Source organism: Nipponia nippon, unplaced genomic scaffold (genome assembly GCF_047370975.1).
Source record: "Nipponia nippon isolate SJK-2023a ecotype South Korea unplaced genomic scaffold, ASM4737097v1 scaffold_1, whole genome shotgun sequence".
NCBI classification, from domain to species: domain Eukaryota; kingdom Metazoa; phylum Chordata; class Aves; order Pelecaniformes; family Threskiornithidae; genus Nipponia; species Nipponia nippon.
The window spans coordinates 118,453,285-118,524,368 of record NW_028262290.1 but is presented as its reverse complement, the minus strand read 5'-3'; the positions used below and the strand labels follow the sequence as shown (position 1 = coordinate 118,524,368).

Genomic DNA, 71,084 nt, shown 5'->3' with positions numbered 1-71,084 from the left:
TGAGAAACATGGCAATTCAGATATTAAAATCTTCTTTCTTCATGAGAAAAAACCCCATTCGTTAAAACAGTCATAAAGCCCTTTAAATCAGGCTCAGGTACCTTTTTGGAAGATGATTGCCAGTTCAGGATCTGTTCAATGTGGAGAAGTACAAATGCACTGGTTTTAATCATGATAAATAACTTCTCTTTTATCAAATCATCTCTGCTGGAAATAGTTTCGCTCTGTGCGGTAACGATAATTTGCGCACTTATCATTCGGTACATTCCCAAGACAAGCAGCTAGCCGTGGGATGTAATTTAACAACTTATCAACCACAGGTTCATCCAGCCCTTTCCACCCAAAAGGGCATTTCACATTATTTAAGAGACTTCACCATATATTGCCATCAATTTAAGATTTCACCAGCCCCTAGTCATTAAAATTTTCCACTCAGCACTTCACTTTATAACCTGGGGACGTGGCTGCTGAACGGCGCCGGCAGACCCACTGAATTATCTGCTCTGTGCAGGTGATGGGATAATTACCAAAAGGATGCAAATTGCTAACTGACTATCAAAGGCAGCTATCATGATTAGCTGTACATGTCACACACAGAGGTTGGAAAGGCATGGTGGGGAAAAAAAAAGTGGTCTCTGTCGCATGCTTATCCCCCTCCTTGTGTGTTTTCAGCTGGAGGTCTCTCCAGGGTTATGTCTGTTGAGCACTCAGAGGCGATGGGGTCTGGCGTTTGACTCAGTGCGGTGCACGCCGTCTCCGTTGAGTCAGCAGTGGAGAGGCAGGGAAGGTCGGCAAGGTCCCACGGTTCACTCCCCTGCAAACCTGTGTGGCAGGTCCAGGCCTGGAAGAGCCCTGGCTTCAAGGTCAGAGCATGTTTTCATGACCACTGCAAAGGCGTGTTCTGTGTTATCAAAGCCGGACACGTGGGAGTTGTGTTCAGGAGCAGCCAGTTGTTTTGGTACTAGTGCATGAGACCATTAGTGCACCGGCTTTCCTTCATCTTGTGCATCTCCCCAAATCCCTCCGGGGCCTGCAGCAGACCAGGAACTGGCTCAGCAGCTCCTTTGCTGCTTTCTCTGGTTGTCCCCTGCCAGAGGCACCTGGAGACCTTGTCTGCTGCTTGGCAAGGAGAGGGGAAAAGACCGCGTGGAATGGCAGACTCTTCCCAGCTAAAGAAATCCATCCTGCCAAGTAACATGGGATGGTGTCTTGTGGCAAAGGCAGGTGGCTGTCGGTGAGGGAGGATGACAGATGAAGTCTTGGGGATGACAGCAGGAGTGAGATCTGGTGGATCTGTTGATGGATGTTAAGATCTGCTTGTGCTGTGCAGGAGCCACAGACAGAGGCAGTTCAGAAAAAGCCTGCAGGGGATTTACCGCCACAGGGGGAGAAGCAGGAGAGGAGAGGTGGCAGTTCTGCCACACTGCAGCTGCTGCAAGGGGATGCCTGGGCAACAGAACTGGCTCTTACCTTTACCCCATAGTTGAAGGTGTGAAACAGGATGACTGCAGAAATCCTTTTAAAAAGTGAAGTTTTTACTAAGATTTTTTTTTTCTTTGAGGTATTCTTCATTATTTGCAGCCTCTGCAAATTAGGTCTCTGGGGGTGCGGTGCTACTGGCTAGACACACCGCTGCACGGCTCGGTACGGCTGGCAGGCAGCTAGCGTGTGGCTGGGAACTCCCTTGGTAGAGAGTGTTGTTTGGTCCCTCCCTTGCCCTTATGATTGCAGCCTGGTTGTGTGCTCGCTCTCCCGCTCTCACACCTTCTCTCTGGCTGAAGGGTGGGGAATTAGACGGTGCTGTAGAGAGGGTTTGCTAAAGGACTGCTGGGCACAGGAGAGCGCTTCTCTGTTTAGGGTACAGTGCTTTGAGCGAGTTGACCTGGGCTTTGGGATCCTCTCTCTGCTGAAAATACCTGCTTGTGGGAGTGTAATTTCTTTTTGGATAGCAGGCTTAGGCAAAAAGAGGTTAGGGGGATTACTGGATGGGACTTATCCACCTGAAGAAGGCTTTTCCCATCCCAGATTTCTGCAGCAGTGACCCTAGGCTTCCATTACAGTCAGCATACACATAACTAACATAGTCTTGGGTCTTCCCCTTCTTGTCCTAGACTAGGTCATGGCACCCTAAAACTGTGTTGTTTTTCCCCTTTTTCTATAGAGATGGGGTGACCAGCTTAGTGGCAGACTTCTGAGTTGCAATATAAATAGTGAGACAAGTCCTACTTGCTCCTATTGAGATGGATTTTATGAGACTGGGGACTATCTCTAGCCTTTGCAGCAGCTTTCTTATGACAGCCCTACCAGCCCTTACTGGCCCTGTTGTTGTTATCCTAAAAAAAAGCACCAGTGCAGTGCTTTCTGACCTCCTGACAGACACAATCGGGCCCCGTGCTCTCCAGCTGGCTACTGGAGCTGTAGCCAATTCCCCAAAAGCCTGCTACAGCCTCACTGCAGCATCCTCAGGTTCCTAACTGTGCCTCCTACCCCTCCCAGGAGTCATGCTGCTCATGGCTGCTTCCTTCCTCTTCCTCCCCGCTCACATCCCTGCTTGGATGGGGAGGCTGGAGGAGTAGTGACAGCATTCATAGTTATCAGCACGGTGGACGACCTAACATGAAGCTTTTCTTCTCTGCTGGCTGCCTCAAAGCTCACAGGAATCTGAGGTGTCTGCCTGTTTGACAAACTTGTCTGAGTTGGACCAGCCAGCCCGAAAGATGTCTGGGGAATAGGTCTGCAAGTCTCATTTCCTTGGGAAACCATCATTTATTTAAAGCTTTGCTTTATTTAAATAGAAGAAATCTTTCCCCTCCTTTGGCTACTTCTTGCTTTTAAAAGGTCCTTTGGACTGGAAGAAAAAGCATATAATCCCTTCCATAAATGGTTCAACATCCATTTTAAAACCCTAAAAAATTTGAAGAGGTCATCTGCCTCTACTCCACCTGCTGCTGCCACTTGAGGGTTTGAACATAAAACCTACAGCACAGGAACCAGAAGTCAGAGACCTGGACCAGCCTTTTGCAAGGCTGCACTGAAATAAAAGGAGAGAGGAGGGATAGGAAAAAATTGGGAAAGTAAAATAGGATGGAGAGAAAAATATGCACATGAAAATGAATTCTGGATGTATTTTTTCCAATCATTTTTAATGTTGAGGTGACTTTTGAGCAGATCGTTGTGCATGGTATTTCAGCCAGACCTGTTACAGCAAAATCTCACAGTGAAGCACAATTTAATTAAAAAAACCTTGCAGGATTCCCAAGCACTCATTAAGCCTCCCACCACCGCTGCCGTGCGGGAAGGCGTGCGGAACCGGGGGCTGAACTGCCTGGTGTCACACAGCACCCGCGTCCCTGGAGTTCCTGGCGCCTGTTTTAGTCATCGCATCATTTTTTTCCTCTGTGCACCTCACCTCTCTTAAGGCTTTGCTGCCTCAAACGTAGGCAGTGCCTGGTGTTTTCACAGTTGGGTACAAGCTGTAGCAATCAAGGAGGGGTGAGTAAGAGGGCTGGCTGTGCTCCAGCTGTTTGCCACTGGCAGCGCACTGACATGCTGATTCGGGAACTGTCTGACCATTCCGTGCTGTTACCCTCTGTGGTGACATTTAGTGCTGGATGCTGGAAGATGTGCGGGCCAAAGCACAATCTCACAGAGTTCAGTGAGTAGCTTTTATTTTTTTGCTAACTAACAAAGTGACCCTGCCATCGATTTGGTAAAATGCCACTCTGCTGCTCGAGAAAGGAGGAAAATCCCTGCTACCAGCTGTAATGAATGTATTCCTGGGTTTACACCTGTGCAAACACAAGGGGAATGAGACCAGGCTTGGGAGAAGAGTTACGGCTGAGAGAAGACTTTAAAAAGATGTTGTTGAGAATAGTGCTCTGCCTCTGCAGCCAGGATCATTATCTCTCATTGCCATAACTTTGGGGTAGGCTGCTTGTGTCTGTGTAGCTGTTCATCTTCCAGATGGCTTACAGGTGCTGTATGGGATCAGCTTTAAAGTCTGCTTGCATAAGGTATTAGGGAGGAAGCATTTACTTGAAAAAAAATCATACAACTTCTCAAAATACAGGACAAATCTCCTACACCACATTATTAAAACACAGAGGTTGGTCAGCGGATTTTTTGAGCAAGAATCCAGATTTTTAAACGCTCTTTGCTTGAGAAGGGGGCCAAGCTTTGAGGAGATGTCCCTTCTCACTTGGGTAGGTAACCACAAGGCAGGGTCTTCACCAACACCAGGCACTTTGCATCAAGCAGGGAGCTGCTCATGGCGAGAGTTTCTGTTTTACAGAAGATAATGGGTATTTTTGAAGTCTGATCTCAATTGTTTCTCTTCTGAAAATGCATCTGGGTTGTTCTTTAGCAAGGTACAGAGACCTGGGGATGTCACTGGAGAGCCTCCCCTGAGCACAGCTGCCCCTCTCCGGGCTGCAAGCTCAGAGACTCTCCCTGTGCTTTTTCTCCACCCATTTGAGTGATGATATTGTTGCACAAGGTCTCACTCCTGGGCTGTATTTTGGATTTGTGGAGGGGATTCCTGCTGACTACTCTGCAGTGTTTGTGTTCAGTGTTAAAGACTTCACTAGGGTGTGTGTATTTTTTTCCAGAAGTCCTTCAGGAAACCTGACGAGTGTATTTTCTTGTAGCTGTCATCCTCCTGGGAGGTGTGTTAGGGTGCACGTACCTGCTCGGCTCCTGAGCGAGCACGGCGCAGGACGCTCCCTCCCGCCTGCTCTGTGTTTAGTGTCCACTGAACACCTTTGTACATTCGGTCGATGCGAGACCCCCCTGTGCAGCTGGCAGCACCCATCCGCACAGCCTGGGGTAACTCAGCAGAGCAAATTAACGCTTCCCCCTCCTGCGTGAGACCCAGGGCTGTACCAGCATGCCACCTTTTGTGGGTGGCAGCTGCCTAAGGAAAGTCTACAATGACAGGGCACATAGAGACATCTTCGTTCAATAAAACCTAGCAGTTGCTGGCAATCAGTGAATTAGGGAACTTCACAAGCCAGAGGCTGCAGCCAGATCCTCATGTTTAATAGCTGCCAGTGGGCCCAGTCTCCATGAATTTGTCTAATCCCTTTTTTAACCCATTTGTAATTCCAGCCTTTGCAACATCCTGTGGTGATGATTGGGTCTTTATTTGTTTTAAACCTGATGTCTGGACATATCGTTGGATGGCCGTTTCCCTTCCTGCCAAAGCCACTTGGCTTCACCTCGTTTCTTCAAAGAGGGCTCTGATGCAGCACCATAAATCATTATGGCCAGAAAATATCCTTTTGAATCCCACAGTATCATTTCAAAGCTCTGGACTGTGTGTGGTCTTTTAACTACAAAATGTGTGCTTAAAAAATTGAAGGGTATTCCCCCCCCAAGTGGTCTGGAAAGGAGCAGATTGTCCTTGGACTGTTTGCAGAAACCGGATTTCAGCAGCTGTCGTTCGTTTGGCTTCTCCCCACCTCCAGGACTGCTGATATCCTGGAAGGCAGGAGGGGGATGGCGTTCAGAAAGGGGGAGCAGGGTTTTGAAATTGCTAGTAGTGCCGTTTCCACATCCAAAAGATCTCTGTTCTCCCATATCTTAAATTTATTGTGTTCATTTGTCATTTCCTTTGACCAGAGGCCAACAAACAGCAAGCAATATATATATATTTTTTGCAGAACAGAACTAAAGAGTGGTTTCCAGTACAGGGCCGACACAATCTTAGAGCATTGTTAAAGTATCTAGATTCACCCTGCATGATAGAAGGGGAGGAATCAATGCTGCAATCAGCAATTCAGAAACAATCTGTTTCCAAAGCCAAAAAAAAAAAAAAAAAAAAGCAGAACTTCCACCCTTTAAAAAAGAAAGTGAAAAGGAATCTGAGCAAGTTTAAATTTGGTGAGCATTTTTTGAGATCTGAAATAAAGTTTTACAGGGAGCTCAGGATGGAGAAAACCATGGTTCACTGGCCAGAGATTTCAGTAGAAGAGTGAAATTCACTGAACTCTCCGTTCCTGAATGTATTGAAGGATTAAGAGCCTGATCCTGCGCTACGTGGAGGTAGTGGGACTTTTGACTTGGTCAGACAAGGGTCGGCTCTAAATAAAGGGCTTAGGTCCCCCAAAAAGCAGATGTGTTGTCCTATAGGGTATGGGCAAAACACCTCTGTCTGAATAAGCAGATCCTGTTGTCCTGACAAGAAGTCAGAGCTCATTTCTGCAGGGAATACCTCTTTTCATCTATTCAAGCAGATCCTGTTGTCCTGACAAGAAGTCAGAGCTCATTTCTGCAGGGAATACCTCTTTTCATGCTTCAGGAGAGCAGTTTCCCAGGAGCTGCAGCTGTGCAGAATATCGCTTTGCAGCAGGTGTGAAAAGCTTATGCTCTTGCAGTGTCACAGAGGAGCTCTGTATCTACTACAGCCATCCTAGTACAGAGAATCTGCATTTTATTCCTGCCTAACTCATCTGCTGCACACCCTTTTAAACCAATGAAAGGGGCCACAAAATTTGCCCTTGCATGGATAGAGTACAGCATAGAGAGCAGCTCAGAGAAGCCAGGCAGGGAACGCCGTAGCTGTCTGCCTTTTCCAGAAAGGAGCAAATTCTGATATGTCATGCCAGATCCTGATGGTACCGGGCTATTAATAGCAGCAGGTCACTCTAGGAGAATGCATGAGGAGGGTAAAGCATATAGCATATGGTTTTGCATGTTGAGGGACGCAGCGGTTAGTTAGCCAGAAGCTGGCTTCATCTGGGTCTCTCTGATCTCACAAGCTTTGTCCTCATAAATATGTGTGCTTGGAACAGTCTGTACCAGTGGTTTCGGTCACTTTGGGACTTCAACCTCGAGTTGTGCAAAACCTCAGACATGTACAATGCTAAACTGCCTTTAGTGATTCGTTAAACCAAGAAAGAAAAAAGAAAGAAATGTCACCATCCTGACATCTAGCCTGGTGTGTGAGTTTGTCCTGAAGACAGCCATACGTACACTTGCCTCTAAATCAGAGAATATAAGTTAATTTAGTTGTTGAGCTATTTCTTATGCCAAGAATAACACACCAAAGGGCTTCCCACCCAGCACTGATTTTGTATAGTGGTGTCATGAATGTGGACTGAGTTTATAGAACCAGATCTTTGTTGTGTTTATCCCTTCTCTGGTAACATCTAGATTAACATTTGAGGTGACAGGCCATATAATACATAAAAGGCAAATTATACAGCATCATAGTCTCACCCAAATGGAATCCTCTGTATAATGGTAGAGTAGCATAGACGGGCATTAAAAGTGAACATGGCTCTCTGATAGTTAAAAACCAAAGCCCCCCTCACTCCCTTTTTAATAGCTGTGGCTCTGAAAACGACATTAGTTTTACTGCTGTTCTTAAGGCTAAAAGGAGAGGCACATGTGACTCTTTGGTCTTTCAATTAAAATGAACTGTATTGCAAAACGTTTGTTCTTTTGTTGTCTTGCCAGCTGGGTGGCTTCAGGAGCTTGAATAATACATGTGCGGCATTGTACAGTAATTGTTCGCCATCCTCAAAAATTCACAGATTATGAATTCATAGATTGTTTGTGCAGCTGACGGTGGCTTTGAGCTTCTCCATAGTTAGAAAAGGACTGAACCCAGTGCAGACTGCATGTATACAGCTTTAGTGAATCCAGATTTAATATTTATCCTTAGCCCGAGTTGGCAAAACAATAAGTCAACCCCAAACCTACTGCAAAGGGTACATCAGGCTGGCAGGGTTAAGAAGCCCAGATTCATCCTGGCTACCCTGAGATAAAGGGAAATCTAACTGAGGTGCCTGATTCAAGAGCATCACCTAAGCATATAACCTAAGCCAGTGCAAGTGAGACCGCTCCAGAAGGCAATGAGAATGGGATGAATCACCCTGCAGGACCTCTTTATCTGTCTTGGGAGAAAAAAAATAGAGCTCTTAGGGTGACCAGTCAGTAATGCGAAGTTTAGGTAATGAGATGAGTTGACATGCACCCAGGCCTGTGTGCCTGAAAGTGTTCAGGTCCTGCCAGAGAGAACTATAGAGCTAGTGAAGTGTCAGAGTAGCTGCTGTTGTATTGCTAGGACTGCTCCGACCTGGGAGGAAGAGTGGCCTCGCAGCTAGAGGTGGGAAGGAAAGAGAGAAAACAGAGAGGTAAAGGCAGAGGAGCAATTGGGAATAATGAAGATGAGGAAAGGAAGGAGAAAACACAAGAAAAGCTGGAACAAAGAAGCTGAAAAGGACATAACACTGCAGTAAGAGCACTTTATAATGGTGTACATATCTGCAAACCATCTGCGTTTGTTCCTCTCAGCAGAATGCATTGGTGCTCCAGTTCCTCACCACTGAGCAGCTCTAATAAGGACTCATCTGTAGTCTCCTGAACACCTCCCATGGCTTATGCAGGGTGTGCTAACATATTTGTAAAGGTTTGCTTAGCAATGAATATATCTGCCCTAACTTCAAAATACATCAGTGGCATGTAGCCTCAGGACCCCCTGTATCTTAAACATATCCCTGGTGGCAAGCCAGATTTAACTGTACACAAAAGCAATGCTGTTTTCTTTTTTTTAGGGCACAGCCTTTACATTCAGCTCCAGGAGTTGCCGCCATCTACAGCACGTTGCCCTGATGTGAGCAAAGGAACAAAGGCGTTTTCTTCACAGGTGCGTTCGTCCCTGCACATCGTGGGTGCAGGCATCAGCTTCAGCGCTGAAAAGCATTTATATTTGATTACTCTTCTTTTGAAAGAATGTCACTCTCAGAGAGAATTTCAGTGCCTCGGGGCACAGGGAAAGGATTGTTTTGGTTGTTTTTAATTGAGTGTTGGCTCTTTGCGTGGCAGAGTACTCCACTTCAGTCTCCCATTTGTGGGGTCTTTGCCCTTGTGCTGGTGTCTTTCAGCAGACTTCACTGGTAGTGTAATAGTGGAGTGGATTAGTGCCATCTTTCAGAGAGTTTGAAACTTGACAGAGTATTACTCTCTCTAAAACAATGAAGTTATGTCTGCAGTGAGGTCCTGAAGACCTGGCAGGTATTCATGGTACAAAAATTGGACATTGAAGTCTCAAACCTAAATCTCATTCTGGCCGTATGAACACAAATGTTCCATGAAGGATGGAGTACTCCTCCTTTAGGATGGACACTGCACCCGAAGGAGTAAATTTTGCATGGAGAGATGGATCCCTGCTGCCTCTGAGCACAAGGGATGAGCGAGGCGTGAGAGGGAATGGCACTGGAGGACCCGCCGCCCATCTGCTCTTGGCTGCTTGACAGCCCTCAAGGGTTACTGCAGCTGGACTGTGGTTTGGAGCAACCCCAGGTCCCATCTCAAGTGAGGGGCTACGGGAATCTCCTCTGCAGTTCCCTCACTTTTCTGGTGCTCAGATCTGAATCCCAGAGGTTTGAGGCTTTGAAGAAACCATCGCCCATGTCCAACCACATAAATCCACAAGGTTACTGAACTTACGAAAGCTGCTGATGAGTATCTGTGATGGGAGGTGGTTGCTTCAGAGTGAGGTTTTGCTTATGCAGCATCGCTGAGGAAAACTTAATCTGAATTAACTGAATGTGTGAATTGAAAGTGGATTAGCAATGCCACATAAATGGATGGATTCCTTAGATTCTTCTCTTCAGAATTAAAACGGTCCTAATTTTTTTCAGCATAATTATGAGAGAGAATATCATACAGGCCTTTAATGAGGTATAACTTACTGACTGTAAAAGTTAGTTTGGGTTAATTTTTTTGAGTCTCCCAGCAGGGGTGTAACTGGAATACAGTCCTGAAATTTTTTTAGTAGGAAACTTGTATTGTCTTTACTGGGGATTTTAGTAACTGATTCTGATAATGTTGTAATCTGTTTTGATTATGATTATACTATTTTTAATCTTAGGATATAAAAGCTCTGAATAAGCAATTAATTAATCCTCACCATGTCCCTGTGAGATTGGTAAAGGCCTTGTAACAATCACTTCATTCGTTGCTGTGCTATGTCTGCTTTTAGTCTGGAATACAGCAAGGCAAAGCAGTGCTACAAGACATGGGAGGGAAGATGAATATCAAATCTTATTGAATGCATGGAAGGAATTAAGGAAGAAAAAAAAATTTTACTACCCAGCTTAGAATTTGGTCAAGCCACCACGATGCACTCGTGAGAAAATGTCAGGGGAGCTTTAGCGATCAGGGCATCTGCTTTATGTCTAACCAAATCCACTGCGCACATAATGGTACCACACACAGTACACCGTCCTGGGGAACAGCTTAATAGCAGGGTGTAAATATTAAGGATTAAAAATAATTTATCTGATTTCCTTTTATTTGGAAATAGGATTTATCTATTTAAATTACATTTCTTAAAAAAAAAAAAAAGTAAAGAAAAGAGAAAACCAAACCCTCTGAGATCATGACTGCTCTCTGAAGGCTGACTCTCCATTTTCATAGCCTGCTCCATCGGTGTTGCAGTGCAAAGTGGTATCCTCACAGTCTCTTCTCTGTACGGGCAGCTGCTTTCTTTTCCTCAGCAGACAGTTTATTTTCTACTCAATGCTAAGTTTCGTGTTTCTCTTACTTCTTTAAATGAGAGCAAGCACTGTGCTTTTGTTCTGCTCCTTTTCCAGTGCCTTTTTGCTGATCTTCTCTGCATGTATCTGAAAGGTCAGGAAAACAAATCAATATGGAAAAGGACCTCCTGCCCCTTTTAACCTAACCTGTAGGAAGGAGGGAAGGGAAATTGCCAATTACATGAAAGGGAATTTTAAATATGCTTGAAAAAAGCACAGTGGGAGTGAAGGTTTGGAGAGACAGGTGTCGACAAGACCAGTCTCTGCAGTTCACAGAATGCCTTTATGAACTCGCGGTCTTCTCCTTCATGACAGCATATGTGGGCAGATCCATAGAGCTGAAAGGCATCCCATGAAAGAGGCAGTGTAACAGGGAATGGCCCTCTCATTTCAGCATCACCGACCATGAACATCTCTGCAAGGGAGACCTTGGTGCACTGGGAGCTGGACTGAGACGCACCACATGATTTGAGGGCTAGCAAATGCTGACTGCTGTTTTGTACTGGCTGGGTTTGCTTCAGTACTTTCTGGTTACCACTATCTTATTTCCAGTCCTCCAGGTGACCAGCTCCTTCTTCTGCAGATAACCACCATGCATGATGCAGAGCATCAGGAAGCAGAAGAGAGTCTCCGTATCTGCACAGCAACTGGACTCCTGCTGCACCATCACTGGAGCAGTGAGGCCTATAATTGAGTCTTTGTCTAAACTCAAGCCTGAATACTACAGACAAAGTTACTAATCATGGCCTCTGTTCCCAACATCTAGCCTCAAGCATTCAGCTGAGAGTCCTCCATTAGGGAGGACTCCACTCCTGGGAGGTTCCTTGGTGCTCCATGGAGAAGAGAGAGCTCTCCCTTTCCTTTCCAATGATGACGACTTCTAGATTGCTCATATAGGGTCTTCATGCAAGTGTCTTAAGTTAGATGCTAAAAATTCAGGCCTTAATCTCTGAAATTATTTTAGCCTTTAAACATCTGCCTTTGAATTTAGCCTTGATTGATCTATCAGGTGCGAGACTTGAACACCCCATTAATGAACTTTCCTTTGCCCCCAGCCCCATCCCAGATTCCTTTTTAAGAACTGCTTTTGACTTACTACCTATGTGGCAAATACCACAGTGTGGAAAAGTGGCTAATTGCTCTGCCCTGCTTCCAGCACCAAGATCAGCAAATAGAGAAGCGCAGAAAGCAAAGTGAGCCACTGCTTTAAACCCCATGAGTTTCAAACAGTGGCCATCTATCCTGGGTAAACAGCAACATTTTGCACAAGTATCAGCGAATGGCTTCTGCACCCCCCACTAGCTGTCTGCTTAATTTCCGATCTCTTCTTTGCCTTACATTTTTATTACTGAATCAGCAGTAGAGATCAAACCCTCTCTTCTTACATATATTTACGCATATAGCCCTCTTGCAGGGGAAAACAACAGTGACTGTATTTCTCAGAAGGCTCAGCATTCATGCTGCTGAGCGTAGGATGGTGGAGCTCCTCCTGCACACTGGTAGAGTGTCAGTCACCAGAGCAAAGAGACGAAAGCAGGAGACAGAACCAATAAAGTAAATGTTTTCCCTTCTTGAGGTGGTCTGTCGTACTACTGAAACTGCTTCATCAGAAGCTTTTTAAGAATAAAGTTTGTACCTTGTTTGCAGTAAGAGACTTCTGCAAAAAGCAGCTGTTAGAAAAACCACGTTCTTTTGCAGATGCTAAACACAGAAGCCCACATGATAGATGTTTTTCAGTCTTCACTTCTCTTCCTCCTTTGTGCCCTGCACCAAGCCATTACACTTCGGGCCCGATATTGCTCTTCAGCTGATTGCGTAATGCCGACGGCAGAGCTAGGCCGAAGACAGACGACGCTGGTGTGTTGCACCCTCCATTTTGAAATGTCTCCTGGAAAGGTCTGTTTGGATAAGCTGCTCACATCTGCTTTAGGGTTGCTGTGCCTCTTGGTACACTGTTTTCATACAAAGAATAAACTGTAGGACTCTGAAAAAAGCCCCAAGTTAGAAAACCATTCACAGTTTTGAGGTTGTTGGGTGAAATTTCTTACACTGAAGTGCCCTGTGTTGTCAGAAAAGTGAGCCTAAGATTTATATTCCCAGAAATGAAAACAGAAATTGGTCCGTTAGACTGGGCAGAGAGTAATTTACCTGCACATGCCTTTACTCTACTTGAGAACATGGACACTTTACTAGGGAGAAACAATAGAGTTTGAGACCAGATGGGACCATGTGTTTGGCTTCCTGTGCAGCTCCAGGCAGCTCTGGTCTTCCTTCAGGTCTTTGGAAGGCTTCAAAATGCTGCTAATAAGGAATTATTAACATTACATTAATACCCCTTATGTTGCTGGATCTAGACACCTTAATGGGCCCTCCTTAAGGAGGCAGCCAGATTTTAATCCTAGTGGTGTAAATCTGGAGTAGTGGATTTTAGTGGATTTCAATGGAATTCCTCCAGAAAAATCCACATAAAATGGAAATGAAACAATTTAAAAGCAATATATTTTTATGCTGGTTAGCTGCCCCTGTCCTTCAGCCTAAAATATTGTTTGGGCTTCTCATTGTTGGTTTGAAATGGCCGGTCGGAAAGATATCTATCTAATCAATCACTGTTCACATTGTTACGGGAACTTCCCTCTTGCAGTCTGATGTACCTCAGAAAATGACACTGAACAGCTCAGCATCTCTCTGAGGTGACAGTATGGTCACCCAGCCGTAACTCGCATGGGAGCGTTTTGCAGACCTTTTGAGGTTTAGTTGCTCAGAACATCATGCAGTGATGTTTTGTGTGAACTTCTGCTCATCTTTATCTCTCAATGGAGACAGCAGTGCCGAAGCAGTAATGCCCTCTGGGACTCGTCATGTAATGCGTGCTCTAAGTGGTCAAGATGTGCTGCTTACCTTCTCCTCAACCATAAAAAAAGGAGTATGTACGTGGCTTACTAAGACTTGAGCAATGAAAATCAGAGTGATGGTCTGAAATGAAGTAGACTGGTGACAGAAAAGCCAGGTAATTGACATGTAAAAGTTAATTGTTGCAGGCATTACATGTGGACTGAGCTGTTTTATGTAGAGACAAGCTTGGCTGTTTGCTGGGATATGGCAGGGCACACTGAGCGCTGTGGCCTTACGCAGTGTGCTTCACACCACAGCTAGGCATTTATTCTGCTGATCAGATACCTCCGCGGGCAGTTACCCCCATCGCCCCATGCTGTTTAACTTGTACCAGGTGCTGAAGTGCTTGTGCTGTGACGCAGCCCTGAGCGTCCCACCACTAATTCATAATAGCAAGCATGATGAAAAATCGTCTTCATCTTTCCTCTCCTGCTGTTTTGTCTCAGACTCTGCTGAAAATTTGGCACCAGGTTCCAAAAGCTGATCAAGCCCTTGTCTACTGTACTTTACTCACAATTTCCCTTTAGAAAAATGCTATCAAGAACAATCCTCAAGGCAAGATGTTGTAAAATTATGCTGAAATCGCGTGCGAGGTGAGCCTGCAGAATTGGTTTGTGATTTTGATACCTCTGGTGTTTTGATTTAAGTCTTTAGCTTAAGCTACCAACAGGATATTCTGTGTGCGTGTGTGTGTGCACAACACACTTGTATTTTTGCTGCCCACAAACTCACACGCACGATTAGGCAAAGCAAGCTGTCACTGCCCTTAGGTTTGTATTCAGGAAAGAGATGTGCCTGTGTCTTGCAATGTCCTCAGATCTCTAGAAGAGATGAACCACAAAGATCCAAAACAGAAATTACTTAAAAAGTTAATCTCCAATAGTCCCCTAAAAAGGCATGAACGAATGGTAGACATTTACTCCAAAATCCTACATGGTAGCGTTTACTCTACAGTGTAAGAATTGCACTTGCTTATATAATAACAGAGAATCCTGAAATTTTTATGGGTGTCCAATAAAGCTAATAAGTGAACCTCAGCCATTTTCTTCTGTGAAGTCCTTGAAATGGCGAGACCCACGCAGCACCACGGTGCCTTTGGGTTAGATGGCTCCTTCATGGAACAGAATTGACAAAGCTCTGGGTAGCTTATTGGAGGGTATGGTAAAGGCCATGGGTGACTGGTCTTTTAAATTCCTAAAAACACCAAAGGTTTCTGAAACACACCTAGCCATCACTGAGACACTTGTTCATACACAGCCATGTATTTACTTACATGGGAGAGGTAAACTAAGATCTCTTTTTGGAGCCCTCTTTCCCTGGCGGGCTATTGGGGTGGAGATAGGATAGGACCTAGATTTGAGTCATCCACAGTTTGGGGTTTAATTTTGCAAAACACAGATCTTCCACTTGAACTTTCCAAAGAGCATCTTCCAACGTTACCTCATGCTAAATTTCCTCTTGCGCTGGCAGGGGTGAGAGCAGCCAAGATGCGCAAAGGAGACCTCTATAACCATATGACTGCTGTCATGCTGGGTGATGTAGTGCTTCAGTCCTGCATCAAGCAGTGAGTGGGGGGAAAGGGAAGGGTGCAGGCTGGAGCAACTGTAGTTCCATCAGTTCTGCTGCTAAATTTTCACTTGTGGCTAAGCTCGTGTCATTGGAAAACACCAAAATCCCAAAAGGTAATGCAGGACAACGCTTAGCTTCTCTGGTATGTGAGCAATGTTGGGTAGCACCTGCATTCTCACTCTGCAGTAGTAGTAGTAGCAGTAGTAGTAGTAATAATAATAATAATATGCACTGCGTATCCAATTGGTGTCCTTCATTCTGGGTTACAATTACAATAAGCGACATCTAGTTTTTTTGTTTCTCCTGTCCTGGGTTTCCGAGGGCTGTTTGTAAGTCTTCCTGAGGCAGTAGCTTGAATCCCTGAGAGGAGAAATTGCCTTCCCTTGTTCTGACACAACCTCTCTGACTAATCCAAGACCTGCCCTATAATAGCCCTTGGCGTGTCTTCTGGACATTGGAGAGTTGGTACAAGGTAGTGAGGAGTGGAGGAGCCTCTGCAGAAGACAAGTGCTTCAGTCCCACCGCTGTGAGTTGCTTTGTGTGGTCATAGGAGTTTATCCCTCTGGAAGGGCCAGAGCCTGACAGTGGAGAGGCTGTGTCACTCTGAATTACACCACGGATGCTTCTGCTATCATTACTTCCTATAATCGGTGTCACAGCATGGTCCTGTTGCTAATTTTTCCTCCTTATTTTATTATATAGGCCCCTTTCTGTCTGCAGGCAAGGCAGGCAGCGAGCTTTCCAGTGATGACAGCAGGCGACAGTGTTTGCTGCAGGGAGCAGAGCTGTCAGTTTGGGAACACATGGGAAGACTGCAGGAAAAAGGAGGCCAGTCTCAGCATCTGCCTCAGCTTCACTCAGGCTGAGCTGAGCCTACCAAAGTCTTAAAGGTCAGAGTGGGTCACAGGGACTCTGAAGAAAGCAGCCATGAAGAAATCTGGGAGGGATTATAAGAGTAAGTCTGTGCATGCTCACCCAGCAGTGCTAAGGACTGGCTGACTCCAGAAATTGAGGCCAAATGCATGGGAATCAAGTGCTAGTGTGATTAAATTTGGGTTTACAGACTCCAGCCAGCATCAACAGGAGCAGCCATGGAAACAACCATCAGGTTCCTGCTGCTCAGGGTGTCTAAGGCAGGGAAGCCTATAGCCCTCTTGCTAGCGAGAGGTGATGGAGCCAGAGCGTGTCACTGCCACAGGTGTTGACCCAGCACAGCCCGGTCCCCAGAGGTGAGTCCACTTCCATCAGCAGCCCAGGAGTGCTCACTCACTGGCTGTCTGTCAGAAGCTGTGAAGGATTAGGAGCTGGATACATGTGGAGTGATTTGAAGTATCTGGGATGCTGCTCTGGGTTCCCAAGCAGAGGAAACACACCGCTGCTAAAGCCAGTGTTGGGTCCGTAGCCATTGGAAAGAAAGCCCAGGAGTATTGCTGGTCAATGATTTCTTTAGAGCTGGGAGAAAAGCTGGAGTTAGGCTTAGAGATTTTGTTTTCTCACTATAACCTCGATTTACTCTGACTTCATATCAGGAACAAAATTTGTGAAGTGTCACTGCTTATAACCTACTTTCTTGGGGAAGACAGTCTTACACTCAGGCAAACGGAAGATGGTCTTACACTCAGGCAAACAGGGCCATACAACCTTTAAAGGGAAAAAAAAGGCGGTTTGTAAATTAAACTGCTTTGGAGATCTGGTTATTAATCACTTCATTTGATTTTGGTATCCTCCTTCTTGAAATCTGAGCATATGCTTTGGAATAATGATGGTGATTCTGGCTTTTAAAACTCCTGCTAGTGATTTTATTTGACAATGCAAATTCCCTGATCTCAGTCAAGTTCAGACTTTGGCAGTTGCTTTTCATTCACGCTGGCAAATGCAGGAGCGGAATAGGATCCTGATAATTAAAATCCCTAGAAGGCATTCCTTGCCCTCCATGACTTAAGAGAAGGCTGCAAACACTGCATCCAGTACCCCTTGTTATGCTGGCTCAGAAACAAAGGTGACAGTGCCGAGTGTGAAACCATTAACTTTCAGCTGAGGCACCGAGGACTAAATTTTACTCTGACACTAGAAAAATGATGCAACTCTGGATTTACATGGGTGAGGTTATGTTCTGTCTGAGACCTTTGTAGTTCAATAAATTGGGGAAGATGTTGAAAGAATAAATTTTGAGGGGAATGGGATCACCTCACCTTAATCCTGAAACCTGGGCTGAGACTAAAAAAGTACAGCAACCGATTCCTAATGCTGCAGAGTAACGTAAGCAGATGAGACATCCTCCTTATTTCTGTACTACATAGTAAAGAAATAAATAAAGGCAGCTCCCAAGAAAACTGCTTTTTGCCTAAACTTTACCAATCCCTTGAAAAAGAGGTATAATGAATTGATAAATACAAAGCAAAACTCTCCTGGGAAAGAGGAAAGAATTGGAGTTAATGACACGGTTTTCCAGCCCCTGGATGTACTCAGGCTGGTGTTCCTGGAACACTTGGGTTGTGGCATTTCAGCTATCAAGTAATATCATTGCACGGACGTGGCATGACAGGCCTCTTATCACACAGAAGCTATGTATGTTGTCTGCATAAACACGCTTATCATGTGTCTCACAATAGATGCTGGCGCAGGGGTGCCAGTTTTTCTCTCCTTAACAGTAAAGCAATATTAATCCCACAAAAGACCTTGCACGAACCTTACAAGTCAGTCAAAACTGGTTTTGTGTGGAGTAGCTGTTACTTGTTTTGTTTGACTTGTTTGGGTTTTGTTCTTAATTTTAATTCGTATTCCTGTTCCAACATGGCTTGCAGAAGTTGCCTAGAAACCATCTCGCGTCAGCTCACTCATCCAGGACACACAGCTCCCCATATGCAGGCAGAGAGATAAGCTTAACTTCCTAATTTTTTAAAGGAATGCAATTAACCCCCCTCTTCCTCCTCCCATGAATGTGATATCTGAGAACTCAGGCTAGAAAAAAAAAAACCAACCATCACCGAGTCAGAAAAGTCTGGCCCGTGTATTGCGTGGGGGTGTGCGGATGGAGAAGGCACTCTGGAGGCGGCAGTAGAGTCAAAGCTACATTTGTCCCCACTAGAAGGTCCAGCAGGCTTCTGGTGGACCCTCCACTGCTTCTGGTGACACAAAGCAGCCTTAGACTTAGTTCGACTGGGCTTTATGGTTTTGCCTCCCTGCTTGTGAAAATATTTGTTATTCCTTTGCCGTGCATCCTGTCTGAAATCTCCTCTTGGCTCTCCCTGTCGCCGGTTGTAGTTGTGACCGGCTGCTCCTCTGCAGCCAGTATGGCGAGTACATGCTGGGCAGTCAGAAAATTGATAAGGTGTCTTGTGGTCTTCCAGGATAAAATCACCTTCTGCGTGATAAATTCAGAGAAGCTGGGAGCGCTAAACACAGGTCTGATGGTGGAAACACCCGTGCAAGTAGAACTTGGAAAATAAAGGGTTTGTCTGGGCAGTGGCTGAACTAGAAGAATTTGGGTTTTGAATCAAAACCCAAAGATTTTATTAGGCTCTCCGGGAAAATACAAAACCAGAAAAATAATTTTGGGTTGACCTGTAACACTTTATTTGGAAAATATTTGTTTTGGGGTGCCTAGCCTTTTCGCTTGTAACTTGGGATGCTTTTTAAATGAAAAATGCCATCTCAAAAAGAAGTGTTGAAAGGAATTAAATACTTCTTAAGTTGAAAATGAATGTTTCAACACTGAAAAAAAAAAATTGCTCCCTTGGTGGGACTTAAAACAATTAAATTTGGATTGAATTGCCCCATGCTTCTGCTCTTCCCAAAACTCCACTTTCTGGCAAGGTTTACGATGCTTTCACCATTTTTATGTGATTGCAGGTAATAAGTAAAGGTTTTAAGGACAAATTTGAACACCTGCACAATAGGAGGACCTGGATTGCAACTTCCAAATGTAATTCACTACCAATTTTAACCTGTCCCTACTCACTCCTTCCTCTCTTTCTTAATGCCTCTCTCCTGCTGCTCTTGGCTTTTTTGACGGGGTGCCTTAACCTGTTTCCCATGAAATGGACTTCTCATTGCATATAGTGGCTTGCATAAAGGAGGTTATTAAAAAAAAAATAACAAAAGCCACACTGCACTGCACTGCTGGTGGGGTGAAGGTGGGCAGGGGTAGAGGGCTGAGCTCCTCAGGGTCAGAGCTCGTCGTCCCTAGGGGAGGCAGGGGAAAGCCCCTCGCTCATCACTCAGGCAGTGGAGGCAGGAGCCTCCAAGTTGACATCTGGACACCGTGGTCCAATGCTGTTCAAAGTAGCAATCTTCTGGTGTAAATGGTTATTGACCGACCATGACTGACCTTCCTTAAGACCTTTTAAGCCAGCTTCTCTGCTTGCCTAGCAGAAGTCCGAATCTGTTAGCACTGGGATGATACACAAAGCTTTCATTTAGAGATGCTGGCTGAGATGGTATGGCTAAGGGTTTCTGAAAGCCTTGGGAGCTCGGGTGGCTTGGAGTGGAAGGGGTGAGTGGGCATGGTATGGATTGTTTATATGAGCTCTGATCCTATTTTCCTGAGCATTTTAGCAGGTGTTAGGGTCAAAACAAAGGAGAACTGAGACAACTTTATCCATTAGGACTGTGACTTTATCCATTTATCTGTGACTCTCAGAAACCATAGATAGTTTTTAATCACTACCAAATAATAATGTCCACTCGGTTCTCCATGTGCACCCGAGACACAAAGGGCTAGCTCCCACCATCTCCAAAGTTCATAGGCAGCCCTTCACAAGGATGGCAGAGAAGATCTTTCTCAATGGATGCCCTAGGGAACGTGCTGTATTGGACTGTCTGGGTGAGTCTGAAGAAACATAAGAGATCCTTTATTTATACCTTCATCTGCCCTGAGAGTGAAAAGAGCTATATGAGTACATGGCTGAAGCCTCTGAATCTATATTTGCAGGTACTGATTGTTCCTACCTTTCACAGGGTGACACATGAGCTCTGAGAGATGCGTGGGATTTACTGGCATGGTAGGGGTCAGGCAGCAAGACATTGCTGTTTGGAAGAGGGATGCTAAATCTGCTTGCAGATTTAAATGCACACACTGGTCTTGGCAATGCAAGCCATCCTGTAAGTCTTGAACACTGACCTAAGGAAATATTTCTAATAAAGATAACTAATTTCCTGGAAATTAGAGCGCATCACAGGCTTTTATCTGAAATCATGCAGAATATTGCTGTTCTGATGATCTAACAGACTGAGGAAGACTTCAAATTGCAGGGGCAATGGTGCCGTTATCACCAAATAAATGATCAGTTCCTCTTGCCCCAGGTAATTCAAAGACAAAGTCCTTTAAGGTGGAGTGTTTACTTCAGCAATTCAAGGAAAAAAAGCATAGGGAGAATATTTGAAAGAAATCTTTGTATGTAACTGCAAGAAAGATAGAGGTTCAATCTGCCAAACAACCCTAACTTTGACCTGCAAAGGAAATTTAAATCTGTAAGCAAAAAAAATTGATCTGGAGCAATAAAAGGTCAAGTATCTTCTTGTATGGTGGTGTGGCTCTAGTGTAAGCGTATGGTAGCCTCTGCAAGTTATAGCCAGCAGAAGGAGGGTCTTGCTAGTCTAGGGGTTGGGCAAGATTGGAAAGGAATGTAATGTGTTTTTGAGCACCAACAGAGCAACACTTCAGGGGTCCCTTAACCCTCAAGGTAATGCAATAGGTTGCAAATCTTTATTTCACCTGCACAGCCATTTATTTCTGATGGTCTGGAATGCTTCCTTCAGACAGTGAATTTGGCAGCAAAGCAGAGCAATGTGAAGGAGGGTATGCTTGACTTAAAAGTGTTTTGAGTTACCTGAGTGCAAAACAGCTGAGGCCCATGGTGATACAGGACTCTAATTTTTGGTTGATTTGTGGGGTGACTACAACAGCTGGCACCCTGAAAGTTCCTGTTGTATTGGTGGCAATCCCAAGCATGCCTTGTCTGTCTCAAGCTAGATAAAAGCAAGGCGTCCAGTTTAGTTGTCTTAAGTAACTCTCTAGTTAGTGCAGATCTACAAGATGAGTTGCCTCTGAAGAGATCTGTCCCAAGGTAAGTCAGAAGGGATGAACTGCCTCTTGGATGTGTCATGTTCTTCCTCCATTGCTCCTAGAGCAAACCTAGGCAGCTAATTTAGACTGGGTGCAGGTGGAGCTAATATGCCACAAGGGACGAAGTGTCCTTTGGTTGCAACCGGTGCTCTGACCATAGGTGATGGCACGTTATCATCCAGTGTTGCAGAGAGACCTGGTAGTTTTTCAAATATGGGTGTGCAAACTACCAGGCAGCTGTGGAAATGACTGGTCTGTTGAGCGGACCCTGGCAGTAGTCTATATAATCATCTCACTTACATAGATCATTACCAGCTTGGCTTAGTTACAAGCTAATGTCTTTAAATACAGCCTGGGCACACAAGAGTTTCATTTTTAACCATACGGGAACATTGAACAGAGGACTGGCAGAAGCGCTAAGTATCATAGAGACCCAGTCTTTATTTTCAATCATGTTAAAAATGCATTTAATGGATATTGTTGTAAATCTCCTGAAAATTCTCTTCATACTCGAAGTGCTGCAAGTTTTTAAAAGTGCGAATGCATTAATCATAGGTCAGGAGGTTGAGTTCCAGTGTGCAGCTGAAGCAGGGAGCTGGTACCTAAACACCAAGATGTGTTTGGTACTTCCCTAGTACAAATAGCTGTCCCTTACGTCTGTTTTCTCTGCGTTCTTTGGTTTCCTTCCAGTCATGCCCTATCTGTCCTTCGTTATCCAGGCTATATTAGTGTCTCCTGTAGAAGTTAATCAAGTTTTCAAGGCAGAGTTGAGCCCTCATTGAACAGGGTTTCCTTGAGAAGAACCAATAAACAGGAAAGCCACAAAACTAAGATGGGAAGCTAATTGCAGTCATTGAAATTTGCCACTCTCTGCTTTTTCAGTAGTGGAGGAAAAAGCATTATGTTCCAGAAATGTAGTAAAACAAGTGCCATTTTGGTTTTATAGTGCTGTAGTATATTTGTATACCCAAACCAGTCCTCTGCTGCTGAATCTTTGGATGCCAGGGCTGTTAGGTCACGCTGCTATAGTTTCTAAATAAGCAGTCAGCTAATGAAGTTCTTTGATATAAATTCACATGTGCCTTTTGCTATGTCTTACAGCTTCCCGTGCAGTGGTAGTTAAAAGTTTTAGTCGCTTTATTCTCTTGTTTTGTTCACACGGAGCACTCTGGTTACTATCAAAGTAGTAAAGTTCACAGAGACCACAGTGCAAAATTCAAATGCTAAAAATAAATAACATGCCAAATGCTCAAGACATTGGGTGCTATTTCCACTGAAGTCAACTGCAGCTCAGCCTCAGTTCTTGCGCATATCTCTCTGCAGGAACACTTGTATCCAGCTTAGTGGTCATAAATTGCGCAGTCAAATTTGAGTTTAAGAAACATTCAGGAATGTGCTTCACAAAGCTCTGACTAAACACGTCCTCCCACACCGTGCTGTTTCGGCAGCTGTCTCCTATGTCTCCCAACCCCACAAAAGCACCTGAGTAAGGTGTCTGTCTGCTTGGACTTGGCAACCTATCCATAAATCCCTAGCTGTCATTCCTGTGCTGAAAGCTGTCAAGGGGCTGCTGGAGGAAAAATTATCCCTGGCTTCAGCCTTGCCTTCTGTCTAGACGTATTCTCCTTACCTGGCATGCTGTGGAAGCGAGGAGGTACGCTGGGGTGTTCACTGATGCTGCATCTGGGAATCATGATAAATAGAAAATGTCTAAAAGAGCTGAAGCTCAGCTTACGGCCCCTAAGTTCACAAGAGCAACACAGCACCTGCAGCCTTGGAAGCTGGGCTGAAAGACAAGTGAATTTTTACATACGCTGTTTAAGGTTGTTACCAGCCTCCTCATTACTGGTGATAGTTTAGGTAGTGAAATAAAATGCAGGTGGCCAGGATCTAACAAACAGTGGGTCAAATATGTGGTTGGGGTAAATTGGGGCGGATAGATTGTAGAGCAGAGGAGGAGATAGCAAACATACAGGCATGGACTGAAGCCTGCACTGAGTGATGTCTGCACTTAGATGAAACATATCCTTAGTGGTATCAGGACTGCTGTTGTGGACTCTAAATGGGATTCTGTGATGAGCCCGATCTTTGATGGTATTGGATTAACATCACTGCTCATTCCAGCTTATTATGTGTCCTGCAGTACCTGTCATGTCTGTGCCATCTACAGCAAATAATGACTCCGGCAATTATGAAGGCTTTGTGCGCCTGCAGATCAGAAATGCTTTCTCGCAAAGGGCAGACTTTCCCCATCTCAGCACTGCAAATTCTTCCTTCACATAGTGATTTGGCCCTTTTTGTTTCCCCTTCCCTCTGCACCCGCTAGCTCGTGAAACAGCAGAAGCTTTACAGAAGAGAAAAAAATGAGAGGCAGCTTCACCTCCTATCTTTCCTATTTTTCTACCTGACCCTCCTCCTCCTCTCTGGAGCTGGAGCAGAATTTGGTATGAAACACGCAAATTCTGCTTCACTCACGGTCTGATCAAAAGTCCGATAAAATCAATGGAAAAATTCCCATGGCCTTTGCTGTTCTCTAGATTATTTCCAGCTCCCATCCGCCTACATCCCTTTGGCTGTACAGGCATGTAGGGTGGCTGTGGGAGCTCAGAGGGGGGGGATTTTCAGTGAAGCCACTCACAAAGGGGAGCCTTGTCTCCCTGTGCAAAGTGTGAGGCTCTTCAGTTTTCCACTTGGTCCAAATCTGTGATTCATCTGCTTTCCCATGCTTACGCTCATATCGTAACACGCCACCAGTCAGGCACGGGACTGAATGTGAGGCAGTTGAGAGTATGTTTTTTCTTGCTCTTCCTTTTTTCTCTCATCTTTGGTTGCTCCCTGGTCCCCACCATCCTCCTCACTTCAACCTTGCCATCCCAGAGCAGCGGCGATCCACTGCCCCATCTCCAGCGCATCCTCCGTCTCTGGTGGCACCCGATTTGGCTGTTAGGTTACTGCTCCTTAACATGGTTGTGAAATCCAAATCACAGCTTCCTTTGCCATCCTGTGCGGATGCGCCTTCCACCGTCCCTGCAGTACTGCCATGTCGTTGACTGCGTCTTCACAAAATAATCTTGAAACCACAGATGGAGGCAGAACAACGGGGGCACATGAGGAGGGCCTGCTCAGAAAGAAAGCGTTGGAGGTAATGCGTTAGATTTGACACATATGGCTTTGACATGGGAGCTTCGGTTTGGCAAAAATACGGAAATAATAATATCACTTCTGATCTTCAAAGTGCTCTTTGTTCACTAACTAATGAGTGTAATTTTAGGCTTTACAAATTGGTCATACTCTGAAAATACATTTGGTAGCAAAGACCAAGGGTCAAGCTTTCAGCTACTGTAATGCCTTTGAAATGTCAGCACCAATTTCATGGTGCAAAAATTAAGGACCAAAGTCTGTTCTAAGGGTACAACATCTTGTTTAGTCAATGGGAATTACATGCCCATTAATGAGAGCAGAATCAGACCCTAATTAATTTCAGGCTTGCCATATATATTCTGCCATTTTAATACACATGATTACTGGCAACATCTGCCCTCACATGTGAACAGACCTGAGCTTTTCAATATACGAATTAGATATTGGTCCTAATATGAGACTTAATATACCAACATTTCTCATGTTGTTTTCCGTGGGATCCTTTGCCAGGGGAGGGAGAATGACCCCAAAGTACCCAACCAGTTTCAGTTTTACGATACCGTGTGCACACACCCCAACACACACACAGGGCCAGCTGTAGCTTTGCGGATGCCCTGGGATACCCAGGAGAGAGCCTGGGATGTTGAGTCCTTGGTCTTTCCGTGCAGTCAGGGGTCTAACACAGGCAAGCTGCATGAGCTTTGCTGTTGATGTAGGGATGATGTGACCATGGCTCCACTCATTCCATCCAGGTTTATGGGAGGAAGGATCCCAGCCTGAGCATGGTGTGGGAGGGGTGGGGGCTTTCTCCAGGAGCAAGACCAGAGTCGCAGCCTTGCAAGGTAAATATGAAGCAAGCTAATTTTAAAGGTATCAAATTATTCAGGATTGAATAATTCAGCTCTGCAAAGTGCAAGGTCCTTGCTCGGTATCAGTGACAGAGCTGAGTAAAAGCTGACCCATGGCAAGCCGGGCCTAGATCTGCTGCATTAAAGAGCTGCAGGCACTGATTCCCAATTCTTTTGGGTGAGAGACAGATCAGAGTTGTGTTTGTGTTTTCAAGATTAAGTATCTCAAATCATAAATGTCAATAGAATTATGAAGTACATTGAAAGCTTCCAAGTTATTTAAAATTAAATAACAACCCTGTAATGCAGTCAAGCCAAGTATTGCTCAGATCCATTCGACCCTTGCAGGAGGCAAAGGAGGCTTTCAATTTCTTTGTTCAATCACTTCATTAAATTCCAATTCGTCTTAAAAGCTTGGCAGTCCTTATCCTCTCCCAATTACTTCTGATACAAGTCCCCTTTGTCTGTGCTCGGATTTTGCATGCTTCCTATGCTTACCCACCTTACTATATCCCAGAGCCTTGCTGAGCCTCGAGGCAGTGCCCCTAGTAAGGACAGCTAATGGTATTTTTGCTAGAAATTTACTTGTCCTGTATAGCCACTGCATTAGACTGGCATGTGGCTGTGTGTGATGCTACTCTGGCGTTTTGGGGGATTTGTGATGGGAAGCGGGCTGTACGGTGTTAGCCAGTGATGCCTTTGGGGGAGATGAAAGTGTCTTGGCCAGCCCTTGTCCTCAGCAAGGTGCCCCGCTCGTTGTGGAAATAACCCGAAGTGAGAGGCAGGGCAGTCATGTCGGTGGAGTTACATGGTAGAGTTGAAACTTCTGACCTCAGGAGTGTCATTGCTGCACAAGAGAAAAAGCAGGGCTGAGTCGAGAAATGGCCTGTAAACTCCTGGTGAAAGTCTCTGCCACCCTGGTCAGGCACCTGTAACACGGTTTTAGGCTGTGAGAAAAACCGCTGCAAGGGTCCCTGGATTCTCCAACTTCAGGATGTACCTCTAGATCATGGCAGCGTACCTTTTTTCTTGTACTTTTCCCTCTGAGGACAGGTGTGGTATTAGTGTATTCTGTGGTAAGAGGGAAATACATCTGATGGGCTGCAGCTCGACCTGAGCATGCACTTTTATGCATGGGATTCATTAGCTTTCCTTTCCCATTCTCTCATAGGTACTCAGGGAAAGGCAACAGCAGAAGATGCTGTAGGACAGAGCCTCAAAAATAAACCATAGGTCCTGAAGGATGCAATTTTTCTCTTTCTAAAGAAGTTCTAGTTGCAGCTGAGGTTGCCTTATGCTTCGACTTGTGCTTATAACAGCCTTTACGGGCAGTGCACTTTATGGCCTCTAATGTGTTCTCATTTCTGCTGGGCTGTTCCACCAGCACATGACTGCAGTGCCTGGGCTTATTTTCTTTTATAATCTCTTTCTAGTCTCTTGCTGAGATTTCCTGTCTTGGGGGATCTTGCTTAGGCTGGATGGATTTCTCAAATGCTCTTGGTCCACCTCCAATTCCAGCTTAATTTATCTCTAGCTGTTAGGGTTTCTGACTGGAAAAGCTACCCTATAGACTAATGAATTCTTACTGAATGAGGTGCAGGAGTTGACATGCAGCAAATGAGTCAGGATCCCCATGTGCAAGGCTCACCATTAATACTGCTGCAGAAGGATCTTGCTCACATCATCTGCTTGAAGGGTTCTTGTCACCACCAGGTCTGGTCCTCCTAGGAACCGAGAGTGTGATTTTGCCCGTTCCCTGAAGCAGGCAAGAGGTGTAGGCTGTGTAGCTCTTTGCCCATGGGCTTCCACACCACCATACCCATGGGGAGGGGAGAAAGTGTCAGTATTATGCCTTGCTTTGGACATTGTTAGTGAAGAAAAATCAGATCCGGAGAGAGGAAGTTTTCAAATCCTCAGCATGCAATGCGAGGGAAAATCTTATGTCTGCAGTACAGGGGAGTTTTCTGGACTGGTGCCGGGTACACACCTCCTTTGCTCTGCCAATCCTTGTTAATTCACCTCTGGGTACAATTCCAAGGCAAAGACCCTTGGGAAGGGCCTGCAGCAATTGACAGGGGAGGATACCTGCAGTTCTCCTATAGAAATCACAACAAAAATTGTGGGGCTTACCACTCTCTCCATTAAGACAGGCATTCCTAATGGCTTTGGGCGGCAGTTTTGCAATGGATAGTGAACTCAGGTACCTTGGAAAGGCTGGACACGAGGCTGACTTGGCAAACTGCTCCCAGGACCAGTGCCTGAGGCATGGGTTTTGTCCTTTTCATGTCTCGACATGGTACCTGGCTTTCAATAGTTCAGTGCAAGTTGCAGATGCCTCAGGGTTTGTCTGTGCAAGTCCCAAATCTCTTCCAAAAACTAAAGCCCCGTGACTTGAACACATATTGAGATTAACCTGAGGTTTCTACCAAACCTTTCACCTCTTCTCCATGTCCTCACATCTGAGCTAAACATGTTTAAAGGTTTGCCAGTGCCAGACAGAAGTTAAATGTGACATCGAGGGCTTGAATATACTCCTGATACTCCAGAAACTCGATTCCACCATGCCATAGGAGAACATGTCTTGTTGCCTTATGATGTGGCCCACAACATCTATTTCACTAGCCTCAAATTTGCCTGGCAGGGGCCAATAGTATAAATACAAACTACCCAGGTGACTTCTGAGAAGTGAAGCTTTAGCTCTCTTAGCACGTCTAGAAAAAGACCTTGTGATTCCCCTGCAGGGAGATTGTATATGAGCCATACTAACTGCTGAAAGAACTGGTCCCAGGACCGTTCCACCTGGCTGATCTAGTGACATGAAAGTGTTGTCGTTTACATGCTCTGCAGAGCTTGAGGATGCAAGGAAGATGGATGGTTATTCTTCTTGTGCCTGCTTAAACAATATATTTGATCCTGTCACCTCCCTGTGTGAACTGCCTTCTTTAGAAGTCAGTATTAATGATGCAGATCAAATCTAGATGCTGTCACTTATCCCACTTGCTCCACAGCCTTTGTTAAAAAAAAAAATATCTTTTTGACCTTAAAAAGTGGAGGTGATATTACTTTTGTAAAACTGTTAGGAGAGGTTCTAAGGACTAGAAAAGTCCTTCATTGGAAGAATGTATTAGCAAATGTTACTTGATCACAGGGACACCTGTATCCTTGGTAGGAGATGTCGAAAACAGACCTGTCATCAGCTTATATTCCTCATACATTGGCATCACTTGTTCTCACAGTGATCTGGCCTTGCTTCATGGTCTTTAAGGACCGTTAAAAAAAGCACAGCTTGACTATACAATGGGTCTATCTTTAGCAGATAGCGCTCAAGGCCCATTACCACCTTCTCCCTCTTCTTCCCACAGCCTAGCCCCACATCATTACTACCCAAATGAATAGTCTCTTCACCAGACTTGCTCAGCTGGAAATGAAGCAGAGTTTTGAACTAAGCTGTCCAACTCCTCAGGTGCATGGGCTGCCCACCACGTCTGTCTAGCCAGGTGTCAAGTATCTCTCTAGTGCCAGACCAAGGATCTGCCTACTGCTGTGTCCTCCTTTCAGCAGTGGCCAGATGTGGGTGCCTGGAGAAGACTTCAAGCATGCCAAGCATGCATTTCCTGAGTGTGCTCCCAGCCTTCAACTATCTTCAGTGATTTTCTGAGTCAAATGCACTTTCTATGTATTAGTAACACCCAAGGTATTTCTCTTCCACGAACTTGCCTGCTCTCCCTTTGAATCCCTGTTTCAGCTGTTGACCTTGATGACCTGTTCCAGCTGTTGGTCCAGATTACTTATTCTCTCCTCTCCGTCCCCAGCTGGTTGTCATAACTTTCTTCCCACATCTTTGTCATCAGTTCCTACCGCTGTGTAACTTTGCCGTATCTGTATAACTTTCTGTCAATTGTGTAATGATTAAAGGTCTGGGAAATTTTAAAAAATATTTTTCATAGTAGTATGTTCTCAGGTTTTTTATTATTATTAAGCTGGAGAGCTTACAGGTTTGAGTTTGGAAGTAATCAAACAAACTGTTTGAACTGGGTAAAAAAGTGAATTTGATAACTACTGTTAATGTGGGGAAAGGCTGGGACAGTGAAGTGTGCTTGGGAGTGGTAACCTTTTCACCTCAATCAGCAGCAACTGGAACAGTTTGCCCTCAGTCTGCCTGTCTCCAGCTTGCTAAATGTTCAAATACTCCAAGCAGAGTGGAGCTGCCTGAATTTACAAATAGCTTTGGCCACCCTGAAACTGCCCTTTTTTTTTTTTATTTCCAGCAAATAAGTGATTCACCAGCCAAAAATATCATAAGCAGCTATCACAACAGCACCAGTTGCTCCTGGGTGTCTTGGAGTTTACAGCAGAGCTGTTAGCTGGTAGTCTTACAGTGGAGGAGGTGGTGGATATGTACATTTGTCCAGGCAGGGTGTGCTTTCCACCGGAGCATTGCTGATCAAGGCTGGGCCTACTTCTGCCTAGCCCAGGGGGAACTCTTCCTTCTCATGCAGGAACTTGGAGTCCACCACTCAGCAACAGAACTGATGATAGCAAATGGACACAGCTTGCAAACAATCGGGAGGCTGAAATTTGTTTGCCAAGAGTGTTTGCCAAATAGTTATGAATACAGAAGAGGTTTGTTTAAAAAAGAACCTTGCTTGCAAACAAACTGCGAAGGCCGAAATCTCTAAAATTATTTGTGACAAATAACTTGGTCAGTTGTATGAGGCTCTGTCTAACTCTTGCACAGATGGGAGTCACTCCGTTCCAGGGTAAACAGAGCAGCCCGGCGCGCTCTCCGGTTACCAGGCTGGAAGAATGCAGTACGTTTTCTGTGAGTATTTGCTCTGACTTAAAAATATGCTCGCTTTATCTGTGTTCACACCTCTCTCACATTCATGAGCTGTGAACACTCAGAACAGTCAAGATTTACTGCTCTGGATACTACCGAAAGCAAAATTAAACCTCATTATTTGCAAATGGAATAATAGGTTTTAATGTGGGATCCTGTTTTCAGAAAGCCTTGCCAGGTCTCTGGAACAAAGGCTATGAAGTCAGCCAGACATGGGTGTGCCAGTCTTCTGTAAATAAAAACATGCATGTGCATAAGGACGTCTAACAAGTACTCAGACAGAATTAACTGTAAGATCCGTATCTTGCCAACAAATCTGTGGAGCAGCTTAAGTTTGGTTTGTATTTTTGTTTTAAAGTAACAGTGCCTCAGGCAAAGGTCTGTGTGGCCCAGAGAGGAAAAGCTGAAAATGGTCTGTACAAAACTTGTAGAGTCACGGCTTATCTGCCTCCTGTCCCTAGGCAGTGAAAGCCACCAATGGATTTTACAAAACCTTCTCCTGATTAGAAAATTTATGCTTATCCAGGCTTGAAACTAACGCTGCCATGGGACTTGGGTGGCCCTTTGCTACCAGAGAGGACATTTGCAACAAACTGCTGGCAGTCCTTCCCTAAAAGCAGGAAAAATATCTGTAACTTCAAATAAACCTGGGAGGCTGCAATCTGCCAGAGACTGATGCACAACAAGTGTCTAGTCTTGTTGGTTAACGTGTTTCTGGCCAATGCGACCCTCTCTTTAGGCCTGCAGAGCAGGAGGGAAAGCTCATTTCTTCATTGCCTGCTAAATCAGTGCATTGATTGAGAGGACATCTCTGCTGGTTGGTGGAGAGATAACTGGCCCAAACCACTCATTTGGAAAGGCTTAGGAAGATGGCAGAAGTGCGTGCTGCTGCTTTCTCATGTCCCAAGTAACTGTGCTGCCTCTTCTCAGGCCTCCCAGAAACCATGCCAGAAGAAAAGGATTGCAATAGTTGCCTGGGTACCTAACGCCTGTGACTCAGCTGATAGGCGTAGCGCTGCTCTTCCTGGGAGATGTGTTATCTGTCTGCTCTGGGAGGGAGTTTGCATCTCAGCTTGCACAACCTGCATGGCTTCCCTGCTCCCAGCAGTGCTGTGCACACTGGTGGTGGCTGAAAATCTACCTTGTATGTGCCCATGTATTTGTGTGTGCATCAACGTACTGACACATACAAATAGTAAAAGAGGGCTCCTGCAGTTACAAAGTCTGTCGGTCGAAAGTTAGGAAATGCTGTAATTGACTGTTCATGTCTGGATTCTGCTTCCATTTGCCTCCACCTTGGGCTAAAAATCAGGCAGGGGTCCTGTGGAAAAATATAGCACTTCATTGCACATGTGTATGCGGAAGAAAAGGTGTTCTGGGAAAGCTGGTATTTCCCAAGTCCCAAGTGTTTGACTTCATACCCTTCTTGACATTCCTGCAGGGGAATTCTTTTGCGTGCAGTTTCCCAATGGCAAACAACAGCCCTCAAGCCAGGCCTGAGAATTGCTGCCGTGAAAAAGCCCTTGTTCCTCTGGTTCTGTCCTTTGCTTTTCTTTTCTTCCCCCCTCCTTTCTTCTTCCCTTGGTCCCCAGCATCCCCAGGGCAATATGTGGCACTGGCGTTCAAGCAGTGTGTGACCCTAGTGCCTTCAGAAGGGGTACTAGTTTGCTGTGAGGTATTTTGGCTCAGTGCTAAAAGGTTTCTGAGGCATACTCAGGTGGGGAGGGGGAAGAGTAGTGGGGGAGGGAATGAGGGGGACCAAAACGGTTATTCATTTTTAATGCCTTATCTACTGTAACAAAATTGGGATAGCAGTTCGCAAGTCTAGGAAAAGGCATGGCTTTAGCCTGAGGGCTCTACCTGCTGCATTTGAGATCTCCTGCAAATAATAGTCATCTCCAAGCATTTCAAGAAACCTGCACAAATTGTTTATCATGCAAAATGTTAGGCAGCCTAAATACAGGAGTAACAGCCTGAATGATCGTGCCTCAAACTGCTTTTTATGCCTGTTTCCTACCCAATGTTTATGCGTTCTGGGCAAAAATGTTCTTCTCCCCCTTGGCTGGTTTTTCAGCTTCTGGGGATCCTATTTGCTGCTTGTGCACCATTAAAAATGTCTGATTTGGTGGTCCTGATGAAATATGTCCATGTTTCATGTTCCGTGGCAAGGTAGATGGCTATTGAGGCGGGAAGTTTTCTTGGAAGTCAACGCTGGCTTGGCATGGCTGAGCATCAGGGTAGCCACGGAAATCTGCTCTCAAAGCTGATAAAAGCCTTGAGTGCCACTGCCTGTGTCCAGCTGGGAGAAGGTGAGCGGGAAGGGTCAGTGCTGATGGTGATCTGTGAACCGCCTCGAGGAGATGGGAAGATGCATAAAATAAGGTGGTGGGGCTGGTGCAGGCAGGGGGGGAAGCTGCTCTGGAGGAGCTCGCGAGGCAGACAAAGTCCTCTGCACTCAACAGTAAATGGTATCAGGAAAAGGTGTTTGCAGAGCCTAAAATGGAGCCTGGGAGGACGCGGAGATGGAGTAAATGGAGCACGTGGCTGGCTGTTGTGCCAGGGAGGACCGGCATCTGGACCTCCTCCTTTCATCACTCTCTTCTCTCTCATCTCGCGGCTTCCACTGCTCCTTGTCCGTAAGTTGTGCCTTTTTCCACTAGGTAGTCCACAGCAGGCTCCATTAGCACCCAGTCGCATCCCCTGACTGCAGCTCTTCTTTCAAAGGCTGTGCCCGGGCAAGCCTGTGAAAATAACCTCGTCACAGGATGCAGATAGCATGTGTTTGTGCAGAAAGGGAGTACAGGTGAGAAGAAACTCCACTGTAAGACATCAGAAGATTGAGGCTGTCAGAAAAAAATAGTAGCATGGAAATTACTGTATTAGGTAGGTCCAGTGGTCTCTCCAGTCCAGTGTTGTACCTGATGTGAAATGCTCAGGGGTATGAGTGAAAAGCCCTTGCAATAGGTAGATATGGAGTCTTCTACAAGAGGTGAGTCTTTGCCTCATGTCCATTATTGAAATTGATGTAATCGTGGGACTTGTGGCTCTTCATTGCTCCTGAAACTCTCTTGCTATTTACTTGTGCATGTGAAGATTTCATGATATGAGTCATGAGAGATCTGTGGCCTTGATGGCCGTGAGCTCTACAGTATGTGTGTGTTTTCTTGTCTCTGTTTTGCTCCCTGACAGATTATTTGAATGATGTCTGCATTGTGATATGAAGAGAAATTCAGTATAGCTTTTAAATACCATTCATTTATGTCCTGTACTCTTATTTTTTCCCTAGCTTTGTTCCTGTCTCTTCTGTTGTAATGTGGGTAAATCTCAGTTCCTCCTTCTCTTTCTCTGCCGTCTTTTGGATTCCCCCTGCCTATCCTTGATTTATTGCTGGCCACCCTGTCTTCCTGAAGTGATGCAGTTTTCTGGTTTGCTTTTTGCACGGATTGTTCCAACATGTGCTTGCTGGCCTGGCATTTTGACCGCTACTGTGCTGCTTGTCCACCCTTTTGGCAAGCTGTTGTGAAGTTGTCTTGCTCTCTAGATGTTACCAGTGCACTGTGCATCATCTGCTGAGTTTCCCACCTTACTGCTTCTTCAGGCAAAAACCCCTCACATTCAGCATTTCCCAGTATTTCCAAGGCTTTTTCTACAGATGGAAATGAATGCTGCATGGGAAGCTAGATTCCTACTCTGGCCTAATGCCGTGTGTCATCCTTTTCACGCTCCCTAGAAGTTACTCCTCACAAGGCACTCTTGGGCTCTGTGAGGTGACAAACACTGGATCCCTTTGCTTGAGTACTTTCCACCCACACTGCTGGCTCTTAGCTAAGCCACAGTTTGGGCTCAGAGTTTCCAACTGGAGCTGGCTTGGGGATCACTGCTGGCGAACTGGTCTGTGGCACAGTCACACCAGTCTGTCCAGACCCTGTGAACAAGAGTGTGGGCCTGGGCAAGGGCAGTGAGCACTTAAGTACGGTTCAGAGCTTGGCCTGTATGCCTATGGGATTGTAGGCAGCAAATGGGAATAGCGAACCTGGAGCTGAAAAGATGCTTAGGGTGAGTAAGTCCAGCCGTACTCTTGTGCACAGATGCAGCGAACACATGGGATCTAGGGCAGAGCAACAAAACTCTGTTTCCACACTCATTCTCTGTGCTAAGTCCCCTAGAAGCAGGCCTTAACTCATGTCTTACTGCCCTATAGCTTGTGGACCATGATAAACCCTTCCTTGCTTTTCTCAGGACATGGTTCATGTCTATTTTGAGCCATGTGCGATTCCAGCATATTTCTAGACCTATGATCTCATCCTATTATCTCTGGTCTTTTTCTGTCCTTTCACTGACAGAGAGTCCCCACTTCACATCTTGAATTCCAGCTGCCTGGAAAACAATCAGCAAATAAACATTGAAGGAAATACTGGAAAAAAACCAAACCGGTGTCTAGCAATCGGGCTTGCTGCCTCCAGGCAGGTGCAGGCTGCATGTGAACAGCAGCAATACACTCAGCAGTGCTTTTGAAAGCAAGGAGCTGATGGCACTGGGAAAGCTGATTGATGTGATGGGTCTGGGGCCAGGGAAGCATCGTGTGTGGATGCCAAGTAGATGGCTGAATTTTAGACGCTGCTAATTTTAGTTCAGCATGATTTGCTTCACTGAGCTCTCCTGGAGCTCCGAGTGCTGTCATTCAGGTTAATCATAATTCTTTACAAGACTTGAAACTCTTGGATACACAAGAATCTGATCTGAGCTTTTTTTTTTTTCTTTAAGATAAGGTTTTCCTGTGTTCTCTGACCTTGCCATGAATGCATGTTAGACCAACACCAGTAATCATGAATCTGCTGTTCCATGTTCTCTCCTCCTCATGGTTTTCTTTAATCTATTTTACATGTAAAACATTTCATAATATGCAGCCAAGTGTTTAAGCATTCAATTCCCTTCCTTCACCCACCCCTCCTGTTCCTGCAGTTGGTTGCAGATCACTGCCTGGAAGTGGGCAGAGAGAGCAGGCAGCAAGGTGAGTTTTGTTCCTGTGAGAATGACTGCTTTCAGGTAATTCTTTATCCAAGGTGACCAGTGTGCAGTGATACCGTATCTCCACTGAAAGCATGGCAATTTCTGACAGTGCAGTCATCTGTCCCTACCCTTAAATAAAACCACGCTCCGGTCCCCAGGCAGGATTGCTGCAGAGAGCCAGGAGCTCCACACATCCTCAGTCTTCTTTAAATCCCGTAACTTTGTCCTGTGTTGGTCTTCTGTGCTCAGCTTCCTATGTGTTTGCAGCGGTGAGTGGGGAGAGGGTCTGCATGAAAATTGCTCAGGTGTGAAAATGAGAGAATGGTTAAAACCTGATTCGAAATTAGACCCAGGGTAATAGAGTTTCATTTAATCTCCAGGTTGCCATTCAAGATCCAGTTTGTGTAGCTTGTGATGAAATGTGGTTACCACCAGACAAGTATTCAGTGCTTCATGTAATGAAAATTGGCACTTTGCAGCAATTTCTAAACAGACGCAACTGCAGCTGCTGTGGGAAGGCTGAGGCCATCTGTTCCTCCCCACAGCTGCTGACCCCTTCCCGTGGCCCTCCTCATCCTCATCCCCGGCACTGCTGCGTGCAGCTGGGAGCACCCATGGGCATGGGGTGGGTGATGATGGGATTCGTCACACTTCGGAGGTCGGAGGCAGAACTGCTGCAGGGAATCTGGGGTTGCGGTTGCACAAGGATTTCTCCCAGCAGCAAGGGCAGCTGAAAAAGTTCCCGTGCTTTCTCCTGTCCTGGGCTGCTGCCAGCACCACCACTTATGGGATCACGCAGCAAAGTGGGGATGATTCCCGTGTATTTCTGGGATCTCTTACTCCAGAATCATATGTTTTAAGTAGGAGTTGACATAAAATAGCAGTGAGGTGTAAGAAATTTGTGTCATTGCCAGTCTTCTCTGCTTATCCTGTGTCCATTCAAAGCTGAGTACTTTGCTCTGTGTTTCTGGTTTCAGCCTATCAGGCTCCATGAGCTTTCTTTGATTCAGATTTACAAAGCCATGCCTAAAGAAGGCAATGTCATATTCTTTTTTTTTTCTTTTCTTCTAGCAGTACCTGCTCAGCATATGGCAATCAGGGTGTCGGCAGGAGTGTAACATTAGTCTTGCTGTGCAAAAGCCTGTTGAGGTCTGGTCTGTGCAGACCAACATTGTTCTATAGCGGTTCCTCTCTGTACACTTCTGCTCTGGAAGAAAAGCATGTATAAAGGCAGCTTTTCTACAGTGGTGAAGGGGCTTTGCATTCAACACTTGGTTTATTTTGTCATCATTTCTGTGCAAAGACAAATTTTGAACTTGTAGGGAATTCCAAGATGGATCCTTGGGATCTGATTACAAAGAAGCCTGGGGAAAGATGACAGTGTCTATGCCATACCTCCCACCACCCCGGTATGCTCACCTTGCTCCTTGAGTAGTCTCTGCTGCAGGATCGAGGCAAGAAAGGATTTGATTCCCCTCAGAGATACATTCCCAGCTTGCATTGACATCCAAGTTGCAAGTAAAGATCTGTGGAGATCAGGTGCACAAAGCTGGTATAGTTTTTGTGCAAATATGAGGCAAATATGAGCCCTAGCCACAGAAGTTTAACAACTATAAATTTAAGGACTGGTCCATTTATCCCCCAAAATAGGTCTTGTGGTAAAGTTCTCCTTTTGGTTATCAAAGTCTCCATGTGACATAAATTTGTCTTTCTACCTGGGCAGAATTACCGCTTGTGTCAACGGGGTTCCTGCCCGTGTCGGGGAAGAGAGGGAGGAAAGCAGGGAGCCACCATGCAGCGCAGCCAGTAGAGACGTCCTGCAATGCCTTTGTTAATGGTATGTTTCTGGGAGCTGGTCCAGGGCCATTTCAGAGCGTCAGTATAATTTTACTGTTATTTCTCGGCTTGAGTTTTGATCCATGAGGCTTTATCTTTGAAAACAACTGTTTCCCAGAGCAGTGTCCCTGTCCTGATGATGAAGGGCTCTGCGGTACATCCTTTGGCTCTCTAAAACGTGGCACACTTCACAGACCTAAAGCATTTCCTAGCTGATTGATGGCAACTCATTTAATGCAACATGTAGGTCTAAAACTATGAATATATCAAGCTGTGGAACAATGTATTTCTTTTTCTCAGGGGTGCTTATTGTATGCCACTCTCACTTAAAATGGAGGGAGCAATTGCATTTTATCACCTGTTTGCAAAAAGTCATTATCAGAGGCTAAAAATTTTACAGGCAGAACCTCTGAAATCTGATGTCTTGACACACTGTTTTTATTGTTTGCTCTATGGCCCTGATGGAGGAGTGGTGAAAGCAGAGTCCTCTCCGGCCAGGCAAAGGTATCATCCTATCAAGGTATGGACAGAAAGTAAACTACTGTGCAAGTGGGTCGGCAGCTCCAGAGCACCTGCCTATGTGCATCCTGGCACTGATGCCACACATGAGGCTGGTCACCCCTCTTTCATCAGAGGATGGTTGAAGTAGTTGGTCAGAAACAGGCTGCGTGATCCAGGGATGGCTGTGGCAAACAGAAAACGGGAAAAGATACCGGGAGGAGACCTGAGCATGCATGTGGGGGGCGTATGGTTTTAGTGCTAACCTCCTGTGTCCCTCCAGAGTGCGGTCCTCACACTGACCGTGTGGTGTGGCCACATCCGAGGCTGGAGCCTCTGTCTTGCAAGCAAAGAAAATAACTGATTATCTGCTTTTCAGAAGCTTACAGGCCAAATGCACGTCTGGTGTAATCAGCTTTGACTTCCATGGGCTTAAATTTGGAAGAGGTTTCAAGCAGTTTGTCTCTTCTGTCATATTACGTGTAACAGCCACCACACATTTGGATCCTCACGGTCATGGAGTCTGGAGGAATGAAGTTAGTGCTGTCTGGCTAATCCAGGGCTCCTTTCGAACACCCCCCTTTCAAACACTGAATTTTATTTACATTTGCAGGGACTGGGCTGGGCTCAACTTTGCCACTTTCTGGGTTAAATGTTAATATTTTTTATCAAAATTTGACTGACTAGCTGAGGGCCTTTTTTAACTTGTCAGGATTTACAACAAATATGTCACTAATAGGGATTTTTTTGCCACATTTACCCCATATTTAATAGGGGGTGAATCCTTCAAATTGCAATACACATGCATAGTTAATAGCTTAATTTTTGTTAAACACATATTGCATTGTTAGCAAATACTGACGAGCTACACGGTGACTATAAAGTGTTCTGTGCAACTGAGGATGTTGCACATCCTTACCAGGGTTTAGGAAACGGAAATAAGCTAGCAACACAACGTGTAGTTTTTAGGCAGCCGTCACCAGAAATGACTCCCCCAACAGATTAGGCTTCAACACTGTGCACAGGTTATATTTTCAAACAGATCACCTGCCCTATAGCTGCTCGTGTTAAATACGCGCCAGTCTTATGCACAGAGGCTCAGTTCCAGCTCCTGTGGCCACTTGAGCATTTCCTTTGCTCTCTGTGACCGTAACCATAGAACCTACTACAACACTTGGAGAAATATAATCTTTGGCATTTAGTACGTTTTCTCCACCCATATGCACGTGCACTTTTGAAGAAGGGAGCAGAAAATCCATGTAACTCTGGTGTCCATAGCCAGAAAAAGCTATGACCAAAGAGAATAAAAAAAAAGTAATAGTTAAGAGGGGAAAAGCATTAATTTGGGGAGTTACAGCTCCACCTCTGGGAGCCAGTGCTGCACTCTGCCAAGCTGCGTTGTGCCATCCCGGCAGCGCAGATAGGCTGCTAAGGCAGAAACGGGTCAGGGGAACATGCCCTGCACCAAGATGCTCGAAACAGCACCCGAGCGAGGTTTCAGCACTGCACAGGGCTTGTACTGGCCATGAGATGAGTTTTAATGGAAAGGAACACAAATAGCTACTACAAATGGCCCTGGGCTAAATGGCTCACCCAGGCTATTTTGGCAAATACTTAGGAATGACAAATATATTCACCCATCAGGGCTAGCTCAGCAAATAGGCTGGATTAATGATAATGATTGCAGTGAATAATTCAAATGGATCTACTGGTAGTCTGAGAGTGAGTTGTACGGGCAGAGATAATAAGGGAAATCAGATGGGTTACTTGGGTGCTGAATGGCAGGGAAAGAAAGAGGAGGCGGCACGTAATGGAGAAAAAACCTACCCAACAGCTGGGACACTCTGGTGGGATGCGAGACACAGATCCACCACTTTCCTGCTTGGAGCTGGGCAGAGCAGCATTCAAACTGTGGAGCTGCTCTGGGGCTTTTCCAGGCAAAACCACACAGAGAAGGAGAACAAGCAAGACAAGTCAGGCAAGACCATGTCCAGGCAGGGATCTAAGGAAACTTTTGTAGACATGGATGCATTACCATGGGAAGTCTCTGCTTCTTTGAGTCAGACTTTTCCAAGGACAGACCATTTTGTCAGAAGACCCTTGTGCAGCAGTTCAATGCCATTACTTTTGCATTTCATTAAATCTCTATAGCTGGTACCCTTATGCTATCTGAATGGGCGCAGCCTCAGCTGCACTGTGCCCAAATGTTTCCATACCTATTTCCCCTTCCTTTCCCTTCCCAGCATCTCTGTCCCTTCAGGCCAAGAGCTGTCCCCTGTCCAGCCCTAGGAGGGCCACTGAGATCCAGTGGGTTTTGCCCAGGAGCAGTGATCTGCTCATGCAGAAAAGATTGAAGGATTTAGGGCTGAGCTTGTTAACACGGTCCTAGGAGTGAGTGCTAGGGAGGAGAAAGGGGCAAAGCTGCCAGTGTGTTCCTAAAACTGCTCCTTCCAGCAGATTTAGCATTGGCAACTCATCCCTTTTTGCCCCATCCCTCTCTCCGCACTGTGGGGCTGGTTCATGCATCAGTCTGGAAAAGCCCTCCTTTCAGCTTCATCTTTTACTGCCGCACAAGGAACTTCTAGATTTTTTTCAGTTTTGTGCTGCTGTTTCTGGATGCCTAAAATGTGGAGGACTCACAAAGAGACATGTAGGTCATCTCCCATGGTTTCTGCTGTTTTTTCTGGCACCATGTTTTGGGGATCCCCACGTAGTGTGGTTGTATAGGGCCTCTTTTAAAAGGGTTTCTGCCTGGAGAGATTCAGATCTCTTTTGATTGCAGACACCTTCCTGGTGGGGTTTGCTAGCTAATTGGGATAGATAATGAGGATGGCAGAATGGATTTATGAATGACCAGGTTACTGGTTATGTTACTTTAATCACAGATCCTAGCCTTGTGTTGAGTATAGGAGCTTGGCACTTCAGCATGGGCTACCACAAGCTTGGAAGATGAAGAGGGCAAATGGTAGCCATTCCCACCTGAGAAACAGGAACAGAAATGGGAAGAGGGAGCAAGCTGCTCCTTCCTGTGCAGTGCTGTGGGTCCTGCATCCACTGATGCTCTCTGCCAGGATGTCTGACCAGGCAGCTGGGGGAGGCCGGGGTGCTCTGCCTCTTCCCCTTAAACGTCAAGGGAGGAATCAATGCTGCTGAAACTGGCCTCTGAAGGATCCCCCCCAAACTCCCATACCAGGGGAGTTGCCCAGGGTGCTTTGATTTCTCTCCCCAGGAGAGGCAGTTCAGAGATCCTGGAGATCGTATGGGTCCCAGGCATTCTCTATCTCCTCTTGCTGGGGACACAGCTCGGTGGGGACAGGGACACAGTGAGACGGGCTCCAAGCCTAGGACATGTGGCGTGACTGCTGGAAAGGGCTGAAACCTGCTGTTCCCGGGGCTGAGCGGTCCTGGCGCAGGGGCAGCCAGCGCACAGAGCAAAGCCTATGTGCGGCGCGGGGGAACTGGGAATGAACTCTTGCAAAAATAATAATAATAAAAGAAAAAAAACAGTCAGGCCTGTATTTCACATTTCTCTCTGCCCTTCCAGCAACCCTTCCTTGAAAAGTTTATGTCTACATTACAAGAAGCGGTTGCATTTTCACACAGCCAAGTCCTCTCCCTGCTGTTTTCCATAGCTGAGCTGGCCTTTGCATAGCCTCGGCGATGTGGGGCCTCTCGCGGACAGAGCTGTGTTTGTCTCGGAGACATGTTGAACTTGGCAGGTACCGTACGTCTAACTCCAATTTAAACTACCACCTTTCCGAAGGAAAAGAGTCTGCAGTACACAACAGCAGCTGCCACAAGGAAAATCTGCTTGCCCGGCTGGAAAACCCAAGCAGGGTCATTAACAGCAGTTTCTCCATCTTTTTACACAAATTTACTCCACAGTCTTGCAGACACTGACCTAGCTGCCATTTTTTTCCAATTGAAAGAGGCTAAACCAGGGTGGCTCGATTGCAATCAACTCAAATAAACAAATGTGTGCTAAACTAGGCAGAAATACAACCTTAAAAAACATGGGCCAGGCTCACCCCCCTCGCAAACAACTGTCTGTGGTGCATGTGAATCTGGAGTCGAGCCTGCTGTGCTCCTTGGCAGCCTAATCCTTTCCTGTGGGTTCATCACTGCCCGTGAACTGCAGCAGAGTCAATATCTGGTGGTGTGTTTCTTTGGAGCCTTCCCTGGGTGTTTTTTTCCCCCTTTGGCTGGGAAGAAGCACAGGCTTGTTACTAATAGGGAGAAGGTTGATGGTGGGTCTTCATATGTGGCGGTTCCTTTCCTGAAGGATCTTGCTTAGCTTGCTGGTGCGAAAGGGGAAAGCTGGTCATCCTGCACTGGGAAGAAACATCTGTCCTTGGAGGGGCAGCTCTCAGGGGGGGCAACCCTGGTTGGAAATCTCCTTGGGACACATATTGTGTCTGCGGGCAGCGGGGAAGACGACGTGGAGCGTTTCTGGGCACCAAAGCCTGCGTGTGCACCACTGTGGAGTACAATTGTTCTCCATCGCCATTTCCATCTCCTTATTAAGCTTTCCATCAATAATACAGTGTTTTTTGTGCAGCTGAGAGCAGAAAGGGCGGTCGGATGGGAGCTGACTCACTCTGACTCACATCTCCTGGGAACACAGGGTCAGTTGGGTTAATCTCAGCCTGCCGCATGCCTAGAGACCCCCAGAAAGAGCAAGGGCATCTCCTCTCTGCTCTCTGCCCCTGTACCCTATTGTCACCCGCAAAGCCGGCTTGTCCTGGGGCAAGGAAAAGCCCTTTCTAAGGACTGGGCTAAAGCAATGGATGAAGAAGCCTGGTCTGTGCCACGAATTTTCCTGGTCCTCCACCAAAGCAGCAGATCCCCCTCTGGCATGCCAGGAGCCCCATTGCAGTGGGAGTGCTCTGGCTGCCCTGGGTCGGGCAGACTGACCCAAGGAGTCAGGTCTCCCTGGATACTTTGGGGGAGTGTCTAGACCAGAGAAATGCAGCTGAGCTCACTGCACCATTTTTTCTAGTTTTTTTGAACTTGACCTTTTGGGAACAGCAGAGAGACAGTGCAGAACAGGATCCCGGGAAACAAAGTTTAGTTTCCTACACTTTATCATTTAATGGTGTGAATTCTGAGGTTGATCGTTGCTCAGGCAGGGCAGAAACTTATTATACTTGATTTCTGAGGAAAGGAGGGCTTGGGGGAAGGGGGAGCACAGCAGGGCCTGTCTGGCTGCTGGAGAGTTAACTGTGCTGTGCTGCTGCTGTATGCCCGGGCTCTAGGCTTCGACAGGTACAGCCTGGGCTGGGGGCAGCAGCCAGCGAAAGTCAATGTTGATCTTGCCGTGACTCCTGAGATAACACTTCAGCTTGCAGGGATCTTCACGTTTGTTTTCTCTTTGTTTTTGTTTCTCTCCCAGGACAAAAGGGTGAATACAGCAGGGCTGATTGAGCAGAAAGGTAAAAGATCAAAACCAGCCGTCTTTCTGGCAAGTGCCATGATGCAGAGCCCATCAGATGGGCATAGCTGGGGTTAGGGAAGGAGGAGAAAAGAAGTGTTTTCTGAAATGCATGTCTCCAGGCAGTCTAGACCCAAATTCAAATTTTCTAGTTAAAAAAAAAAAAAGCTTTGACACTGGCAGTCTGCCTAAATATGTTTTTTATAGGAACTGTTAAGTTTTGGAACAGGATAGCAACCGTGATGGAGCAATAAACAAAATGTTAAAGTAAATGAGAACGATTGAAGTCGTCTTGGTGGTTCTACGCTGATGATGCTTTCCAGATTCAGTTACATTTTCCTGTTAGTGGCATGCTTCTCCCTCTCTTTTTTTTGGTGTACCCACTTCCTATTTTCTATTTGCCCTCTTCCCAATCTATTCCTTCCACCATTGTTCTAAACTTTCATCCATCCCAATTTTTCATGATGCCCAAAGGTCTTTGCAGTTCATCCAGTGCAAACACCTGTTTTCCAAAGCCTCCAAGAGGTTTTCATGCCCTTCTCTGAGGTTGTGGTTTTTTTCCTCAGTTCACTCTGCAGACGGGAGACCACCACTATCCCAAAGCACGACTGGATCCAGTAGACTGGATCCAATCTCAGATGCCATTGGCGTCTACGAAGGATTTGCCTGTTGATCCCCTCCCTATTTATTGAATGTTTGATTATCACTTTTCATTACCCCATGCCATTGAACTCGAGCAGTGACGCTGAGTCTAGGACGAGGGAGGGCCAATAAACCCACAAGGCACAGCGGTAGCATAGTGGTGATAACAGCTCTCCAGTGAAAGGTGTGAAGCCTCTGTCTCCCTCATGTCATCTGGATGCCTTGTATGGTACCCAGAAGAAATGTTGCTAACACCAGCCCTTGTGCGTTGTCGTCTTGGATGTGTAGCAAGACCCTGTTATCAAGGTCCCCTTTTCTGGATGGCAACCAGGGCTCTGATGCACAAAATTAAAAATCCTGTGGCAGCTTATTTCCCGCTAGGGGAAAAAAAATCCATCCAGCAGATCCGTTGAATTAACCAGATGCGTTAATAATATCAAGTGTGTCTCATCCCTGTCTCAGTGTCCATTTATGCTGTTTCCCTGCACTTCCAATTTCATGTGCCACAGCTTAAAATCATCTCCTGGGGTTCTTTTTTTTTTTTTTTCATGTGCAGTCCACGCTGAAGTGCACTGGCAAAGCTGCTGTGGGGAGGCAGGAGGTCGCAGCAGCAGGGCAGCAGGGCTCTTCTCACTGCAGGGATGGGGAGGCAATTTCAGGCTGGGCAGCACGAGGAGCCTGGTTCTGCTGGAACGATCAGCACTTCCATACATAAGCATGTTAAAAGCCATAGGATCAAACTCAACTTCGAGGATTAACACTCGGGAGTCTGTGTACTACATGCCTTCAAAACCAATGTGATTAATCATGTTTTCATTTGCCTTCTAGTTCTTGAGCTTTTTGTCCCAGCGCTTTTAAAGCTTTCTCTGAAACTGAGAGGAAGAAACATAATTTTCTCTGTAGACAGCTGAGCTTGTTCTGTAATGATTTGGGGAGTCAGGACTTTGAGAGGAACACAAAGTATTGTCATACTTGCAGTGTAGTTGTGGCACCTTGCAACAGGTGTCTCATTGCTTCCTCAGCAGCCTCTTCCAAACTCAGGGAGACAAATGAGTGTTAGTTCAACTTTTAAAAATAAATAATATTTGTTTCAGCTAGAAAGTCTAAAACTTAAGTCTCCAAATTCCTTAGTGAAGTTTTGCAGCAGAAGCTGGATTCAATAGCAACCAAATGGTTCCCTAAAAGTCATGGCTCTGCCTTAGCATATAGGTATGTTTCTGCTTTCAGAGAGTAAATATTGCTCTGTGGTGCTGCAATTTATGCTACTGGGGAGGCTGGCACTAATGCAAATACGCTGCAAAGCTATATGCTTCCTGCTCACTTCGAGCATCAAATTACTCCCACCTTGAAAAAGCTGGTTCCCTCTTTATTTACAGAGCTGGTCTTATCAGCTGTGTACTTCCCTGGAAACAAAGTTTCTTCCAAGAGTTAAAAATACGCATAACCCCATAAAGAGTTTAAAATATATCCTAGTACCATTCAGTGAAAGCTGCTTAATTGCAACTCCCACACATTGCTTTGCAATTAACGCTGATGCTGCTGTTAGAAAAAATAGGGGAGAGAGGCTCAAAGTCAGAATACAACATATAACAATGTCCTGTGTGGAAACGTGGTGCACAGCTACAGACAGTATCAGTTATCTTTCATCTCGGTGTCTCCTGATCATGAATGAGTCCTACTCCTCTCCGAGCCTTTTTTTTTGCATGGGGCCCCTGTGCTATAGGGGAGCCTGGGGGCTGTACAGCTGAACCGTAGCACGTGTTCCTCCTCCCTGCACTGAGCAGGGGTGTGAGATACTGAGTGCATGCTAGGTACCTCCCAGGTCTTCCTTGCTGCACCATTTCGATCCTGGATTCATTGGGCACCTGCTCAAAGGCTCCTGAAACTGAAGATGCTGCTTTGGGCAGAGCGGGGGAGAGGACCGGCTGATGCAGAATCCCTGAGTCATGTCCCAATTCCCCTCTGCAGCGAGGCTGTAAGGTAACCTTGAGCTGCACTCCTCTCGGTGCAGAAGGTACAGCAGGATGCAAGCCTGAACTTCTGTGTGGAAACACCTGCATGAGGACGCCCCACAGTGCTCCCCAGCTCAAGACTAGTGAAAAGCCAGCTTCATAACGCAGTGAGAAACAGCATCCTTCATTAAATCACAGAGAAACACAGCTGTAGGTAAGGACTTCTGCTGTAGCAAACTAGTCCTCTAGTTCTCTCTGGTGTTCAGGCCTGCATTTTCTCACTGACCTTCACAGAGATTGCTTGGGATACAGATGTTGGGGGTCAGTGCAAGAGGGGGCAATAGTGCCTTTATTTAACTTCTTCACATGTAAATGGTTGATGAATGACATGAAAAACCAAAGACCCTAGGCACGTGGAGTTATTAAAAATTATGAAGGGAGGGCAGATATTTGATGCTGGTCATGCTACCCAAATCCCAGCAACAGTGTGACATTAAGCTGCACTGCTGCTTTTTTGCAGGGCGTGATGGGCTATGGGAGGAGAAGGCCCAGGGGCACCTGGGCTTTGATTTGTTTGCCCCAAACCCTCCCCTAGATTAGACAGAGCAGTTAAAAAAAAAAAAAACAAACCAAACAAAACCCAAGGACAGGAATTTCCTTGTTGACAAGAACAGACTGGCTGAGCAGTTCCTGGGGGCTTTCAGCAAGCTAACCACAAATTTGCTGTGGAGCCTCGCGCTCTGAGAGCAGTGTGTGTCGATACTGCTCCCTTGGACCTGGAGCCTGAACCCATTTCATTTTCAGTGTAACTGGCCTTGTTGCCATGGTTGTTACAGCTTGCAAAGGTGAAGTGGTGAGTTCATACCAAGAGAGGCTGCAAGCAGCCGTGTTTCTTCCTCCTGCCTCCTGCAGCTGCCCCCCACCCTCCGTCTGACCACACCAAGGTTTGACAGTGGGGAGATGCATTTAGCTTACATCAAAACAGCCCTACCACAGTCAGCCGTGCATATCATCCCATCGCTGCAGGATGGGGACAGCCTGGCTCCCCCTGCCACCTGCCCCTGCAAACCTCATCGCAGCTGCTGGGGTAAGAGTCTCACAAGCAAGCCAAGTCCTTTGCACAGCCACCGCAGCTCTCATCCTACCAGGAAGGCGTTGTGTGCAGGACTGGTGATGATCAAAGGCCGACTATGAGTCATCTCGAATCCAATGAATGATCGTTAGTTGGGGGAAGAGGTAATTAGACTGGCTTCACTATCTTGCTGTTATGCTCGGGGGAGTAACGGGGTGGTATTGCTGCCATTGAAGAACTTTTATTTGTTAGGAGTGACTCATTGGTTATGCGTCACAAATTATACATGGGAAAAACTACCGGTGCTCCCTGTTGGGAGTTGAAAGCCCAGTGCAATGTGCCCAGACGATACTGGCAGCTGCCTGATAATGACAGTATCACCTGGTGAGCGTTCCCTTCTCTTTCATCTCACCTAGAGGGAAACTGTCAAAGTCAGGTCTGCTCTTGCCACCAGTAACTTCATGGGCTACGTACCTGCCCCACTGCAGAAACTGAAGGGGCTTTTTACAAAACTAGTGGGGAATCAGAAGAACCAGATGCAGAGCCCTGGTATCCCAGGCTGCCAAGATGCCACAAGGACTTTGTAGCCCTCGAGAAGGAATTTAACCTGGTGATCCAGCTCAAAACTTCGTGACTGCTCTGTTTCAGTACTAAGCTACAGTGAAGTTTGATTGCAAAGCCAAGACATTTGCAATATCCAAAATCTGTCCCCAGATTGGAATTTCACAGTTGAGTTGGCTCATCTTTTGTTTTAAAAAAGATTGCGTGAACTTCTATTCTTATTTGACTGATTTTTATCCCATGGACTTGCAAATTTCAGTTGAACCAGGTCTTCTTAATAAACTTTTAAAAGATATATTTCCTAATGTTTCTGGTTCCAGAACAGCCTGAGGTGTGGAAAGACAGAGGCAATCAACAATAAAAGGAGACAAAATAATTGCTTGAATCTTTACATTCTTTTTGTACTTTGAAACCTAATTTTAGATTGCAGCTGAGGCTTAAGGTTTGTTCTTAATTTGCCCAAACTGTTTTTCTTTCTTCCTCTAGAACAAACCCAGTCAACCCGTGTTTGCCCTTCAAAACTTAGTTCTGAGAAGTGCCCAGCACAGAGTTACTCAGTGTAATGAATGTAAACACTGGGAAGATTACTTATTTCCTTTGTGCGTGTTCTTTTAAGTTGGAATTTGATTACACTACTTGAAGAATATCCTCTTACTGTATAAAAAACACAATTATGGAGACCTGATCCTCATCCTCACTTCAGAGGAGGTGTGCTGCTAAGGTGTGTAGGTGTAAAGCAAGCATGTCACGTCTTCTGGTGGGATGCTGTGCTCTGAGTCTGTTGGGATCGCTCTGTGGTGTCTGCTTTGAGATGGTGGGTCCTGGGCCAGATATTTCTGCTTTTTTATTAAAACAGCCTTTGCATAAATCTCAGACACCCTGAGTGGGTAATGAAGGGCTTGTTCCTGAAAAGAGGCTGAGAGCTGCAGCACAGCCAGAAGTCAGGTGCTACCTCCCTGCTGCCCATCCCAGTGACACCAAAGCAGAACCACATTTCCCATGAAGATGCTCATTGCCTCCTGCTCAGTCTGTGCCCCCCGGCTAACATGCAGCCATTGCTTTCCTGTGCAGGGGCACATGGAGGGGACCTGCGGGTGTCTCTGCACTGGCACCAAGGCAGTATCCAGCTTAGCAATATCCAGCTGGACCACTGAAGGTGCGTTCCTGCGAGCTGTTCATGTCCAGCACAGCCATCAGGTGTGCCTGGCAATTGCAGCCTGTGCTGTCATAGATACTGGCGATAAGTGAATTAAAGCTACCTGTTTGCTGAACACATGCAAACACATCTCAGACGCACACATGCAAAGCCAGAAAAAAAAGGGGGCAGAACTGCAGAGTATAATGTCATGATACTCCACTGGAAAAAGCTCAATACCTAACCTGCCAAAATTCTTCCATTCTGGTTTCAGTGTCCAAGAAAGAGACTGGTGAAACCAGGTGGGCATTTTTCCAGGAGATTTTGGAAGAAGAGAGACAATGAATTGGTTGCAGGCCGATAGGACACTAAGGAAGAGCATGGCATGCCCTGCAAGACCTGCACTGTTTTGATTAAACCCTGTTTTATTTTCCAGGCTTGAAGAATTCCCTAGGTTTGAGCTGCACCTTCCTGAAGTGCACACCCCACTCCTGGTTACTGGTGAACCTGCAGACCATACAGCATGCCTGACAGATGACTGCCTTATCCAAGCTGGGCTGGCAGTTGGTAAGCTCTCCAGGGCACTGACTGCCTTGCACCATGGACCGGGCACTGTGCAGACACACCAGGACCCTGATCTCTTCTGTTCAGAGCCCCTGGGCGTTTCTGCAACTTGATGAGGAATCCTGTCCTGTTTTCTATCTATCTCCAGAGTAAAAGCTCATTTTGCTTTTTCCTCCCCCAGCAGTCTGGGTGGCTTTGTTTAGAAGAAATTATACAACTAAATAAGAGCCAGTATGAAAGGCCAAATCTTGAACCGATCCATGGGCACGACTGCACTGTGGGTGACATGTGGACAGGCGTATCGCTGGGAGGCTAATCGCCCGAGCATGGAAAACAATACAAGGGCAGATGTAGCCGCAGGGCTGCGGAGTGAGCTGTTGGAGGGACACCCAGAACCAGGGACACACACTGCATTTTCCAGCTGGTGGGAAGCCCATGCTGTGCTGCTGGTATCTCTGCTGATGAAACCACAGCTCGGCCAGATGTCCCTCATTTTGCTGTGAAGATCTCTCTCTCACAGAAGAAGAAACTTTCTTCTCCTCTCCTTTTTCTTTCACTGCATTCAAGGGTGGTTCACTAAACCACCCCTGTATCATCTGCTGGTCACATCCCTCCTTTCTGAATTCACACCAACAGCTAATCAGGATGGATGGTAGCTAATTCTAAGTAAGGAGAAGTGTTCCCATCCATAGCGTCAACACAGAGGCATGCGGGCATGCACCCAGTGCCCGCAAGGGCCACTGCTCCTATAGGGCCACCACTGCAGAGAGCAGGATGAGCTGCCCTGGTCACTGTCCCACGTGGGGTGCAGAGCAAAGGCAGCTTCTTGGGTGGGAAGGAAAGGGGAGATCAGATGGTGCCGTGTGTTTTACGCTAACATCTTGCTGAAAGCTGCATCAGAAGTCAGAATTGAAATTGCTTCTTCACACCCTTTTGTTTTTGCGGCCAGTTTTGCCAGGACCTCGGTGGTGTCTTTGTGAAGCCACAAAAGGCAATTAGCAAAGGCAGGGTCAGATCCTGACCTGGGAATGGGATGTTACACCAGATTGCCCTGCTGATTTCCCGGCCCATGCTTTTCAGTCATGCTGGCTGCAAGCACAGCGGACACAAAGTCTGAGTAGGCAAAAGGTGACACTGCAGATCCCCACTGAAATCAGTGGAAATCTTGCTGTCAGAACCAGAGATAGGATTTCGCTGAACTTACTCAAAAGACAAAGATGGCAGTGACGAGGGGAATGGTGCGACCCTAAACCTTCTTGCATTTTTAAGACTGCAAATTTAGTCTTCCTCTAATCCTTTCTGAAGATTTCTTATTGAATGTTTCCTTTCCTCTGCCACTAAGCTGCTGCTGCTGGCTGCCAGGGGGACTGTCAGTCTGTCCCACACATTTGCCAGGCCTCACGTAGTTTCTCTGTCAGGGAGAAGGGAATAGTGATGGAGAGCAGCCTGATAAATAAGTCATCCAGGATCCCTTCCTATGGGTAGATCGTTGCTGTCCAAAGCAAACCCAGCTCACTGGCAGACAGATACTTCATCTTCGGGGTCTCCTGCAGCCTCACCGAACCAGAGTTAAACATCTCCTCTCCCTGCTTCTTTTTTTCCCCCCATAAGACCAGAATGGAGAAGCAAGTGGGGTCCAGTCTGCCTTGAAGTCTTAAAATGTTTCAGATGGGCGTTGGGGAGAGAGGAGGTCCATGGCAGAGCTGGGTCTCAAAAAGATACAGGATATTTATCATGGTCCAATTTTCTTTGCTCACCAACTGCAGTCTTTTGCATTAGTACAAAAGGAAAATGAAAAAACCCCTAGTAAGTAGGAGTTTTACACCACTTATTATACCATTATCATGATGATAAGTGACTATTAAGTACGTAAAGGATCTAGAAAATCAGGTTTTCTTTTTTAGCAAGTTACTTTCTTAGGTAGAGTTAGGTTTATGTTAGCTTGGCACTGCCTGACATACTGCATTATTTTTAATAAGCCAGAAATCTGCTCCAAGATTGTTGTGGCTGAAGAATTAATAAGATAATGTTTCCATTTTAGGAAATCCCCTGAAAACAAAATGTAAAAAAGCCTAAAAGCCACCCGTCTGATTTTCCAGGATCCTTATTGCCCAGGGCTCCCATCAGTCAGTGAGACTGGAGGCAGCACAGCGTCTCCCAGATGTCAGCTCTTCAGTGCTGAGGGGTTTTACTGGTGTGGATGGGAGGAGATTCTGGCTCATAAAACAAGGCAGAGTTTAGCCCAGAAATTCCCATTTCTTTATTACTCAGTTCTGCCACAGCAGCACCTCTGTCTGGCTGCCTGCCTCCCTGGCGATGGAGTGCCCGTGGTGCACACAAACAAGCCCCTCCAGTTTTTTTGCCTAGCCCTGATACTAGAAAAGCCATTTATCTGCTTCTCGGAAGAGGCAGCCATAGAGAGCTGAACCTTCAGCGAATGGGAGGGGAATTTATTAAAAACAAAGGAAGACTGCAGGTGTAAAATGTTTGTCATGCTAACACCTGAACAAACATATCACTGTGCCCTTGCTTATCTCCTTCCCACTCACTGCCTTTATTGAGTCCAGTGTCCTGCTAACTGCAGACATATTAATCAGGCAGTTAGATTAGAACAAAGTCACTGCCTCTGTCCCGTCTTATCTAGACCATATAAATGTGTCATTACATAGAGCAGGGCCAGGCCAAAGCGGGTTTTTTATACCTTTGTGATGACCAGGCTGCTCACTGCTTCCTGTTTACATGAACTCCCTCTGCCTCAGAGGGAAAGCCAGCCTCCTCAGCCACTGCAGCAAGGTCCTCTGCTGTCCCGCCTCTATAAATAAGTATATATAAATATATAGTAGTTTTCTCCTATTCCACCTATTCGTTTCGTCATTTGCAGCCCTTTCCCCACAAATGTCCATCTTCTCCTTCAAAAAATAGATTGATGAAGCAAGGTCTCTTTTGCAGCCCACAGTTGCATTAGTGGTGGGGTTTTGCAAATATCTCTCAGGCAAATCTCTCTCAGCGATTTCTGCTGCTATGCATTTGTTAGTCCTTGGTTTGTTACTGGGTTTCCCTTCCTTTGCCTGCTTCCCAGAGTTTTGCTATGAAGAGGTTGATGACCAAGATGAAGCTGCCCCAGCTGCCTGGGCAGTTGTTTGCCCAGGGTGGCACCAGGGCAGGGCAGTGGTGGAGGAGGGAAAAAGGGAAGGCAGCGGGTGCAGGCAGCACCGCGCTGCCCTCACCATGGGACTGCATGGTATTAATGCCTCTTTTCTGCCTCTCTTCTCTCCCCTGCCACCACAGGCAGAAGCCGGGTGGCTGCAACCCGGGTTTTGGTCTTTCTCCCAGGGCCTGGGCTTGCTCTCTGTCCGTTGGGTTTTGTCTACCCAGCCCATAGCCCTGGAAGCTGTGGCAGGGAACGTCTCCCTGCATGAACAGAGCGTAAAGCTGTTTTTACACATACTTGAAAAAACAAAATCTCTCCGTTTCCTCTCCCCTTTTTACATTTTTGATGACAGTAGATAAGGCTGTATGCAGACAAGAGCTTTGAGAGTGTCACTGTCTGCCTGATGTGCTAAAAGCACATCCATAGTGGGCATTCAAAACACAAGATGCTTCTGTGATAAAACGTGTTGTGGCCACCATGGCAGCAGGGTACTGCTATGCTCTAGCTGGGTTTCCTAGTCCCCAGCTGTCAGAGCACCTCTGGAGAAGCTGCCCTGGCTTTCAATCACCTCCTTTTTCTGTTCCTCTTTCCATTTCTGGTTCGTTAAAATTAGAGGTAGACTAAAGGTATGTCCTGGAAACTGAAAGTCCTCATGCTTTGGAGACCTCTGAGTCACAGCTGAGTGCAGGAGCAAATGTCGTGGCTGAGTAAAGGGGATGGGGTCACAAATCAATGCAGCAAGTGTCTTACTTTTTATAAACTGCCAAGAAAAGCACAGCAAAATCCTCACAGCTTAATGTATGGATTAGTACTCATGTACAACATACATGGTTATAATATTCATAATCAAAATAAATATGCTTACCAGTTCTGTACATCCCCATAAATCCTTTGTCCTCTTTTGCACATAATATAATTCTCCAAAGGCTTGCAAATGTGCATGGTGAGTCTCTAATGCACATTTTGTTTGCTGATTTCCAGTGGTTCTGCATAGACATTTTAACTTAACAGAACATCTCAGCAGGAACTCTCTTATCAGGATTTCTGAGACTCACAACCATATTCAGAGCATCCAGTAGAAAGATTCCTCAGTCTCTGGAGACATCCCCACTTAAAACCGTATTTGCTTTCCTGGCAGTTTCCTCTGAGAGCATTTGAATGTGAGGAACAGTGCCATGAGTGTTAAGCTTTTCTGTCCCCATTGCTACAACTCCAGCAGGCGTTGAGTCTCATGCGCTTGTACTCACCATGCTGCCGGGGAATCTGGTGTGTTGTGAAAATGACTGAGATTATTATGTCAAAAGGTTCCCTCCACCTTTTGTACCAGGAACCTCTTTTGCCCTAGGAAATGTCTGTGTTTCTGAAAATGGCTTAGCAGTAATCTTGCTGCAAACTGTTCTCTCAAAGGAGCCTCTCCTGTTCGCAGCACCCTGGGCTGTCAGAGGGAGCGCGCTGAAACAGATGCATCATGTCTGGCAAATTTTGTGGTGCTAATTTCTACCATGACAGTGATTTTCTTTAAGTGGCTCACTGGGATAAAATAGGATGAGAATATAGCACCTAAACTGTTAAATATAAAGGAAAGATCTGTCCTTGCTGCAGATATGATGCGGGCTCCTTGCTCCTCATTGTTGCTTTCTCCTCCATACCTGGAATTCCGATAGTCCTTCACATGTGAGTGTCATTACAGGCAGTCCATGAAGGCTACAGCTGTACGCAGTACATCACATTGTAGGTACAGTAGATCGCCCCCAGGACACGCTCCAGAACCGCTAATGGCTCCATAAACTTTGAGAACATACTTTTGAGTGGTTGTAAGTGACAGGTAGGTCCCCAAAGTAATTTTGGTCATGTATTCACTCCAATGCAATGTGTAGAGTAGCTAGTTTTGCTTGTTTGCATACTAAACCTCTCTCAGAGGTTTTTGCCTTTTAAGTTCCCCCTTGAGTGGCATTTATGAAGGGTGAGATTGTCACTGTCCCTGTGAAGTCTGGGAGAGGGTGATGCTGTCACTACTTCTCTAATGGCTGTGCACTGAAAGCAGGTTTTAATGCCTTCAGAGCAAAGATGTCTTTGCAAGCAGGACACCATGTAGCCTCAGAGACACCAAGGCAGGCAAATCTTTGTTTTCTCTGCAGCTGAGGCAGGATGATACAGGGAAACCCTGCACCAGTTTCAGTGAGAGAGTCAAGCACCGAGTACTCAGCCCTCACAGGTGCCTGTGGAACAGAACTTGGGTTTCCGAACCCAAAAGCCTCCATCATTCGAGTAGGAAATCCCTCCTTCAAGTGGGTGTTGTCTTGCGCTTTCAACTCTAAGATTTGCACGAAAAGATGTCATCCTGCTGTCAAAACAGCAAAGCCCTCATATTTTATACTCTGCCACGAACTAGTAAATATGAAATATATTCAAATGCAGAAGGCATTCTGTTGCCTCCTTGCAGAAGCTGATCAATATCTTCTCTCTCACCTAGTGCTGCTTCAGTTAGCAGCAGACAAGCTGTTGAGTTTAGGCTTCCTGGGCTGCCTTTATTTTTAGCTGGGAGTGGCATTTTTCCTCTGGAAGCTTTCCCTGCCTCACATCATGCAATGAAAGCTGCTTGCTGGCATGACACTTTCTCTTCCTCGCTACTATTTTCCCTCTGCTGACTTTGTAGCCTTCAAAACATCAGTTTGCTTATTAAATTATCACACTGCCCACAGTGAGAGAGAAAAATGACTTCGTGCACAGCTTGTGGCTGAGCCTGCGAAGGGGCTGACTGGCGCTGGGGAGGCGGGCAGGTTGCAATGGGTGCTGGGGACAGGCAGGGCAGGGGCTGCACGGGGGCTGGCACCGCGGTTTTGCAATGCGTTGAGCCCACCAGCACCTGGGACCCCTCTCTGCGCTGGACCAGACATCTCCCAGTTCAGGTCCGCTGGAGAGAGGCGAAGGTGTGCTATGCATGGCTGCAGGCGAAGCATTTCTTTGTTGAATTCAGAGGGGAAAAAATAAATAAAGTTTTGCCACTCATCTGTCTGAGGATTTTGATGTGCAGCATGGTTGGCTCTGGTAAGAACTCAGGTTGGTCCTGACAAAGGCAGCATGAGGATGTGGTGGGAGAGACCCCCCTGGTGACTACTGCATGGCTGGGATTTAGGCCAAAGTCCTCAGTGGGAGATGGAGCAGACACCAGAATCTGAGCTGATGGAGACAGGAGAGAAAAACGGCATTGTCTTATGTGGTTTGTTCTCCATGTTGAGACCATGTGCATTCTCCAGCAGGGCTCGTGCTGTTTTCTGTCACTCCTTGGCTAGAGAGTTTGCCACAAGCTCCACCTCTTGCAGTGAGTCATGGTTCAAAATGTACACTTCTATTAAAAAAAAAAAGGGGGAAAACAATAAGTCATGAGGGCTATGAAGAAATCTTTAACAGTGTGAGGGAGCGTGCACCATTTCAACATCAAATAAATCTTTAGAGAGCCCTGAAAGTCTGTAAGAGGTAGATGAACTCACCTCCATCTCTTAAACCTAATGACAGTTTATATGTCTGTGGTGAAATGATTTGTGCACTGACCCATCGGTTCTAAAACACACATCCTTCAATCTCAAAACTCCTCCCTGCCCTTAAGAGCTGTATCTCCAAATGCTCCCTGCATAGCTGCTGAAAAGTCCGGCGTCCACCTCTGTGATACAATTATGCACAGTAAATATTAGCACGAAGGAGCACTGAATACCTAGGTGCTGGGCAGAATTAATGCAGTTCATGCCTCTTCTGCAGTCCAAGCATGTTTCCTGAGAGCAATGATAACATCCTGAGCAGGCAGGTAATAGCAGGCTTCATACTGAAAAGATGCACAGATGATCCTTTGTCCCTCCCTCCAAACCCTTCCAAATTAGATGCGTAAAACTGGCTGCTGCCGCTGCTGCCTTCTGGAGGAGTATGCTGCAAGAGCGAGAGCCTTGGCAAGCAGAGTATAAATTGTCTGTGATATTCGAGCCTGTTTGAACTTTGCACTTTCCTTCCCTCACCAGATAACATTATCGAAATCCCAGTGTTAAAGACCTGCGAGGTTGCAAAGCAAAACTATAGGGAAATAATTCTGCACATCCCTGACAGGCTCTTCTGCTAGGAAGATCTCCAGCTTGAGTCTGTGAGCACATGAGCCTGTGTGCCTGTGTGTTTTAAAATCTCTGCATAGTTGTGGCCAGATATGCCTCTAGGTCCATGCTCTTTCCTGCTCCTACTATAGTGCATGCACGCACATTGTTTTCTTGGGGTTTTTTTATTATTTTCTTATGTGAAATAATTACTCATGAGACTGAGCTTCCTTTTCAGCTCAGCTCTTCCTAGAGGAGTCTTTACTCCTCTTATTTCTCTTTAAGACTCATAATCCTTTAGTATTTAGAGCAGTAAGAACTGCCTTCTCTGGCACATGGGATGAATCAACGTAATGGCTCTTCATCTCCGTTTTGGGGGCAAGGTACCCACCCACGCTGGTGCAATGGCAGTCACCAAACATGTGAGACATGATGGATTTGGCTATGGTTGTATTTTAGCATCTGTGACAACAAATGTTGCAGGTCAATAAACTCTCCGGCTTGGGCATTTGACTCAGGCAGCACCATTCGAGTGGAAAATGTATTTCCTTTTGTGGTTTTCACCAGCTCACAGTTAATTTCCCCTTGTCCTAGTGCCATTGATACTCTTGTCACTTCCCGTGTCCCTGATATTCCCACAGTACCCTGAGAAACACGACACTGCGCAAGCACATACTCCTGCTTACTTACAGCCAGCCGTGCTGATTAGCCAGACCACAGGCAGCACAGAACACCCAGCCTGCTGCTGTTCATTATATTGCTCCAGAGGGGAGAAAAAAAGCCCTGCTATACATCGTCTTCCCTAAAATTAAAAAAAAAAATAAAATTATATTAATTAATTTAACAGCACACCCCATTAGGAGTAAATGCATGTTCTTAGAGGGCTCCATGATGGAGTATAAATGCCTCATTAATATTAGATATATCAACCTGGGAGCAGGAGCAAAGTCAGAGAGAATAGTGACTGGCAGTACAATGAGTCCACCAGACCCCATGCAGGGACGTTTCCTTTAGTTGCTCAGCCTGCATTCAGATACAGCCCGGTCTCCAAAGACGCCATCTGTGCAGGTTTCCAGTGCCTGAGTCCTACCTCTGCTACACAGTCCTGGCTGGATTCCCTGGGCTTTTCAGGGCTTTTTGACCAGAGAAAGCAGCTGTGGGCAGGCTGAGTACAAGCCAGACCCCAGCTGACCTTGAAGCTGCCTCCCACAAGCTATAAATACTGCTTTCTTCTCGGTATGCTGCGGGAAGAGTTGCCTGTTAAGAAACAGCATTTCCTTGGTCTCAGCTCTTCTGATCTCCAGAAGTAACTGCTGGGAAACCTGTAATACTGTGCTATAAGCCACCCTGACAAGAGGACTGAGCCACTTCAAGCTTTTTTGTCCCAGCACAGAGCTGTGGTAATTCACCTGTCTCAGCACTACCCTTTAATGGCACCTTTTCCAAAGAAGAGTAGGAGTTGTTGGCGGGGCAGGGGTGGATGAAGGTCACCAAGTGGGGGTGGCTCCAGTTAGCACCATGGCAGGGACAGACAGGAGGGAGCAGAGGTGACAGATGTCCCAAGGGCAGTCCTTGCTCCCTTCCTGCTCCCCCTGGGTCCCGTTGTCCACTAGAGATGCCTTCACCCAGCATTCTCAGGACTCACATGGTGGCAATGGAGGAGATACTGAGATATTGGCACCTGTTTTTAAAAGCTCTTTCCTTCCAACACCTGCAGAAATACTTCCCACAAGTCACGTTTCTTTCTCAGGCTCAGTCCAAACTTGTACACCTCATCTTCCTCTGTGCTGGGGTGTCCGGGTTCATTAGTCTGCTCTGTGCTGAACAAAGCATCTGGAACTATTTCGCTCTGTTTCTCTCTACAGACCTGGTTCCTTCAGGAGAAAGAATTAGTGGGAATCTCCTTCAGGATGGGTAAATTATGATACATCTACACTCAGTTGCTCCTGGTCTCGGACAAGGCACAGAAACATGGCTTGCTCAAGGATAAGTATATGTCTTCAGGACGTCTGGCCCACAGCACTGATAAATTAACATATAAGCGGTGATGGTTCATGTGAGTGCTCACAGAGCCTGGACACCACTAGTCTCAGTAGGGCTTTCCCACTGGGATCTGCTCTGCCCAGGAATTGGGCATTTGTGTTTTCTGCCATAGGTGAGCCCTTCCTGGGCATTGCCACTGCGCTCGGCTGTGGTCCTCCTCTAAGTAAAGCCTTGTAGCAATGCCTCTGAGGCAGAATCACTATTCCCTGCAAGAAGATTGGCCCCATATGAATATGTAACACGTTACATTTCCCTCTTGAATCTGATATGCCTATCATAACTAAACTTCTGTTGTATATAAATGGGGAAGTTTCAGTGGAAAACAGCATTGCTCATGTCTAACATCCTTCTCTAATTAACAAAGATAATTTTCTGCAATGTATGTGCACCTAATTACCATTCTGAGTGATCATTAAGATGTATGCAGAGTTAGCAGGAGCCTTGCTACTCATTCAGCCAGAGAGACCTTATACCCTAGGGAGGAAAAGCAGGGCAGAGGAAAGCGCCTGGAAGTCCAGCATCGCGCTCGGAATGAGTTCCCATCCACGAAGGAGGTACAGCATGCTGGTTTACCCTGCCAAGAGGAATACAGCTGTGCGGGATCTTGGGCTCACGTTTTAAACCAAGATATACATTACCAAGTCAGCAATGAGTGCAAGCGTGCTCAGTGCTTTTTGCTGAGGTGTTTATGTGCTTCTCGCTGTTTTCTCTGGGGCTTAGCGTGATACCCGTCAGCTCCTACGTTCCTCATGAAGCTGGAAATTTCTGTTATCAGGCACCCAACAACTCGGGCACAGTCTGTTTCTTCCTCTGCTGAACTGACTGCTATCTGACTGTCTTGCAGTCTCCCTCTTATTAATTCAGCTCTGGCAGGCAACCGAGTGCTTCTAGCTATGGCTGAGGTGCTAAGCCTAGGAAAGGGAATGCATCGTGTTAACTGTTGCCGTATCTGACCTGTGTCGGGTTTTAATACGGCGACGGGGTGAGTGAGAAGGTGACTGCTACATTCAGAAATGTGGGAAGCATTTGCAGGAAGGAGTGAAACCATGCTAAGACAATAACTGGGAATGGCTTTATTTCCGTCAGCTTGCGGTGGGTCACAGCACAATTCTGTAAGGTTAGGTGTTTCCAGGTAAGCCAGTGTCGTAGCACCTCGTAAACACTGACTGACATAGCACCACAGCCCCGGAGGAAGGAGAGATTTTAAGGCCAGTAGCAGCAGGTCTGAGCACAGCTGTCTGCCCAAAAATGGTGCCTCATCTCCAGCGCCACAAAGCAGCTGGGAGCTTGCTCCTGCCCCATTCACCGCTTTTTAACCAGACCTCTGCTGTGAGTCGGGAATGGCAACCCATACAGGTTAGAGGTTACGAACACATTCATTCAGATTTCCGTGAAGCAATACCATTCACTTTTGCAGAAGCTTAATTAGGATAGGCACCCTGTTTGCTAGAGGGAGAGAGCGAGCCCCTCCTGCCACTGCCCCTGCGAACGTCTGCATGCCAGCCACAGTCCCACCCCTTCCAGCAGCCTCACTCTTCAGTTTATTGATGACTGAAGTGCAAATTTTTTTCTTATTATTTTTGTGAGAGAACAAAGTAAAGATTCATCACTTTCTCTCCCATGCTGGCCAGAAACATGTATCTCCCAGTCTGTCTTTCAAACTGTGTCCTCCTACCACTGAGCTTCCAGAGTGTGGCCAAGGAAGGCTGGCTGCAGGTGTGGCCAGAACATCTGCAATGTGATGATTTCAGTTTCTTTTCATTTTTTGACAAAGTTGTGATGTGCCCTGGCCCAGCCTTTTCTCATGAGTTACTTTGACTCAAAAATCAATGCTTCTGACAAGATGCAATTGCATGCCAAAGTTTCATTTCTGCATACAGTACAACCACAGGACAATTTTCAGGTTGTACAACCTTGGAAGTCATCAGGAACAAGAATAGCCATTTAAGGGGATGGCCCTGGATGGGCAGAGGTGAAACCAGGTCGAGGAAGGAGATGCCTGGGCCATACTCATTAGTTCAGAAACTTTGTAGGACAGATGAGTATATAACTCCAAGAGCAAACAGGGAAAGCAGATTTGCTGACAAGTAAAGATCAGGTGCCAGTAGTTATTTTAAAAAAAAATTTTTTTCAAAAGAGACGAGTGAACAACTGAGGCTTGTTCCAAAGCACGGTGAAGTCCAGGAGAATCTTTCCTCTAGTTTCAGTGGGCGTTGGAGCAGGTGCCCATGTCCATCCAAGGACAAGCTGATCTCAGTTACCGCTCTATTTGTTTCTTTCTTTATTTCTGCTCAGGAGGTGCTGAGGACTTTCTGCTGATAACTGGCTTGCAGATTACACCTCACACCCTGCTTGTGAGCTTGTGAGTGACTCGTGAGGGTCTGCAGCCATCTCCACACTCACGAACGCAGCTGCAGACCCCACGGGGAGCTGCTGGGAGAGGCTTGTGCTCTCTCCCTCTGTCTCTCCCTCCTTCTTTTCAACAACACACAGACTGAAAATCCCACCCTCGCTGACTCAGATCAACAGACGGCCCTGTTATTTCTCAGACTGAGAACTCTTAACATTTCCTGCCAACAGCTATTTTGGGAATATTAAGCCCGAATGTTTTGGTGGAAAGTGAATTCAAAGGGCCACAAGAGCAGGGGAATGAGTGAATGAACCCAAGCAACTCAACAACACTAAAAATTTTGTAACGCTTCTTTTAAACACAGAGGGAGCTTTGATACTGCACATGGCAACAAAGACTTTTGTCATGCAGGCTGCTTGGAGTTAATATGAAAGCGTCTCCATTGTGCCGGTGTTCGGTCGCAGGAAGCAAAGCTTGTAGTGGAGCGTGAGATAAAAATATTTTTAAGGCTCATCACTTTTTGACATCTCCACTCCAACACTTCCTTCCCAAAGCGGTGTGTACAGACAGCTCCGTTGTGGCTGCTGCTTCTGGTCTTCAGCCTCACCCAGCGAACATGCTTGGAGCACATGTGCTGATGCAAACTATATGGGGAAGTGGAAGAGCTTATGGTGACAGCCTGAAATCAACAGGGACGGCTCATCTGTTTAAGGTGTGCAAGATCTGACCTCCAGTGAGCAGTCATTATCTTCCACACTGAAGCACAAAGGATTTGAATCTGTCTATGAAATTACATTATTCTACAACAGCGGAAAAAAATCGACATCCTCTGGTCATGATTATGCAGCTGTTGGGCCATGCTGGAGACCACTATGTGGTTTTGTTTTGATTTTAAAGAAGCAACTGAGCATTCAAATCATTCAATAAAATAAAAATTCTGATTTTCAGCAGAGGTAGTGCATGCACTGGATTAGGATTTGTGTGCCTAATTTCAAAGGCATATTTCTTTGGGAAAAAAAGCTTTTACATTTTTCTGGTTTTGCTACCTTCTGCCTCAAGATCTCAAAGCAGAGCAAGATTGGAACAAATTACAGCTAACCAGGAACATGTAATATTTATTCACAGTAAATGCTTTTCCTAGAAGAGTTCTTTGGAGCACATTTGCAATATATTGAATAAAAACTTGAATTTTAGAAGAAAATTCAGCCTTTCTAGGTCTGCGCAGGCAAGAACCTGCCCTGCTAAAAATTTCCCTGTAGCTGCAACAAGCCTTAGTGTGGCCCCGGGTGCTATGAGCGTGCACACTGTCTAATCGTCTTGAGATTGGGTAGATGACATGATTCAAATGGCAATGTTTGTCCACACTACATAGAAATGCAGTGTGTAGTACAGTTACAGGGAATATAAAGGAGGGTAGCAGGACACGTGCGGTCATGTGCGGTCTGCTACTACAAAACGGTGTAGTGTATATGCTATGTATATTTGGTATGCCACAGATTTCCCAAGCTCTTTTTCAGCCTCCAGGCACATATTTGCACACACCATATAGCTGATCGCGTCCATCTGTACAGTACGTAGTGTGTTTTGTGTAGGTAAGCCAGGCGCTGACTTTCAGGTGGACACACCATGGTTTAGTGATGTGCCTGGAGAGACTGGAGTCCTGGCTTGTGTTCTTTGGGAGTGGTATGGAAAGCCCAGCACTGTGGGATACCAGCTCAGGTGTGCTTGGGGCATAGTCTGCAACTCAAGTGTAAAATGAACTAAAGACTGGGCATAAATTTGGTTAAGTCATTCCTGGGAATTTGGCAATGGATTAAGCTTTCCATGCACGTGTAGGATGTAGGGTGCTTTCCATGCACTGTAGGGTGCTGGCCGAGCAATGCTTTCCCTATGAAACTCAACCCTGCTTGGTTTCATGTCTGCTTGTATTTTCTAGCCTCACCTCAGCTTTCCAAGGGGACCTGGCAGACGGCGGAGGTGAGAAATGGAACTTTTTTAGTGAACTAGTGTCTAATTTCATACTGAAATCATTTGGTTTCAGCAAAAGATGATGATTTTAAGTGATTGACAGCATCATGGTTTCTGCCCAATTGGGCATTGAATTTTGGAGATCTTTCGATTGTGTAGCTGGAGAAAAATGGATAGAAAGGTTCATGAGACCCTCCTGGACCTGAAGCTGCTATGTGTAGTACTTCTTTGCTACCCAGCAGAGTGGACTGAGTAGGAAAAGAGAAAAAAATGTATGTAATAATTTGAATTTGAAAATGAATTTTGATTTGATTGAGTTCAGCAGTCCTTCTGTGTTTGACTTCTGCATTTATTTGTATATTCAAACTCTACAAGCATGAGGGCTTGCTGAGTGAATTTTAAACAGAGATGATCATGTACTGACCATCAGTGGATTCTGAATAGTTTATTTTCTTGTAAAATTTACACTGCACTGCTTTGTTACCTAACTCCCCTTACCAGGGAATAGAAAAGGAAATAGATGGATGTGGCACATATTGCATATTATAATTTATAATGGACTGCTCTACAGAGATCAAGTTATTTGCTGACATTACTATTGAACATAAATAATGAATAAATTAGAGAATGTTGCAATCTGTTTATAGAGAATTCTCAGACAAAGGTGAAATTAATGAAAAAAACATTGGTTGCAAATGATTTGCTCAGCTCTAGTTCTTACTCCTGTGGCTCTGAGGGACCTTGACTACTCACGAGCCGATAACCTTCAATTTCAGCACGGCAGGCTATGAACTCCTCTACATGACTTATAGAATCAGAAGAACTTTAATTAAAAATATTTACAAATATTCATGCTCTCCTTCATCTCCAGAGTGACCTCAAAGCAGAAGGGGGCTTTAGCTGACAAGAAATCTAGGTCATTTTCCTTCTGCATTTCGTGTTGATGAATCTCATGTGAGGCTTAATTTTACATCATGACAGAGTAACAGCAAGGGGCTTAGTCCGTGTGAGGTCCTAAATTTTGGATGTTATGTAGGTGAAGCTTATTTGTGCCTCTTGACCCTCAATATGACATGGGTGGGGTGAATACAGTGCTGAAATTTTATGACTAACGTAAAGTAGTGGTCATTGCCACCTAGGATAAAGGAGACTTAGATCAAGGATGACCCAGCCAGGGTGTAAGGAGGGGGTTGCAATTTCATGTAAGTGCTTATGTGCTGGTTGGTATTAACAGGCTGCTGTTAGCATAACCTCTTTTGGGAAAAGTGTTCTGGTTAAAGGACATCTCTGCAAATCAGGCGATGAGAGCTTTATTCTCAGCTGTGTCAGAGACTTAAAAAAAAGCCCTTTTGTCCAGACACTTTAACACTTAAAGCAGCAGTGTAGGTGCTTATCTTCCTGTGATTTCTCCTCATTATGTTTGTGGCATCTAATTATTGATGGATATGAATTTTGAAGTGGCCAATGCCCTCTCCCTGCCTGTTCCTATTTCAATAAAATAAAGATCATAATCTCTGCTGATCTCACAGGGATGCGGTGAGGGACCATTATATGGCTTTTTGTCCTAGAAGAGAAGCTATAAAAGTTTATAATGTCTTATTAGTGATGCAGATCAGTCTGGAGTGTCCACAAAGGCTTTTCAAGACATTTTGGATGAAGTGGTTTGAACCAGTGTGGGCCATCCTGCCCTCAACCCCAAACTCAGGAGGTTCATGCAAGAGCAACTGGTTCATCTTTGAGGCCGTTCCTGTGCCCTGGGTTTTGGCAGCTCTTTTGGAGCAGTGTGGTTTGGGATTGCGAGAATTAGTAGTCCCTGAGCAGGATGGTAAAGACATCGTTTGTCTCTTGCACACTTGTCTCATGCACAATAAATCCCCAGAACTGTCTTTCTGAGAGTCTGTGAAACCCTTCCCACACCTGCCCTGTGGCTGTGGGTGAAGAACTGACCCTGGTCATCCACAGCAGCTCCCACCACTGCTCCAGGTTGGAAATAGCCATGCAGATCCTGTCCCCTGAGATACTCACAGGCCCACTTGTCACATTTCAGGTTCTCTGAGTCCCTGGAGTAGGTCATAAAGATTATAGAGTATATGTTAATCAGACCCTTTTAGGCTTAATGTTTTTGCATGATGATACCATGTTTGCTAATTATCCATGCTATTATCTCTATTAGACTCCCCCTTCCTGCCTGATACACATTATGGTGAATTTGTGATGGGTTCAAGCAGAAATAAAGAGGGGAAAAACTCTACTTCCCAACCTCCAAAGTGTCCTCAGTTCAGTTTCTGCCTTGTTTTGGCTTCCCCCTCCTGCTTTGCAGTATTTCTGTCTCCCCTGCCTGTCTCCCCTCCATGTGCCCAGGAGTCCCCCTCGCCTGGGGCAGTGCCACCAGAAACAACTCCTCTCCAAATGGGGGGCTTGTGGCCCCCCATACTCTGCAATGCTGCAGCTCAATGCGGCTCGTCCTGCCTCAAGCACCCTGGGATGGGAGACTCGGGATACCTCGGCTTCACAGACTAGCATAGAGAAATGGGGAGAAACAGCCTGTCGGGGGAAACAAATCAGGTCAATAAATCTTCCCACTCAGTTACCCTAAACATGCTTGTCTCTCTGTTCTTTTCAAGGCATGCATTTTCTTTTTTCTTTTCTTTTCTTTTCTTTTCTTTTCTTTTCTTTTCTTTTCTTTTCTTTTTTTTTCTTTTGTTTTCTTTTCTTTTCTTTTCTTTTCTTTTCTTTTCTTTTCTTTTCTTTTCTTTTCTTTTCTTTTCTTTTCTTTTCTTTCTTTTCTTTTCTTTTTTCTTTTTCTTTTTCTTTTTCTTTTTCTTTTTCTTTTTCTTTTTCTTTTTCTTTTTCTTTTTCTTTTTCTTTTTCTTTTTCTTTTTCTTTTTCTTTTTCTTTTTCTTTTTCTTTTTCTTTTTCTTTTTCTTTTTCTTTTTCTTTTTCTTTTCCTTTTTCTTTTCCTTTTCCTTTTCCTTTTCCTTTTCCTTTTTCTTTTCCTTTTTCTTTTCCTTTTCCTTTTTCTTTTTCTTTTTCTTTTCCTTTTTCTTTTTCTTTTTCTTTCTTTTCTTTAATTTTAAAGATCCCCTCCCTATGAACAGTCTCTAAGGCAGGCACCAGGTTATTGTCCTTTTGGTTTTCCCATTTGAGATTGAGGTGAGATTAGCCAGAGCATAAACTCCCACCCCAGTTGCAGTGCTTTTACTTTGATACATGCATTTCAGCTTTAAAGTCATCTCTCTCCAGCAGCTGTAAACCACACTCCCACCCTCACAAGGTATTTTGCCCTGAGATTCACATGAGCTGAATAAATAGACATTTGCTTGGGTTTCTCACATATGGGCTTGGCAAGACCCACACCCCCTTCCTTATCCCCTTTGGTCTGGTTTGCTTTCCCTGTGTGCCTGACTGTGCTCCTGTAGGACTATAGCAATACAAACAATAATTCCCTCAAGTGAATCCTGGTAGGAGAGGTGTTGGAGGACAGTATCATAACTGAAACAGCACATCATGGCTGAAAGGACGTAATAACAAGCTGTTCTGCAAATTGTGGCTTAAAAGAAACATGAAAACAAAATCTGAGGTAGAGTTGCTCTTATTATGTTACAGAGACTGTGATTTCCCTTGCTATGTTTTGCTACTTTCTTGTTTTTATGAGATTACGAGGCTTCAAAAGCATTTAACTGTTATCCAGAATATAAAATATCAGCATGGACTGCTGGTTCAATCATAATCCACCATGATATAATATATGTCATTTCTTCTCTGGATTACATCTAACCAGGAAAGGGGACCCCACAGCATCTCCTCATCCATCCTGCAAACACCAGTCTGGTGGAAGCAACCAGGACCACTATGGTGATCACCCTATTGCCCATTACATTCTTGAAAAGGTTATTTGGGAAAGGTGGGACCTAGTACAAGCAGCTGGAGTTCTGGTGCGAAGGAGAAAGTAGCCCTGTCACCTGCTGTTTGCTCCCTTTTGCTTGCTGTACTGCTTTAAATAACACCATGGCATGCTGCTGAGTAGTGGCCCATTGTAACCACTGGCAATATAGCTGTGTGTTGTTTGTGAGTGTCATTGGGGAGGTGGAGACGAAGCCTTTATTCGTACTGCACCATAGCATTTTGTTGCCAGGATCCAGCTCCTGGCCCTGCTGAACCAAGCTGATGCCCTCCTTCATTGAGGAGTTTTGTTCCTTTCCCCAAAAGCCAGTTCTGAAAAGAAGTGTTCAATATTTAGTGCTAGCGGATGTGGAAGCTTGTTCATAAATTACCAACCCGCACAGCATCATGAGGGTTCAAAACTCATTTTTTCAAGTTTACTGAGGTTGGAAAGTCGTAGTGCCATATCTTGTGGTGCACAGTCACAACCCCTTCTTGAGTATTTGGATACCAGCCCTCAGAGAGATCTTATGGCTGACTGCATGGATGAAGCGCTCTGTGTGTGCTTTTGGAGAGCACCCCATCACCAGCTCCTGCTGCACGTTTCCACATATAGGTTAGCCATATAAGCCACCCACCCCATTACAGAGGGCTGAACTCAGGGTTTCGTGAGGTCTGCAGGAGAGTTTCTGTCAGCTCTGCAGGGGTTTGGCCAAAACACATGGTGACAGCAAGGGATACACCCTTTGCAGGAGCAGCTCTTCGGATGGAGATGGAGTCAGCCCTGCGGATGCATGCAAGCGCAGCTGCTGGGAGGAGGCAGGCGATGGAGGATTTCTCTTTTCGCAATCGGCAAAAAAGCTTTTGCAAACAAATAGAAAGGTTTACTACTTTGGAGGGCAGAGTGTAAAGGTACTGAGAGCTGGCAAGGAGTGCAGAGGTGGAGTCAGAGTCAACCATGAGTAAAACATAGGCTCTTGGGCCCGTAGTATAAGTGGTTCGACACCACTATTCATATAACAGATTTATTTTCTTCTCTCTCATACTTCCACAGCATACTGCATATGAGATACCACTAAAGAGATGACATGACACGATATCAGAGCGTTTTTTCCTCCTCATAGCAAGAATATATAAGAATCTCTCTGGGAAGCACATCTCAGGCTATCTCCAAGAACAATAGATGCTTGTAAGGCATCCAGTGAAGTCAGAATAGCTGGAGGCTGCGAGTCACATAATAACTTTTTGTGCTTGCATAGTGTTTCATTTTCAGACTGATCTGAGTAGGAGACAGGAAATAACCAGATATTTTTTTTTTAATTGGCTACTTCTCAAGTTGGTGGGTTTTTTGGAAAACCGGGACTTGCCGTCTTAATTATCACACTGGTAAGAGCAGGATTGTGCCACGGAAACAGTGGGTTGCCTGTGGATGCTTCTGCTCTTTGGAGCAGATCATGGGAGTAGAAGAATAATACTGGGAGTTTGGAGGAGGATTTAAACAACACCACACACGGTGTAAGAAGGAAGGAGGCCTCTGGAGCGGTCTAAGTGATGCCTCAGCTTGTGCATGGGAGTGGAGCCTGCAGCACACCGTTGCAATGACCACCGGGCTGTGGGTGCCAGCGCCTAAGCTGCTGCTGCCTGCAGCATGCCCTGAAAAGAGATGGTGTGCACCACGTACCCACCAGTGCCGCTGCCGATGAGCAGTGAGCTGCAAGGCTTCAGGTGCAGGGTGTAAAGGTGCTCTAGTCTCCTTACCTAAATATTGCAAGATCACTACCAGTGCTAGGGAAAAAGAAAACAGGATCATCGCAGAAACTCATGGGACCTGATTATTCTTTATCATGACTGAGTTCATTAAAGGGGACCCTAATATTTAAGATACATTTTGCTGCCTGTCTATGACAGCAAATCCAGGTTTCACTTAGCCTGGCTTGAGAAATGAGATGGTGTTACCGGGATTCGGTGTGGGGAGGAGGAAATGGACTTTGTTTAATTCCAGGTCCCCGTTCTCTGACTGTGCGACCATCACCCATATTCTTGGCGGCTGCTTTGTGCTACCAGGCAGAGGGGAGGGAAAATGATAAGACGCAGCTTTGACTGGAGGGCAGATAGCTAAAGTTATGGGATTTAAATCAAGACTTGGGTTGTGCTTTTTCCTTTACGTGGTTTAAATTGTAGCTTCCAACAGAAGCTGGGTATCTATGTATGTGCTTTGGAGTAGGGGCATGGATGCTGTGTTCCACTTGGCTGATATATTTAGTTGAAGAATACAGTGCTACTAGTCTCAGGCAAAATTTTTCATCAGCAAATAGTTTATTCCAGTGTCTGGACAAGAAAAACAATTCAGCAAATATTTTTAGGGAGTACAAAAAGAAAAAGCAGATGCATTCAATGGACTTAGTAGTAGCACTTTCAACCCAGAGATTTTCCTTTTGCAGTTGCTGTGATTTGACAGATTCTTTGAAAATTAGAGTAGTTATTGATAACAAATACCCCTTTTACCTCCTTCTCCTCCCTCCCCTCCATTGCATCCTTACATGCATCTTTACATTCATACTCGCCATCCAAATGTGAGGACACACTTGGGACACAGGAGTGCTGAGCTCCAGTCCCTTCTCCATCTGATTTGTACTTTTGAAAGGGACCTTCACTGTTGAGCTTTAGGGTATTTTTGGATATTGACTTTCTTTTCTGTTGAAATTCTTTCACTCAGGTTAAAAATTCTTGAATATGCAGAGCAAAAGGTACTTGAATATTTGGACCAAAACCTGACACTCAGCTACCCTTGCTGTATAAGCACACAGTTATTGTCACCTTGTCTGAGCTGGTGAGTATTTACCCCTTTCAGTCTTCACTCCCTTTTTTGTTGTTTAAAATCTTCCCTTTCTCTGTCCCTCCCCCACAACTAATTTATAGCCTCCTGCCAAAAAATAAACTAAAAGCTAGGCATCTCCGCCCACTCTATCTTGAGTGGTTTAGTTCATCTTGGGTCCAATCCATAGAATCATAGAATGGTTTGGGTTGGAAGGCACCTTTAAAGGTCATCTAGTCCAACCGCCCTGCGATAAGCAAGGACATCTTCAACTACATCAGGTTGCTCAGAGCCCCGTCCAACCTGACCTTGAATGTTTCCAGGGATGGGGCATCTACCACCTCTCTGGGCAACCTGTTCCAGTGTTTCGCTACCCTCATAATAAGAAATTTCTGCCTTAAATCTAGTCTGAATCTACCCTCTTTTAGTTTAAAACCATTACCCCTTGTCCTATTGCAACAGACCCTACTCCATCCTGTAGAGTAACCCCACATTTCCCACCTACCTCTCCGGAGCCTGACCTTGTTCCAAGCTTCTTGCACGAGAGCTAACCCATGCCTGAACCTCTTACCCAGGCTTTCCTTTATGTGGCTTTTAGCCCTGCCCTGGATGAAAAATCAGGCAGCCAAGGATGCCCGTGCCCTGGATCGCCTCTCCGTAGTGGTACTGACCTTGTTTGCCCCATGCCTCTCTTTGCAGAGCTTGCTTACAGCATCTTGCAGAATGTGTGGATGGGGCTTTTCAGGCTTCCCCGGCTTGTCTCCCTCGCTCTCAGAGTGGATCGGTACGCTCCACCCATATTGCAGGGGAGGGCCTGAGCTGCTGGCTGAGCTTTGGAGGAGGAAGGGAGCAGCCCTTTGACCACCTGTGTCCTCCTCAGTATCTAGAGTAACCCCTGAGCCCAAATCAGGGAAGCTAGCCCTGCCTTGCCTTTTCTTTTGCTCTGTTAAAGATGTGGGGATGCAAAATGATTTGGGTTGAAGAAAATGTTTTGGGTTGAAGAAAATGTTTCTTTGGCTCAAGATAGTTTATTTTTTCCCTGCTGGAAAAAAGGGGAAAAAATGGTTTTGGACAACTCAGACTGATTTTTTTCTTCTTTTTTTTGGTTCTGGCCACCTAACTGAAAATATCAATTATTTCCGTGGTCACAGGCACTCTGCCAAACTCCTGCTCCTCATGACTAGTGCTTCAGTATAACTTTATGGATTTGTTATCACAGCAGACTCAGTCTCGGCTGTTTGGCTTCTGTAAACAATGTTTTGCTGTTCTTTATGTTTCCTTACGGTTCCTCATGCCTCCTCAGAGCAAGATGTGAACTGTACCACTCCCTGCACATCTGCTACCCGAGTTTAAAAGCACTTGACCCAGCCACAACCAAGCCACTCCTCTTTGTATTGGACCTGTGCCCTTCTTGGCCTTTGTGCTTGTTTCTTGTGTTGCCCAAGGTGTAATTCAGCAATTGCCACCATTCCCCAAACAGCTAAATCGCTTATATTTCTTACAGCTGACACAGAGGCCAAAGTACTTCATGCTATTAACCAACTCTGTATAGCCTAGTAGGTCGTTAGGCTACCCCTGCCATTAAGGCTGCCTTTTCATGAAAGTGCACAATGGGAGTGTACTTGGCTCTACTTCCCTATGTGCAAAACTGGGATGAAGTAGCTGGGATTGATCATGACATATCTTGCAATAAATTCAGACGTATTAGCAAACCCTATTGTCCAGTTTTCTGCCGGTGGGAAAAGCATGACAGGCTAGCAAGGGAGCAGAAAGCAACGCAGATGCAGGGCACCATCCTCAAATGCTCAAACAATGGATGGAGCTTTCAAGACCTAAAATATAGCCTCTCTTTCCAGGGGAGCTGAAGGTATATGTTTTCCCCAAAGTTCCTTAAAAGTTCTATAAAGGGAAGACCAAAGCCATAAGGGCAGGTCCCAGCATATGGAGGTTCTCCAGACTATAATCCGTGTGGATTTCATGCCTACAGCTGGGTTAATGCACAATTCTTTCCTCCCAGAGCAAGGGTGGCCTGACATCTCCAGACCTGGCCTTGGTGTTTTGGACTGTTTATGCCATTTTTGATTGCTATAACTTCAATTTGCCATAGGTTTTGGACCACACATGAACCACTCAGGATTTAAGTGCATTCCTCAACCACAACCAAGGATCTGGAGCATGATGTCCTGATGAAAAAATT

The 71,084-nt window shown here is 45.7% G+C and overlaps 1 protein-coding gene across 8 annotated transcripts; it reads left to right on the top strand.

Moving 5' to 3' along the window:
* The first annotated feature begins 32,589 nt into the window (after nt 1-32,589).
* On the top strand, nt 32,590-68,832 carry LOC148057579 (uncharacterized). 8 transcript variants are annotated; one of them, XM_087761759.1, is made up of 6 exons: nt 32,665-32,704; nt 33,188-33,218; nt 34,864-34,912; nt 36,635-36,748; nt 48,475-48,605; nt 68,789-68,832. In XM_087761759.1, the coding sequence occupies exons 1-5, from the start codon at nt 32,667-32,669 to the stop codon at nt 48,567-48,569; spliced, it is 327 nt and encodes a 108-aa protein (XP_087617885.1). In that variant the 5' UTR covers nt 32,665-32,666; the 3' UTR covers nt 48,570-48,605; nt 68,789-68,832. The 8 variants fall into 8 exon arrangements, 4 of the variants coding, with proteins under 4 accessions (XP_087618611.1, XP_087617885.1, XP_087617077.1 ...); XR_015706199.1 differs by lacking the exon at nt 68,789-68,832 and having other exon boundaries at nt 32,590-32,890; nt 33,188-33,214; nt 48,475-53,074; XR_015706267.1 differs by lacking the exon at nt 68,789-68,832 and having other exon boundaries at nt 32,590-32,890; nt 33,188-33,214; nt 34,809-34,912; nt 48,475-53,074.
* Nucleotides 68,833-71,084: the final 2,252 nt, after the last annotated feature.

What these genes read in the sequence shown, in the direction of transcription:
- LOC148057579 (XM_087761759.1), top strand. Translation starts at nt 32,667, where the DNA reads ATGCAGATAGCATGTGTTTGTGCAGAAAGGGAGTACAG. An exon ending in TGTGCAGAAAGGGAGTACAG is followed by an intron (nt 32,705 to 33,187) that starts GTGAGAAGAAAC and finishes TTTTTTCCCTAG; the next exon opens with CTTTGTTCCTGTCTCTTCTG. An exon ending in CTGCAATGCCTTTGTTAATG is followed by an intron (nt 36,749 to 48,474) that starts GTATGTTTCTGG and finishes TTTATTTTCCAG; the next exon opens with GCTTGAAGAATTCCCTAGGT.